The sequence below is a fragment of the Carcharhinus amblyrhynchos genome, chromosome 24 (genome assembly GCF_965287045.1).
Source record: "Carcharhinus amblyrhynchos chromosome 24, sCarAmb.v2.hapA, whole genome shotgun sequence".
Classification (NCBI taxonomy): domain Eukaryota; kingdom Metazoa; phylum Chordata; class Chondrichthyes; order Carcharhiniformes; family Carcharhinidae; genus Carcharhinus; species Carcharhinus amblyrhynchos.
This window is the reverse complement of record NC_137347.1, coordinates 5,172,283-5,244,371: the sequence shown is the minus strand read 5'-3', so window position 1 is coordinate 5,244,371 and position 72,089 is coordinate 5,172,283.

Sequence of the window (72,089 nt, the reverse complement as noted above, 5' to 3'; positions counted from 1 at the left end):
CCCCCTAGGCCCTGCCCCAGCTGGGCTCACCCACCAGGCCCTGTCCCAGCTGAGCTCACCCCCTAGACCCTGCCCCAGCTGGGCTCACCCCCTAGGCCCTGCCCCAGCTGAGCTCACCCCCTAGGCCCTGCCCCAGCTGAGCTCACCCCCTAGGCCCTGCCCCAGCTGGGCTCACCCCCTAGACCCTGCCCCAGCTGGGCTCACCCCCTAGGCCCTGCCCCAGCTGGGCTCACCCACCAGGCCCTGCCCCAGCTGGGCTCACCCACCAGGCCCTGCCCCAGCTGAGCTCACCCCCTAGACCCTGCCCCAGCTGGGCTCACCCACCAGGCCCTGCCCCAGCTGAGCTCACCCCCTAGACCCTGCCCCAGCTGGGCTCACCCCCTAGACCCTGCCCCAGCTGGGCTCACCCACCAGGCCCTGCCCCAGCTGGGCTCACCCCCTAGACCCTGCCCCAGCTGGGCTCATCCCCTAGACCCTGCCCCAGCTGGGCTCACCCACCAGGCCCTGCCCCCTTGACGCTGCTGCCTGAAGCTCAGCCCCTTGGCCCCGCCCCCTTTGACCCCACCTCCAATGCCACGACCCGATGCCCAATGGGAAGTGGCAAGGTGCCGTCTGGGCATGGGCACATTGCCCTTTGGGCAGTGCCAGAGGGCACAGACTGGCCCTGCCAAGGTGTCAATGCTCAGGGGGCACCTCCTCCCCCCAAAGGTCAAAGTGCCAGCCTGTGCCAGGGCAAAATTTACCTGCTGTCCCTGCCAATTTCCTGTACGGTCCCAACCACACCGGATATCCGTCACTGGGAGATGAGCTTGTGTCAGGAACGCATGTGTGATTCCCACCAACCGGTGCACATCCCAGCCCAACCCCCCAAAAAACTGAATGGGTCGGAATGGGAGAGTCACTCCCTGTGATTCTAAACTAAAATAGCCACAAGGGTTTGAAAATATTCGCGATCCTACTTTTCATCAGACCATCGTTCCTGTCACCCCTGTTTCAGACGGGGGGGAGGAGATTACAGATCAGTTTAGCCTGACCTCGGACTTTGGTAAGATTCTAGAGTCCATTCTTAAGGATGAGATTTTGTGGTGCTCGGAAATGCATGGTAAAATAGGGGAAAGTCAGCATGGTTTCACCTTGGCCGATCTAACCTGCTCCTAAATGTCAGGGGAATCAGCAGGGTAAATATATGGGGGGTAGGACGTGGGTGAGATTGTTGTCAGTGCAGACTTGATGGTTAGCTCTGCGGACTCTTCAAAGTGCTAGCATTGTTTGCAGGGATGTTCCACAGGCGGGTGCAGTGCAGTGTACATCTCCTCGTGGCTAACCTTGGAAGGTGAGTTCCTCACGTTTAGTCCTTCCTATCAAGATTTATTCCAATCCTGAGCAAAGTTTTGCTCAGTTAGGTATCTTGAGACCTGACGCTGGCACTTTTACTCCAGGTCTCTGTTTATCACAGTCATGTTTATGAATGTGCAGAGTCTGGGGTTTTATTCTCAGGTAGAATCCCCACCTGTCTGCAGAGACCCTTGCGATAGAAGAGCCAACACAGCAGTTAATCCTTCCACTAAAGAATCACATCTTGACCATCTGAGCATGGACTAAGTTTTGGACTAACAAATGGGAGTTACTCCAAGACAGCAGATTTCTGCAGCTTGAGATTGTCCACTGCAGCCAAACACACTTCTTTCTGTGTCACTGAATCTGTAAAATATGGAAGCCTTTCTGTCTTTATCCCAATCTGGTCTCCTGAAAAATCCATACCGAGTTGAAGGTTCTCTTTGCCCTCATCCAGTCTTTACTCGTTCAACACTGCTGCCTCACAGTGCCAAGGACCAAGGTTCAATTCCTGACTTGGGTCACTGTGTTTACACATTCCCCGAGTCTGTGTGAGTTTCCTCCGGGTGCTCCGGTTTCCTCCCACAATCTAAAGACGTGCAAGTTCGGTGGATTAGCCATGCTAAATTGCCCCTTAGCATCAGGGGGACTAGCTAGGGTAAATGCATGGTGTTATGGGAATAGGGCATGTGTGGGATTGTGGTCAGTGCAGACTCGATTGCCTGAATGGCCTCCTTCTGCACTGCAGGGATTCTATTCTAGGATTCGATGAACACGTTCCGGGCTACCATCCTGTTCTCCATAAACTTGAAGCCATCCAAAGGTAGGTTAGCTTCACATGTTCTAATTAACTCCCTGTTCAGTTCACCCATCACTCCTGTGCTCACTGGCCAATGTTGACTCCTGATTAAGCTGTGACTCACTTTTAACATTCTCGTCCTTCTCTTCATCTCCCTCTTTGGCTTTGTCCCTCCCGATCTCTGTAATCTCCTCCAGCCCCACAACACTGCGAGATCTCTGCTCTCATCTCATCCTAGCCTCTTGGGCATCCCTGATTTTAGTCATTCCAACACGGGAGACTGTAGGCTCAGCAGCCAAGGCCCGGAGCTCTCAAATCTGTTCCCTGAATCTCTGCAGCTCTATCGCCGCTCTTGTCTCCTTCTGACCAAGCTCTTTGATCATCTGCCCTACCATCTCCTTGTGTGGCTTGCGGTTAATCTTTGTTGATACTGCTCATGTGCAGTACCTTGAGTTATTTTGTTACGGTAAAGGTTCTATATAAATACAAGTTGGTGTTGTTGTTGTAAGGAATCTATATCCCACCCCTTAGGGTAATGTTTCATTTACTTCCAGAGGCACAGGTTGGTGATAACAAATAAATACCAAGGCACCAACCAGACACAAGGGATTAATAAATGCAGAAATATACAGGTTCATTTATTAAGGAGTTGAAAAGTTGGTCTCCGTATTACACAGTTGGGACACTTGTACACATTTGATCTGGTTGCTACCTCACAGCAGACTGCGGTTGAGTCTGAGTCACCCAGATTGTCTCTTTAAGGGCAACACAGCAGAGTAATAAAACCGAAAAATGCTAGAAACTCTCAGCAGGTTTGGAGAGAGAGTAGAGCCAACGTTGCCAGTCAGGATGACTACTTGTCTCTTCTTCTCCACAGACGCTGTTAGACCTGCTGAGATTTTCCAGCATTTTTCTTTGTTTCAGATTCCAGCATCTGCAGTATTTTGCAGCAGAGTAAAGGTCACTTGGCCTGGGTGACCAACTGGGACTCAAAATAGGGAATCATTCCCAGGGGGAAAGTATCTCCTGGGCAGAGGTATTCCAGAGCAAGCTGCAAACATGCTGCTGTTTACATGACTCATTAATAAATCCCTTGTTGTTCACTAATGAAATCTCTGATAGTGCATCATTATCCCTTGAAAAGATAACCACACTTGTTTATAGGAGTTTTTTCTATCCATTCGTGGGACATGGGCATCGCTGGATGGCCAGCATTTATTGCCCATTCCTAGTTGGCAGATGGCAGTGGAAAGTCAACCACATTGCTGTGGCTCTGGAGTCACGTGTCGGCCAGACCGGGTAAGCTTGGCAGATTTCCTTCCCTAAAGGACACTAGTGAAACTGATGGGTTTTCCCAACAATGGTTTCACGGTCAACAGTGGAGCCTTAATTCCAAATAATTTTTTATTGAATTCAGATTCCACCATCTGCCATGGTGGGATTTGAACCTGGGTCCCCAGAACAGTAGCTGAGTTTCTGGATTAGTCGTCTCGTGATAATACCACTGAGCCATCAACACCCCCCACCCCCAGCAGATACCACAACAGGCAATGTGCAAATCCCTTATTGAAAATCTTGTCAAACTATCGATCTGTGTTGACGACAATGGTGATTGATTTGAAATGGGTGTTACTCTGCCGCGTATAGATAATCAGTGTGATCACTAGTTGTCCGTGGTAATACGGCAGTCAGCTCTCTTCCAGACCGAGAATGGATGTGTTGATGCCTGCTGATATCTTTCACTCCAGTTTTAAGTCTGTGAATGTGCTGCAGTGAGAGGGAATTGCTAGACCATCATCCCCCACCAAGGAGCCATTTCCTACACGAACGCTCCCAGAAGCTCTGCGATGGTGAGGGGTCAGAGAGCAACTCTTTCTGAAAGACTGTCTCGACGAGCTGAGGGTTCAACCCGCCCCAGAGTTAGACTGCACCATTTCGTCAGTAAGATGTGTCTCGAGATACGGGGTGAGTGAACATTGAGCCTGGGAGAGGACAACCTGCTGGGAAAAATCAAACTGGAATAGAATTCCACGCTCAACAATATACAAAGAAGGGAACCTAGCTGAAGTACAGCAAAGGTTTATCAGGCTGATTCCTGGGATGGCAGGTCTATCATATGAGGACAGACTAAGTCGGTTAGGATTATATTCACTGGAGTTTAGAAGAGTGGGAGGGGATCTCATAGAAACTTATAAAATTCTAACAGGGTTAGGGGGGGTAGATTCAGAAAGAATGTTCCCGATGGGTTGGGGAGTCCAGAATTAGGGGTCATAGTTTGAGGATAAGGGATAAATCTTTTAGAAATGAGATGAGGAGAAATTTCTTCACCCAAAGCGTGGTGAATGTGTGGAATTCACTACCACAGAATGTAGTTGACACCAAAGTGCTGTTCGATTTCAAGGAGAACTTAGATATAGTTGTAGGGGCTAAAGGGATCTAGGGAAACGGGGGGAAGTGGGGATCAGGATATTGAATCTGATGATCTAAATGAATGGTAGAACAGGCTCGAAGGGCCAAATGGCCGACTCCTGCTTCTAATTTCCCTTCTAAGTCGACGGATGATGAGGCTGCTGGTTGCTAAGTGACTGACTGTAGATCTACCTGCAGAGGATGGCTGGACAGTCAAAGCCATAGAATCCTACAATGCAGAAGGAGGCCATTCAGCCCATCGAATACGTACCGACCACAATCCCTTTCCACATAAACCCCAACATTTACCCTAGCTAATCCCTCTGACACCAGGGTCAATTTAGTGTGGCCAATCCACCTAACCCGCACATCTTTGGATTGTGGGGGAAACCGGAACACCCGGCGAAAACCCACACAGACACGGGGAGAATGTGCAAACTCCTGACAGACGGTGACTTGAGGCCAGGATCGAACCTGTATCCCTGGCGCTGTGAGGCAGCAGTGCTAACCACTGTGCCACTGTGCTGCCCCCATCAAACTTGCGTCCCACTGCTCTCGAATGAACATTGAAAGTTCAATTCCAAATCTTCCACGTGGGTGCTGCAAAATCGTGTCGAGATGTTGGCCGGAATTTTACTGGCCCACCCATCAGAGGAATCGGAGTGGGCCAGGGTCTGTTAACCTTGGGTTGGATTTTACGGTTTTGGGACGAGTGACAAAAGAACATAAGAAATAGGAGCAGGAGCAGGCCATCTAGCCCCTCGAGCCTGCCCCGCCATTCAATATGATCATGGCTGATCTGAAGTGGATCAGTTCCATTTTCCCGCTTTCTCCCCATAACCCTTAATTCCCTCGTCTATCAGAAATCTATCTACCCGTGACTTAAATATATTCAGCGAGGTAGCCTCCACCACTTCAACGGGCAGAGAATTCCAGAGATTCACCACCCTTTGAGTGAAGAAGTTCCTCCTCAACTCTGATCTAAACTGCCCCCCCTTATCCTGAGGCTGTGCCCTCTAGTCCCGCTGTCCTTTCTGAGCGGGAAGAATCTCTCTGTCTCTACCCTATCCATCCCCTTCATTATCTTATACATCTCTATAAGATCCCCCCCTCAGCCTTCTAAACTCCAACGAGTACAGACCCAGTCTATTCAATCTCCCTTCATAAGCTAACCCCCTCATCTCCGGTATCAGCCTAGTGAACCTTCTCTGCACTCCCTCCAAGGCCAAAATATCCTTCCGCAAGTGCGGCGACCAAAACTGCACACAGTACTCCAGCTGCGGCCTCACCAATGCCCTGTACAGTTGCAGCAAGATCTCCCTGCTTTTATATTCTATCCCCCTCGCTATAAAGGCCAACATTCCATTTGCCTTCTTGACCTAATGTGGAGATGCCGGCGTTGGACTGGGGTAAACACAGTAAGAAGTCTCACAACACCAGGTTAGAGTCCAACCAGTTTATTTGATAGTAAGATTCTATCAGACAAACTGGTTGGACTCTAACCTGGTGTCGTGAGACTTCCCACTGACCTATGACAGGAGGGAGGCAGTGATTGGGAGGGATGCTGTCAGAGATCTGGGGTGGGTGATGGGATGGGGTGGGGGGGGGGGGGGGAGGGGGCGGTTTAGCGTGGACCCAGAAGGCGCACTTATCAACGTTTCAACTCTGTAAAAGTTGCTGCAGCATCACAGACATTCGAGACTGTCCTCCTCCCTCAAGCAAAGGAGCCATTTCCACATGAACGCTCCCACAAACACATGCTGGGTGATGTCCTTCCTGAGAGATATGAGTGACCAACTTGATGAGTTTACATTAAACAAGCCGTAAACATCAGGCTCCCTGGCGCGAACTGACAGCAGAGGCACTGTGAGAGGCAGAGGGAAGCTGCTGAGAGAGCAAAGGCTGGGAGAATCAAACTGGAATAGAATTCCATCATAAACCAAACGTGAAAGGCTCACAGTGGTGGCAAGAGGCAGTGGCGTATCGATCAATATGAACACGTTATTGATCAGTTATTAGTGCCGAGAGGTAAATATTACTGTCTGGCTGTTTTCAGAACCTGACTGACCGGAACCAAAGAGCTTGTTACTCAGCATTGACTGTGACCTACCTTCAGGCAGTAATGGAAAGTGTGGTGCGGCTAATGTAAAGGTCAGACCTCTGTGGTCAGGACCTGCTGGCAAAGCATCAAAACCCGTTCAGCACGGATTAATGAGCTCCTTGGCCTCGTACTCACTGCAGCAAACCCCCAGTCCCTCATTTACCATCTTCATTCTGAGTGCCGGGCGGACTTGAAACTGGGAATGTTTCAGATCCGACTTTTTGACCCCTTCTCAGCCCCCCCCACCCAGCTCCCGCTACGCACTGTGCCTGAAAAAAATATCAGGGATTCCGCATCAGGCTGCACCAGCTGTGGATGGGATTTAACCCACCCGGAATGCTGCAGCTCCGATCGGCGCCTCCAACTGCGCATGTGCAGAGAAAAAAAATGATAAAATAACGCTCCCCTGGCGCATCGCCCCCGGGCTGTATAATACCTCCCCCTGGCCACCACAGACATTGCCCCACTCCCACTACACCACTGACCCCCTTATCCCCCACCCCCCCGCCACCCAGGTCCCTCCCTCCCTTCAGCGGGAACGGACCCCACTCCCCCCGACTGATCTCAGGCAGAGTGGGAGTGGATCCCCCCCCTTACTGATTCAGGCAGAGTGGGAGTGGATCCCCCCCTTACTGATTCAGGCAGAGTGGGAGTGGATCCCCCCCTTACTGATTCAGGCAGAGTGGGAGTGGATCCCCCCCCTTACTGATTCAGGCAGAGTGGGAGTGGATCCCCCCCCTTACTGATTCAGGCAGAGTGGGAGTGGATACCCCCCTTACTGATCTCAGGCAGAGTGGGAGTGGATCCCCCCCCTTACTGATTCAGGCAGAGTGGGAGTGGATCCCCCCCTTACTGATCTCAGGCAGAGTGGGAGTGGATCCCCCCCCTTACTGATCTCAGGCAGAGTGACAGCGGACCCCCCTTCCCCCCTACTGACCTGAGGCAGAGTGATTTTGCCTGCCTCCTCTCCCCACCCCGGACCCCCCAGCACAAGGCCCCCATATCCTCCGGACTCTGATGGCTGTGTGACACCTCCCTCTCTCTCTCTCCCCTGTCATTGAGGCACTGATCCACCAGCTCCCACCCCCCCTCCCCATCAGCACACTTGCAAGTGCTCACTTGCCTTCCCCTCAATGCTAACAAGCAAACTGCATGGAACTTGCTGGAATGCTCTGACAAACTGCCTGCAGCTGATCCGCCCTAATGAGCAGCAGCTCCATAAAAGCCCCAAGGATGGCTGGGCAGTGCAGAGTACATGAGTAGTCTTCTGGTTTACTGAGGGTGACCTGGGAAGGTTGCTAGATGCAGGTGGGACACCTTCTTCCCCACCCAGATATATGTAGATCCAAGGGGGGGGGGCTGATGGCAATGGCCCTGGGAGGCAGTTACTGCTTCTGTTAGTGCCAAGGCACTGGGCCCCTGGAATGGAGAAGCAGTGCTGCAAGAAGGCCAATGACCTCACCTGGGATGCAAAGGTGAGTCTCTAACCCCAACTAGCATCTTTCCTCAAGTTGTGTGCCAGACTGTGTGCAATGTCTGGATTGATTGGCTTGGGTCCTGGCATATGCTGATGATAAGAGTGAGAGGCAGTTGCTGCTCTGTGCTGAGTTCCCTTCCCCCTGACTGCAATCCCCCTCTGAGTGGAAAAGAGGCCTCATTCTGATTAATAACCAGGCCTCAAACTGGATGAGCCAGACTCCACTTAGCCCAGCTGACAGGATGGTGACACAGGAACCCATCCCCTTCTCCCAGAGATCATCATAGCTTCCCTACAGTACAGAAGGAAGCCATTTGGCCCAATGAGTCTGTGCTGGCCACAATCCCACCCAGGCTCTATCTCTGTAACCTCACATATTTACCCTGCTAACCCACTGACTTTAAAGGCCAATCCACCTAACCCCCCTCCCCCATCTTTGGACCTTGGGAGGAAACTGGAGGAAACCCATGCAGACACAGGGAGAATGTACAGACTCTACATTGTGATCCTAGCTGGGAATCAAACCAGATCCCTGGCACTGTGAGGCAGCAGTGCTAACCACTGTACTACCCCCTGTGAAAGAAGCAATTTAAGTAATGGCTTTAGAATACATACATTCACATCTCACATCCACAGGCACATGGACACTGAAGCACTTATGCACACAGATTGTGTTTCTAAGGTAGGGATGGATAGATTCTTGGGAAACAAGAGGGTGAAAGGTTAGTGGGAGTGGGTGGGATGCAGATTTGAGATTATTTATGATTGTATTGAGGGGCTGAATGGCCTACTCCTTGTTTTGTCTTTCTGGATGCATGTTTGTATCCACATGAATGCAAAAATACATGCAGACATGTGTGTGCTCACACACACTCACCTTAATGTACACACAGGCACTGGCACCCTCACTCATATGGACAATGACACGTCTCACTAATCTCCCTGAGATACTCCACAAAAGTGGAGTTGAGAATTATTGTATCAGATCAGTCATGATCTCATTAGCAGACTTGATGGGCTGAATGGCCAACACCTGTTCCTGCATCTTAGTCATACATGTAGCTGCAGACTTGCATGTGTGTGATGCACACATATATATCTGGGTGTGATGTTACAGCCTTGCTCAGGCAAAACTGGAAATTCCTGCCTGAGGTTAACAGGTTTCCGACACCAGATCCTCTCCGATTCCTGTGGTGGGCGAGGGGTTAGAGTTCTGGCCAGCATGCACGCTCTGCCCTTAGAGATCATGATGTGGGAATGCCAGTGTTGGACTGGGGTGGGGACAGTAAGAGGTCTCACAACAGCAGGGTAAAGTCCAACAGGTTTATCTGGAATCACGAGCTTTCAGAGCACTGCTCCTGCAGCAGGTGAAGGAACAGCACTCCGAAAGCCCCAGAGATCAGATACTGAAAACAGGCTTATCCTATTCCTCATAAATCCAGGAGACAACTCCATTGTGGTGGAGTTCTGCTCGGGTCCTCTAGACCAGCAGCACCAAGGACACCTTGAGTCTGCTGTCGCCCCAGTGCTGTTAGCTATCACATTTGCTTACAAATAAAGTTGGGGACATTTCCAAGTGATGTGATAAGTCTTTTTTTAACAAGCTGTGCTCCCTCCAGGCAGTTCTCAAAGCCGTGTGATATCGAGAAGATGGAGAATTAGAATCTTTCCTCCAACAATTCTGTGGTTAGCTCAATCATAATTATGCAAAATAAGGAAGGGGTGGATTTAGAATGCAGCTTCTGACCTCGGCTGCCCCAGTGTGATCCATCAATAAAAGGCAAGTGGTAAATGAGAGCTCGGGAGAGAGAGGCACGGCAGGGTTTCAGTGTTGTACTTTTATTTCCGTTAATAATTCAGCCTTTGTGAAACGTTGCCATGTGCTGGATCACTAAATCCACAGAGATTCGATGGCCTACATCCAGAGTTGAGATAATGAAGCAGCAGAAGGATTGTGTCAGATTATGTGGCCCGAGGTCGCAGAGGAAGAGGTTCCTATTTTTGCTTTGTGTTTCCATATCTATCACCACGGCAATTCAAGATCAGCAGAGCACACAGTGCGGTATACAAAATAATATATCACACAGTATCCCAAATGGAGACAGTATAGAGACATTCAGTATCAAGACCGAGAGAGTAAACATCAGATATTATCCTGACCGAGAGAGAGGGAGTAAACATCAGATATTATCCTGACCGAGAGAGAGGGAGTAAACATCAGATATTATCCTGACCGAGAGAGAGAGAGAGTAAACATCAGATATTATCCTGACCGAGAGAGAGAGAGAGTAAACATCAGATATTATCCTGACCGAGAGAGAGAGAGAGTAAACATCAGATATTATCCTGACCGAGAGAGAGAGAGAGTAAACATCAGATATTATCCTGACCGAGAGAGAGAGAGAAAACATCAGATATTATCCTGACCGAGAGAGAGAGTAAACATCAGATATTATCCTGACCGAGAGAGAGTAAACATCAGATATTATCCTGACCGAGAGAGAGAGAGAGAGAGAGTAAACATCAGATATTATCCTGACCGAGAGAGAGAGAGTAAACATCAGATATTATCCTGACAGAGAGAGAGAGAGTCAACATCAGATATTATCCTGACCGAGAGAGAGAGAGAGAAAACATCAGATATTATCCTGACCGAGAGAAAACATCGGATATTATCCTGACAGAGAGAGAGAGTAAACATCGGATATTATCCTGACAGAGAGAGGGTAAACATCAGATATTATCCTGACCGAAGTAAATTAAAGGATAGCAGTTATTCATTAATGTTAAGTTTAATTTTGGAATTTTGTCCTGTAATTTACCTGATTAAAGGAATGATGACTATACTCTCCTCTGTTTAGACACTTGCAGTTACTTGGTCCTCCCATTTTAACTGTTGCTGCAACCAATTCTGAAAGAGGGAAGCATGTCAGTGTGTGTCTTGTGTTTGGATCCCATGGCTATCATGTGTTTGGGTAACATGTCTATCATGGTTAATTAACTGGCAGTGTGGACAAACTGTGGGAAATGTTGGTGAGGCTTGTAGTGGAGCTAAGTGTGTGAGAGTAAGGTGAAGCTATGAATGTGAGGTGTGGGGATAATGAGTGGTGGTGATTGGGTGAGTGATGGGGGGTAGGTTTCTTCAAGCAGTGTGTGTGAGTCAAGGTCCCATTGGTGAAAGTTGTCAGTTAATAACATATGACCTTGATTGTTCTTCTGAGTTCATTCATCCCGGTCTCAGCTGCTGGTGTTGACTTGCAGTCCATTGTAATACAAGGGTCTGGCACATACAGGGTTAATGTGGGACTAAGGGCAGAACTGCCCCCACAATGCTGTAAGACACACCAGACCCAGAGGTCAATGTGATGCTGAGCAGAAATAGGAGAAGAATACTCCTTGTCTGCTCACTTTACTGTGCATTTGTAAATCGTTGTACTTTTTAATAAAGACTTACAGCTAACCTACTGAATGCTGCAATGACTTCTTTAGGACTCACTGTTCTGGGACTGACACCCTCTGAATACCCACCAGCTCCAGTTCTCTTGGGGAATGCATTCCAGGCCATAAATAACCTTGCTGTGTCAAAGATTTTCTCAGCTCAGGATTGCTACCTGAAAAAGACTGTGCAAGGTTACGAGGATGAGTCTGGGGAGAGGGACTAGGTAGAATACTCTTTCAGGAACTGCAAGAAGTCTCTCAACACCAGGTTAAAGTCCAACAGGTTTATCTGGTAACATGAGCTTTTGGAGCACTGTCCCTTCATCAGGTCACTCACCCCAATTCAATGGTGGAAACATAGCCTGTCTGGAGGGTCTCCTGCTTCCAAGTCCTCTTGTAGTCTCCTCCAGCAAGGCTTTCAGGGCTGGCGGAGAGCACTGGGGCACTCTCTCTCAGCCGTGTTGTCATTCCTGTATCTTTGACACAAAGTCACTTGTGCAGCAAACTCCAGGATCTGCAACATCCCAAATGCAGCTGTATAGGGCACTGGTGAGGCTGCAGCTGGAGTACTGTGTGCAGTTTTGGTCGCCACACTTGCGCAAGGATATTTTGGCCTTGGAGGGAGTGCAGAGGAGGTTTACGAGGCTGATGTCGGAGTTGAGGGGGTTGAGCTATGAGGAGAGGCTGAATAAACTAGGCTTGTACTCGTTAGAGTTTAGAAGAATGAGGGGAGATCTCATTGAGACGCATAAGATGATGAATGGGATGGATAGGATAGAGGTGGAGAGACTCTTCCCGCTCAAAGGACAGTAGGGCTAGGGGGCACAGCCTCAAGATAAAGGGGGGGCGGTTTAGAACGGAGTTGAGGAGGAACTTCTTCACTCAAAGGGTGGTGAATCTCTGGAGTTCTCTGCCTGTTGAGGTGGTGGAGGCTGCCTCGCTAAATATTTTTAAGACGCGGGTTGATGGGTTTTTGATAAGCGAGGGGATTAAGGGTTATGGGGAGAGGGCGGGAATGTGGAACTGAGCCACGACAGATCAGCCATGATCTTATTGAATGGCGGGGCAGGCTCGAAGGGCTAGATGGCCTACTCCTGCTCCTATTTCTTATGTTCTTATGTTATGTTCTTTCTGAGAGGTGTAGGCTTGTTTTAAACAAGACCAGTTAAATTAAACTTGAGATGGCATCTCATCATTCAGCACCTCTGTGCCAATGGGTACATATTAACCACAGAAGGAAGTCTTTAGCCAGTGTGGCAGCGAGATATGTCCAATTTTCGCTCTCCTCAACAGAACGTCAAGTTTTAACATTTCAGATTTGAATCTCTTCCAGCAGTCTCTGCATTCCAGGCCATAAATAACCTTGTTGTCTCAAAGATTTTCTCCGCTCAGGATTGCTACCTGAAAAAGAGCGAATGTGCAGGGTGTCGGGGAGAGGGACTAGGTAGAATGCTCTGAGACAGTAAGTAGTCTCTCAACACCAGGTTAAAGTCCAACAGGCTCATTTGGTATCACAAGCTAGAACAAAGTGACACAGTTGACATCTTTGTTGTCTTAGATGTATTGTTGGCATCTCTTTGTAGCAATAAGTCATCAGCTCTAAGGTCCGAGAGTATATCAAAGCTATCAGCGTATGTTCAATGGTAATTCAATGTTTGTGCTGAACTGGCCACTTTCATCAGATGGATGAGAGCCTTATCCCCAAAAGCCTTCTGTTTAAAGTTCTTTAAAGTTTATTTATCAGTCACAAGAAGGCTTACATTAACACTGCAATGAAATTGTGAAAATCCCCTAGTTGCCACATTCTGGCACCTGTTCAGGTACATTGGCCATGCTTAATTTTCCCTCAATGTGCTGAGCCAGGACGTCTTTCAGACTGGGAGGAAACCCACCCAGACACTGGGAGAATGTGCAAACTCCACACAGTCAGTGATCCAAGCCAGGAATTGAACTCGGGTCTATGGCTCTGTGAAGCAGCAGTGCTAATCATTGTACCACCATGTTGCCCCTGGTTCTGTATTGTGAATGACCTCCTGGTGCCCGTTCCTCCACTGAAAGGATATCTGCAAGTGAGATACATAGATGGTAGGAGACAGCCACCAGTAACTGTAAATTTTCTTTTATTCAATCGTGGGACATGGGTGTTGCTGGCTGGCCAGCATTTATTGCCTATCCCTAGTTGCCCTTGAGACTTTGTAGCAATTGCTACAACAGAGAAACCATTTCAGAGGGCAGTTGAGTCAATCACATTGCTGTGGCTGTAGTGTCACATGTAGGAAAACTTTTCCTTCCCTAAAGGACATTAGTGAACGAGATGGGTTTTTCTGACAATCGATAATGGTTTCATGGTCATTGGTAGACTCTTAATTCCAGATTCTTTTTATTGAATTCAAATTCCTCCATCTGCCATGTCGGGATTTGAATCCAGGTTCCCAGAACATTAGCTGAGTTTCTGGATTAATTTTCTAGAGATTATTAATTAGAGGTTAGAGGCCATTGCCTCCTTTATAATTGAAATTGCACTAGCTAGTGTGGTGGGATTTGAAGCAGAGGATTATTCTGGACCTTGGGATTTTTGGTCTAGTAACATTGCCTTGAATCCATCACTGCCCCTTTCTGGAGGCTGACTGTGGAAGATTGGAAGGAGAAATGGAAAGCCAAGAAGAATCCCAGATTTTTAAGAGGCCAGGGAATCTGACACTTCCTCAGCGCACAGTCTGTGTGAAACCCTGCCATACAAGGGTTAGTCATGACGTGGAGATGCTGGAGTTGGACTGGGGTAAACACAGTAAGAAGTTTCACAACACCAGGTTAAAGTCCAACAGCTTTATTTGGTAGCAAAAGCCACTAGCTTTTGGAGCACTGCTTCTTCATCAAGTAAGTTCTTCCACTTGCCAATGAAGGAGCAGCACTCTGAAAGCTAGTGGCTTTTGCTACCAAATAAACCTGTTGGACTTTAACCTGGTGTTGTGAAACTTCTGACTGTATTTACCAGGGTTAACATGGAGCTAACCACCACCATGCACTCAAAAGGTGGACAGTTGATGGATAATTATTGGTCAGGCCCTCAAAGACCCTTTTCCAAAATAGGATCATAGAATTTTTCAGGATTACCTGAGGGGTGCTTGTGGGACACCATAAGTGGCATTTTCCATCTGCACTTGCCCCAAACCCGGAAAATCCCACCCGAGATCAACTGACCTTTGTGCAGTCTAGCCCCCAGACCCTGCCCCTCCACCCCCAGCCCATTTTGATTCCTGTGGCGGATGTGATGGGAAAATTCTGCCCTGTACCTTTGACAGTGCAGCAGACCCCAAGTCACACAGCAAGTGTTGGCCGAGAGGCTCTGGGCTCCAGTCCCTGACATGAGACAAATCCGCATGTCTCTAACCGGGAGTTAGAGTTCAACTCATTGAACCAGGATAACTAGTCATTACTTCACTGAGACTCTGGGCACACACGTGTGCCCAAGCTCTACACTCTATATTGGTGCTGTTTAACGCAGGCTGCTCTGTGACCCATCAAATGGGGCTTTATTGCTTCCATTTTATTAGTTCTGTGCATTCTCAGGAATGAAAACCTGCCAGCGTAGCAGATAGGTGGCAACTGTGAAGCCATAACTGTCAACACATGAAAGGATCTTGAATAGTTTTAATCTTCTGATAGATATCTTTTGTGCTTATTGTTTGCTATACACACTAATGAGATCTGTGTTGCTCCTGAGACCGAACTGTGGAAACTTCTTTGTCTCATGTTGAAAGGAAGCTATTGAGCGAGTGGAGGAGGTGATATCATGGTGTTTTAGGATTTGTTTAAAAGCAAGGCAATTGTAATGGCAGGTTTGGTGATGGAACAAGAACGATTAGGAGCCCTGAGCTTTTCCTTTATTCACTTGTGGGACAAGGGTGTTGTTGGCTGGGCCAGCATTTATTGTAAGACCATAAGACCTTAGAGTGGAATTAGGCCAGAATTTATTACCCATCCCTGGTTGCCTGAGGCCAGTTGAGTCACATTGCTGTGGAGTTACATGTAGGCCAGACCAGGTAAGGATTTTTAAAATTGAATTCAAATTCCACCACCTGCTGGGGCAGGATTCAAATGCAGGTCCCCAGAACATCCGCTGAGTTTCTGGATTAATAATCTAGCAATAACACTACTAGGCTATCACCTCCCCCCACTTAGCTTGACTGAGTTTTATGAAAGTATTCATTAGAAGAGAATTGTTTCCTTTATTCTTTCATGGAATAGATGTATTGCTGTTTAAAAAGGGAGGTAGACCAAAAGGCAGGTAACTACAGGCCGGTTAGCTTAACATCCGTAGTTGGGAAAATGCTGGAATCCGTCATTAAGCAAGAAATAGCAGGGCACCTGGAAAAGAGTGGTTCAATCAGGCAGATGCAGCATGGATTCATGAAGGAAAAGTCACATTTGATGAATTGACTGGAATTTTATGAAGATATGAGTGTGGTTGACAGAGGGGAACCGGTGGATGTGGTATATTTAAATTTCCAGAAGGCACTTGATAAGGTGCCTCAAGGTTGCTGCAGAAGATAAAGGTACACAGAGTTGGGGGTAAAGTGTTAGTGTGGATTGAGGATTGGTTATCTAACAGGAGGCAGAGTTGGAATAAATGGGTGTTTTTCTGGTTGGCAGTTGGTGACTAGTGGTGTGCCACAGGGATTGGTGCTGGGGCCTCAATTGTTTACCATATACATAGATGATCTGGAGGAGGGGACTGAGTGTGGGGTAACAAAGTTTGCAGATGACACAAAGATGAGTGGGAAAGCAAATTGCATGGAGGACACTGCAGAGGGATTTGGATAGGCTGAGTGAGAGGATGAGGATCTTGAACATGGAGTATAATGGTAATTGTGAGGTTATCCACTTTGGAAGGAATAATAGTAAAATGGACCATTATTTAAATGGTAAATTTAAAATGTACTATTGTGCAGAGGGACCTGGGGGTCCTTGTGCACAAATTGCAAAAACTCAGTTTGCAGGTGATCAAGAAGGCAAATGGGATCTTGGCCTTTATTGTGAGGGGGATGGAGTACAAAAACAGGGAGGTCTTGCTGCAATTGTACAAGGTAGTGGTGAGGCCACACCTAGAGTACTGTGAACAATTTTGGTCCCCTTATTTAAGAAAGGATATATTAGCTTTGGAGAGAGTGCAGAGAAGGTTCACCAGGTTGATTCTGGAGATGAGGGGGTTAGCTTATGAGGAGAGTGAGTAGACTGGGCCTGTACTCATTGGAGTTTAGAAGGTTGAGGGGAGATCTTGCAGAGACATATAAGATAGTGAAGTGGCTCTACAGGGTAGAAGCAGCGAGGTTATTTCCACTTAGAATGGAAACAAGAACTAGGGGCCACAGCCTCAAAATATGGGGCTTTGAAATGTCTGCTTTCTTATAGTTCTAGCAGTTGGTTTCGAGATTTAGTTAATTTTCTATGTCCACAGCCAGGCTCTATAATCAAACAGTGAGCAGCAATAGTAAACAGACTCTCATAATCAAGCAATTGAACACTACATTGACCAGTATCCATGTTGTTGCTTGTCTGACACAATGAGCTGACATGATATTTAAAATTAATTCCCAGGAACTGACATCACTCTCAATGCTGACATTTCCTGCTCATTCGTCAGTTTTGGGGAGAAAGGGGGAAAGTGGAACTGATCCACCTCAGATCAGCCATGATCTTATTGAATGGTGGTGCAGGCTCGAGGGGCTAGATGGCTGACTCCTGCTCCTATTTCTTATGTTCTTATTATCCTGGTGCTGCATTATTGAGACATTTTGTGACTCATTCAGTAGTTGGATATGACAGTGGCTTTTAAGGCTACCCCAGGAGGCAGTAAAGAGTCAATCACATTGATGTGAGACTGCAGGCCAGCCTGACCTGGGAAGGAGAGTGGGTGTGCATTCTAAAGCCACATCACTAAACCAGACAGCTTTTGGCGACAACCCGATAGGGTTATATTGCAAATAGTATTCCGTTCTTCAAAATGTAAACTGAACTCAAACAGCCAAGGCAGGGGGGAGGTGTGAACCCAGCTTCTCAGGATTATTTGTCTAAGAAATGACCATGGCATCTGCTATCGGATTCTTCTGCCAGCTCCTTGATTTCCCCCTGTGTATCTCTATCAATGTTTCATTTTCCCCATCAGGTCTGTAATTTTATCAATTACCTTTCAAATATTCCCCTTCAGACACACACTGCTGCGTTAGGAGTGGCACCATGGTTAGCACTGCTGCCTCTCAGTGCCAGGGACACAGGTTCAGTTCCTGGTTTTTAGTGTCGGGGATGAGCTGTGTAAATGCGTGGGATTGTGGCCTCCTGGGTGTTTGCTCAGTTCCTGGTCTCTCCTAGTTTGTCCTCTCAATATCATTACTCTGCCTTCTGTTCATTAATCTTTCTGCCCCTGAAAAATGGTGTTTTCTGACATTGTTCTGGGCTTCTTTCTGTGGACATTTCAACAATAAATATTTCCCACACGTTGGTGTCTTTCATGACTTCTTGACGTATTGTCTCCATCATTCACGCTGATCGCCTCCATCCACTGACTCTGTCTACACTTCCCACTGCCTTGGAAAAGCAGCCGGCATAATTAAGGATCCCACGCACCCCACACATTCTCTCTTCCATCGGAAGGAAGATACAAAAGTCTGAGGTTACGTACCAACTGACTCAAGAACAGCTTCTTCCCCGCGGCTGTCAAGCTTTTGAATGGACCTACCTTGCATTAAGTTGAGCCTTTTTTACACCCTAGCTATGACTGTAAAACAACATTCTGTACTCTCTCTCATTTCCTTCTCTATGAATGGTATGTTTTGTCTGTATAGCATGCAAGAAATAATACTTTTCACTGTTAATACACGTGATAATAAATCAAATCAAACTCCTGTGAGCCTTTACCCAGCTTGTGTTTCCCCTCCCCCCCCCCCCCCCCCCCCCCCCCGACACTAGTTCCTTCGTACATCTCGCAGCTATTGCTACACACAGGATTTGCTTATCAAGGTAAGGATGCAGAGAAAGGCACAGGAGGTCAGGTTGAATACAGGCCATGGTCCACTGCTATCTCCTAATGGCTGTCAGTATTAAGCTTTCCCAGGCCAAGGCTTCAGCTTATTCTGTAAAAGTGATGGAGGGACCAGGCCAGGGGATGCACTGTGTCCTCAGGGAGGTGGAGGGAATGTGGGCCAGTCCTGCTGCTCCCTCTGGTCCTGTGTTATGGTAAGGTAAAATTCAGAAACTTACTATTTAATTGGTGGCCCTCCACAGCCCCTTTCAGGATACGACACAAACTGGAGAACCTGTGACCATGTGGTGATCTGGTTGTCAGGCACCTACCAAAGCTGCCAGTCCAATGTTGTCAAAACCAATATGGCTTCTCACATACTTTGGATGGCACCTGGGTATGGGGTATCATCTTTGAAATTGGTGTTTTGTACTCACATTCTCCATCCAAAATACAGGTAGACGGGTGTAACTTATCCTTTGTCACTGACGCTCCGTGCATCTGTATTTCTGTTTCGATCCCTCTTTGGGGGAGACCACCCCCCCCAAAAATTCTAAGTGCATGAAAACTGCGGCAACCCCTGCCAATATTTTTTGGTGGGTTTTCAGAATGAATCTCCCACATTCTGAGCAGGGCAGCATGCCCTAGTGAGATTCACACTGAAAATCTGGGATGGGGCTTATTCACGCTGGAGAGGCCGGCAGCATAGCACTGAGTGCGCCACTGCGCATGTGCCAATCTGTCAGAGTGGAGATTGGCTCATGCATAGTAGCCTTGCACTGCTGGTGTCCTGATTGCTAGCCAGTCCCATGACCACCCTCTGACCCCCTCCAATTACTGTCTGTCCATCCCCTCATCCCTGATCGCTGGCCTCCTCCGATTTCTCTGGGCCAGGCCTGACCCTGACCCCCCCCCCCCTCAAAAGCAGGCCAACCTCCACTCCTCCCCACCCAGATGGCCAGCTCTGGTCACCTTGTCCCAAGCTCTACCACTGGTTCCCAGGCACAGTGGGCGAGAGGTGCCCTGCCACCAATTGACCCCTTGTTCTCAGCCCACCCCCTTGTCACTGCCTGATGCCAAGTGGGCAATGCTTGGGTGCCCCTTGTGCATTGCTAGTTTGCCCCTTAGGCAGTGCCAGGGGCAGGCCACCCCCCCACCCCACCTTACCCCTGACTTCCTTGGAGGGTTTCCATGGCCTCTGTTTCCTCCAGCAGGGTCAGGCCAACAGTTCCCTGTCTGTGGGGAGCAGCAAGAAACCTGGTGGTGGGTGTGGGGAGGGGGTGGTGATAGCAGACCTGGAACACAAATGATATTTCAATCCAAATTTCAATATTTAAATCAGCACCAATCTGATTTCTGTCACGGAGCTGATTACTCCGTAAATCTTTGTCTGGGAGATGTAGAGAGGCTGTGGTGCCCAGTGAGGAGATCCTATAAATGGCCTCTGTTGTATCCTGGCTACCAGGGCAGCACAGTGGGCTGGGACAATCACCTCCTATCTCTGTCTGTCTTTTGTACTCTCTTTCTCTTTTCATTTTTCTGCCTTTTTCACATCCATGTCTGACTCAGAAGCACTACTTCAGTGTAGAAGGAGGCCATTCAGCCCATTAGTGTGATGGTGTATGAATGAAGCAGTGGCATGATGGGGAAAAATGGTCAAGTAATTGGTATAAAGGAGAGCTGACCAAGCTATTCCAAAGTGCCAGATCCCTGTAAAACTGACTCTGAATAACCTAAGGCATGGTGAACATCAGAGAAGGTTGAGACCTGATAACGCTGACTCCACATAACTTAGGGCTGGAGGAGTGAGGCGAGAGAAGGTCAGAGTCACAACCTTCTATAACATCAGGAAACAAGATATGGCCAGAGATCACAGAACCTTTCTGTTCCTTCAAAGGATAAGAGAATTATATTATTGATGAGACAGAGGGGTCTTGGAAGTCACCAGATCCTAATACAATTAATGATGTATTACTAATTGAACATGTACACTGATAAGAAAAAGGTATAACTATTGAACTGATTCTTGTAGCTGGGGCAGTCTTGGAATAGAATCAGCAGTTTGGACTACTGTCTCCAAGATTCAGCCATATACTGCATACAGTTTTGTGATAATAAAAGCTAATTGTTTTTGCAAAGAAAACTTATTTAAGTTTTACTATCACAGCTCAGAAAACAAGAAATTCCCCACTACAACATTAGGTCTGCACTGACTTTCCAATATAGCATCTTATCAAGCCCACACCATGTCCTCTCCCTGTAACTCCACACATTTATCACACCAATTCTACTAACATACACTTCTAAGAGACAATTTAACTTGCCCAATCTATTCAACCCGAACAATTGGAGCACCCAGAGGAAACCCACACAGACTTGGGTAGAATGTGCAAACTCCACATAAACACCCAAGGTTGGAATTGAACCCTGACACTGAGGCAGCAGTGCTAACCACTGTGCATCTCCTCAGCCCAAGAAACTCAGCCCTGCGGCACTCTTCAATTTCTTGGCTTCAAACATCATTCTCTCCTCTCCTTCTGTCACAATCCTCCTTTCCCATTCTCTCTTTTCTCCTTTTTCAGCCTGCTTCTCTCTCAACCTGTATCTTTCTATTCTCCACTGCACAGAAATCTTGGCCAGAAGGTTTGTGGGGGTCTCACCTTTGTGTGGAATGGGGTCATAGAGTCAGAGGTTTTCAGCATGGAAACAGGCCCTTTTGGCCCAACTTGTCCATGCTGCCTTTTGTTTTAAAACCCCTAAGCTAATCCCAATTGCCCACATGTGGCCCATATCCCTCTATACCCATCATACCCATGTAAATGCTTTTAAAAGACAAAATTGTACTCACCTCTACTACTACTTCTGGAAGCTTGTTCTAGACGCACCACCTTCTGTGTGGAAAAAAATTGCCCCTCTGGACACTTGTATCTCTCCTCTCTCACCTTAACACCCCTACGTTTGAGAAAAGATATTGACTATCTTGCTAATCTGTGCCCCTCATTATTTTACAAGCCTCTATAAGATCACCCCTCAGCCTTCTATACTCCAGAGAAAAAAGCCCCAGTCTATCCAACCTCTCCTTATAACTCAAACCACCAAGTCCCAGTAGCATCCTAGTAAATCTTTTTTGCATTCTTTCTAGTTTAATAATATCCTTTCTATAATAGGGTGACCAGAATTGCACACAATATTCAAAGTGTGGCCTTAACAATCTCTTGTATAACTTTAACAAGATGTCCCAACTCCTGTATTCAATGTTCTGACCAATAAAACCAAGCATGCCAAATTCCTTCTTCACCACTCTGTCCACCTGTGACTCTACTTTCAAGGAACTATGAACATGTACCCCTAGATCTTTGTTCTGTAACTCTGTCCAATGCTCTACCATTCACTGAGTAAGTCCTGTCCTGGTTCAATCTATCAAAATGCATCACCTCGTGTTTAAACACTAACTGCCATTTGTCAGCCCACTGACCCAATTGATCAAGATCCCGTTGCACTTGGAGATAACTTTCTTCACTGTCCACTATGCCATCAATCTTCGTGTCTTCTGCAAACTTACTGAGCATGCCTTCTATATTCTCATCCAAATCATTAATATAAATGACAAATAATAGTGGACCCAGCACTGATCCCTGAGGCACACTGGTTACAGCATTGCCATTAGCAGCAACTAAGTAATGATGAAGGGTCACACGTGCCCCTCACCCCCCCAGGGCTGCTGCCTCAGTCAGTGGGCTGGCAGACCAGGATTCAGTGGCTTGGTGGATTAGTAATCAAGAGGCCCCAGCTAAGAGTCTGGGAGGGGGAGGAATTCCTCCTGACCCTGTCCATGACCCTGGCCAAATTTGCCAACAACAGGTGCAGGCAGATGATCGAGGGGGTCGCTCAGGCCAAATGTTGGCCGCTCTCCTGTGGCTGCGTTCATGACCCGGGTGTCCCTGGAGAGGGAGCCTCTGGTGTCCATGGGCACCATTGAGATACTCTGGATATGCAGGGGACTAAGGTGTTTAATCCAGCCCTGTTAATCGCATTTTGGTTTCACATCTGAAATTTATCTGTTAAGGTTGGATGCAATGTCCCTTTAAGGGTCTGTTCTATTGATTGCACCTTAGTTTGGTTACATTTAAGTTTTTCATTGGTTTAACCAAAATGGTGTATCATTGTTGGGTCAAAGAAATGAAAGGGTAACTGAGGGCTGGCCACTCGATACTGTCACCAGGAGCAGTGGTCAGTGCTGAGGCACGCTGCAGACCTGGGGAGATAAAGGGGCCGGATCCTGGAGGGGAGTCGGGGGGGGGGGGGGGGGGGTTGCAACTGCTGGGACCATGGGGGTTGCTTTCCCTTTCTGCAGCTCTCAGAAACCCTTACTCCTTTTAGTTGTTGGCCTCCTCACACAGTGCTGGAGACAGGAGGGTGAGGGTGGGTGTAGGGATTCGATCTGCCATTGGCACAGTGTTGTCAGCACGGTATAATGACCCCTAACTGGAGCTTTCATTCAGGAAATTGGCTGCCTGGCCCCTGGCAGCCTCTCCACTCCCAGTCCCAGCACTGGTACAAAGGCCCCTCCAGTGGGAATGGCTCGGGAGGTCTATCTGATGCACAATTCCTGGAGTTTGGACAAATGAAATGGGGGAGGGATCTCAGATTTATAAAATTCTAACAGGACTAGACAGGATAGATTCAGGGAGGATGTTCCCAAAGGGGGGGATCCAGAACTAGGGGTCACAGTCTGAAGATTCGAGTTAGACCATTTAGGATGGAGATGAGGAGACATTTCTTCACCCAAAGAGTGGTAACCCAGTGGAATTGATTACTACAGGAAGTAGTTGATGCAAAAACAGCCTCAAAAATAATGTGGGGGGGTGCAGTTTAGATCGGAGTTGAGGAGGAACTTCTTCACTCAAAGGGTGGTGAATCTCTGGAATTCTCTGCCCGTTGAAGTGGTGGAGGCTGCCTCGCTGAATATATTTAAGTCACGGGTAGATAGGTTTCTGATAGACAGGGGAATTAAGGGTTATGGGGGGAAAGTGGAACTGATCCACTTCAGATCAGCCATGATCTTATTGAATGGCGGGGCAGGCTCGAAGGGCTAGATGGCCTCCTCCTGCTCCTATTTCTTATGTTCTTAAAACATTGAATATATTCAAGAAGTGGCTGGATATGGCACTTGGGGCAAATGGGATTAAAGGCCATGGGGAGAAAGCAGGATTAGGCTATTGAGTTGAACAGTCAGCCGTGATCATGATGAATAGCAGAGGAAGCTCAAAGGGCCGAATGGCCTCATCCTGCTCCTATCCTGTATGATTCTATATTACTGTTTACTGGAACATTTCCCCCCCCCGCCCCCAATCTTCCAGCCCGCCACCTGGGGGCCAATAAAACCCAGAGTCCGGTTTCCTCCCACACCCCAAAGACCATAGTGGACCACCTCACACTTGCCAACATTAAATTCCATTTGCCATTTCCTGGCCCATTCGCCCAGCCTATCTAGATCCTTCTGCAGACTCTCCACACCCTCTGCACAATTTGCCGTTCCCCCAATCTTAGTGTCATCAGCAAATTTCGACACCCTGCACTCGGTTCCCTCCTCCAGATCATCTATATAAATGGTAAAAAGCTGAGGCCCCAGCACCGATCCCTGGGGCACCCCACTAGTCACCAACCGCCAATCCGAATAGCACCCATTGACCCCCACTCTCTGCCTCCTATTTGACAACCAATCCTCTATCCACGCTAACACCCTACCCCCAACTCCATGTCCCCTGACCTTCTGCAATAACCTCCTGTGAGGTACCTTGTCAAACGCCTTCTGAAAATCCAGAAAGACCACATCCACCGGCTCTCCTCTATCCACTGCCCTAGACACATCCTCATAGAACTCCAGTAAATTTGTCAGACACAACTTCCCTTTAATGAAACCGTGTTGCGTCTGCCCTATCAAGCAATTCCCTTCAAGATGCCTCGCAATTTCCTCCTTAATGACGGATTCTAACATTTTACCTACCACAGACGTTAAACTAACTGGCCTATAATTCCCTGCCTTTTGCCTGGCACCCTTCTTAAACAACGGCGTAACATTAGCCGTTTTCCAGTCTTCCGGCACTTCCCCAGAATCCAGCGACGTCTGGAAAATAACCACCAAGGCATCCACTATAACCTCCGCCATTTCTTTCAGAACCCTCGGATGCATTCCATCCGGTCCTGGCAACTTGTCCACAATCAGCCCCTCCAGTCTGTCGAGCACCACCTCTCTAGTAACAGTAATGTCATTAAGACCCTCCAGTCCTACCACCTTTCCATCGCTAACACCCGGCAAATTATTCACGTCCTCCTCCGTGAAGACAGAAACAAAAAAGTTATTCAATACCTTAGCCATATCCCCATCCCCTACCACTAGGTCCCCTTTCTCATCCTCTAAAGGACCAACATTCACCCTAGCCAGCCTCTTCCTTTTTATATATTTATAAAAACTCTTGCTATCCTTTTTTATATTAAGTGCTAGCCCAGCTTCATAGCTTCTCCTACCCTCCTTTATCAACTTCTTTGTCAATCTTTGTTGACATTTAAACCTTTCCCAATCCTCTTCTCGCCCACTGCTCTTAGCTACTCTAAATTCCTCCGCTTTGGTAGGAAGAATGGTAGGAAGGACTATTACTTACGTGGCGAAAAACTGCAGCAGGCGACGGTGCAGAGGGACCTCGGGGTCCTTGTGCATGAGTCGCAAAAACCCAGCTTGCAGGTGCAGCAGGTGGTCAGGAAGGCGAATGGGATGCTGGCCTTCATAGCGAGGGGGATTGAATATAAAAGTAGGGAGGTCTTGCTGCAGCTGTATAGGGCATTGGTGAGGCCGCAGCTGGAGTACTGTGTGCAGTTTTGGGTGCCGCACCTGCGCAAGGATATTTTGGCCCTGGAGGGAGTGCAGAGGAGGTTTACTAGGCTGATACCGGAGTTGAGGGGATTGAGCTATGAGGAGAGGCTGAATAAACTAGGCTTGTACTCGTTAGAGTTTAGAAGAATGAGGGGAGATCTCATTGAGACGTATAAGATGATGAATGGGATGGATAGGATAGAGGTGGAGAGACTCTTCCCGCTCAAAAAAGACAGTAGGACTAGGGGGCACAGACTCAAGATAAAGGGGAGGCGGTTTAGAACGGAGTTGAGGAGGAACTTCTTCACTCAAAGGGTGGTGAATCTCTGGAATTCTCTGCCCGTTGAAGTGGTGGAGGCTACCTCGGTAAATATTTTTAAGAAGCGGGTTGATGGGTTCTTGATAAGAGAGGGGATTAAGTGTTATGGGGAGAAAGCGGGAAAGTGGAACTGAGCCACGACAGATCAGCCATGATCTTATTGAATGGCGGGGCAGGCTCGAAGGGCTAGATGGCCTACTCCTCCTATTTCTTATGTTCTTATGTACCCCAAAGACGTGCTCTTAGGCTGATTGGTGTAACAAATTGTCCCTACATTAGTCTCCCCTCAATCTGGTTTCCAATGTGGAGTGCCATAAGCATAGACAAGGATCATGGGTGGAAGAGGGGACTCACTTAAGATGGCAGCATGGGCTTGTTGGGCCAAAGGGCCTGTTTCCCAGGCTGTGTTGTTCTTTGTTCAGACCATTGAGACAGGCAGTGTGGATAGTTACCAACAGACTGAGTTATGACGCAGCTCCTAATCCCCTAACAGTGGCCTGCTCATCCTCCTGAGCCCAGCAATTTGACAATCCCACCTTCAGGAGCTTATCCTGGTTCACCTTGGTTAATCAGAGCGAAGCACTGATTGGAGCGGCAAAGCAGCCCATCGTTTTCTATGATACTTAAAATTCAATTTTAAGCATGAGTCAGATCGCTCCCAGGCGAGTGGTGTTTCCTGGCTGTGAGGAGATCAGTGCTTGCAGGGAGGAAGCACAGGCTGGGTTCTGATCCTCACAGCAGCCCACGCTAAGATAATGGAGTCTCATAAAGACTGGAACACAAACACAGCAATCTGTGGAGGCAGGAATGTGACTGGAAAGTAAAAGTGGCAGAGAAGGGATCAAAGCTGCCTCGTTTCCAAGAACAGTAGTTTCCACTGACTCTGCTCCTTGAGTCGTGAGACACAGTAACTCCCCACGAGATATATAAAGATTGAGCAGTCAACAGCAATTTAGAAAAGTCAAAAGCCTGGTTCACAAAAGCTGGATATTTTTAAAAGTGGCGCCCTGTCCAGTTACAGTAACAGTCACTCTGTTTAACAGTCATTTTATATAGTCAGACAATGAATAACAGTCACTCTGATCAATAAACAGTCATTCTATACAGTCACACAGTGAGTAACAGTTATCCAGTTGAATGAACAATCATCCTATACAGTTACACTATTTATTAATTTAGATTTGATTGCTTCCACACTGAGGTGTGCGAGGCAGAGAAATCTCTTCTTTTCCACAGCCAATGTCTTCATATCTGTCCAGTGTTTGACGGCCAGCTGGAGATCTCGCCTGATAGACTGATGGTAGTTCATGCTGGGTGTGAGGTGGTCTTGGTGGAGCCTATTGGATGAGAGATGGTCAGGGTTTTGATGGTGGAAGTCAGATAACATAATGAAGTGTCTCTCATGGATAGTAGGTGGAACTGGAGGCTGTTCTGTACATTTGCTGATGGGTTTACAATCCCTCCAGTCTGTATCCTTGGAGGGAGTTTGAGTATCTTGATTCCTTTCTTGGCAGCTTTTCAGGTTCCGAGTTTCATAACCATTTAGAAGAGTAAATTTACACTGTGAAACCTGTGCTTTCCTGGAAAATGTTCCCCTGTTCCAGCAAAAGGACTATGACCTCCCCTAATCTCACACTCTCACTCTGACTCTGGTCTCCCTGGATATTAATGGAAGTTTGCAATAAGTTCTCCCCGATGTCAATTTTGTTTTGATATAAAGATGGTTTCGCATCATCACGTTTTGCTGTTTTCCTGGTGTTTCTGATGGATCTCACTCAGCCTGATTGCTGATCTAGTTACTGAGCTGTAGCAATCTGTTCCAGTGCCTGACAGCACAGCAAAGGGCAAATCTGTGAAATGATCATCACTAATCCATTTCAATCCGAGATATTCCTGGTTCAATGGATCGATGATGCCCAATTTACAGTGAATGTTTATCCTGCTAACGAAACAAAGCCTCAGGCTGGGATTCTCCCAATTTGTGTGAAAATTGGAGTAACTCCCGCTGTTTTTTTTTGAGCAGGATTTTTGGAACAAATCTCCCACATTCTGTGCTTCAGAGTGCCCTAGCAGGATTCACTCTTAAAACCACTGGGTAGTGCCTATTCCTGCTGGGGTGTCTGACAGCATAGCACTGAGTGGGCCACTGTGCATTTGCAGATCTGTCAGTGCCAAGATCGGGGCATGCACAGTGCCCCTGCACTGCCAGCCTGCCCCAATGTCTACCCCCCCCCCCCCCCCCCCACTGGCCAGACTCAATAACTAGCCCCCCCCAGCAATCCCAACTCCAACCGAGAGCAGAATCCCCAACCATCCGGCAGCCCTGTTTTTAAAAAAAAACCCTCCCCCTGCCCCTTGGATGCCTAGCCCATATCTCCTCTGCCCTCCCTCTGCCCACAATCTCTGTGCAGAGTGGCAGCAGGACCCAACAAGGCCCCCCTCCCTGATTGTGCCTTTAGTCTCTGCCCCATGTCCTTGGCACTGCCAAATTGCCCAGTGGGCATTGCCAGTTTGCCCCTTGAGCAGTGCCACGTTGGCACTGCTCAGGGGGCACGTGCCTATATCCCTGGTCTCCTGTTGGGGCCTCATGGCCTCTGTTCCCTTGAGTGGGTTGGCCATTTGTTCCCCATTACTGGGGAGCAGTAGTAAACACTGGGAGTGAATCACTCTCGACTGGGGACAGGGAGGTGCTTGTGGGTCCAGAGACTTCAATCCCAGGCCCTCTAATGAAATGGAAATTCCAGATTAAATATATAAATCAACTCCACACTGACATTAAAAATCTTTCCGTGGAGATGTGCGGAGGCCATTGTGCCCAGCAGGTAACCTGCTAAACTGCCTCCGCTGATATCACCCACCACAGGGGATGCAGAGATAGGGTAGAAGGAAGGATCTGGTAAGATGTCCTTTTGGAGACTTGTTGCAGACTCGATGGGCCAAATGGCCTCCTCCTGTAATATAGAGATCCTATGATTCTATTTATGGTTCTAAGTCCTGTGGGGGGTGGTTTGTGAACTTGGAATATTTCCTGCTGCAGAGGCTGATGGGGACCAATGCAATATCTTGTGGCCATGACCTCATTAATGATGTACTCGGGATCTTGCACTGTATTCCTTGGCAGGGTGGGCATGATGCCATGAGTTCTGCCATCACAGCTGAGTGCCATATTGAAAAATGACCCAAGAAGATAGATGTGTGTTAAACCCCAGGAGATCCACAGGGGATCATGGATCGATCTCCCTAGTAAAAGGCAATAGCCTGCCCAGTTGGGACTCATTACCTGAGACTTTTACAGGGCAGGCCCAGGACTGGGCCTGCTGAATTGTAGTCCCAGCCAGGGATTAGTGTGTGTGTACATGACGGTAGTGGCATTACTTTGCATTGTGTAATAAACTATGCTCCTTTCCAGCCAGGCTCCCCATGACTACAGGGGAAAGAAATTTCAGCAACTTATTGAGATTTTCTAGCATTTTCAGTTTTTGATTCAGAGCAGGTTATTACCTTAAGTGGCACTAGAAAGCATTAGAAACCATCATCGCTTTGCTGATCGTTGAGCGTGGGCAGATGGGATGGTAAACCTCATTCACTTATGAACCATAGATAAACTTCTGCTTCTTAACAAACTGCTGGAGGGTCACTTTGACCCCCTTTCTCAGTAACCCGTGACCCCACACTAAGGGTTCTAATGGCTTTCGGCAGCAGCTGGGTTGAAGAAGGGGTGGATTTGGCTGATGGTAACATATAGACGGTCTTAACTGTGCTGCACATTGGAAAATCATCTCGCTGTCAAATTTGAGACCAACATCACAACCAGTCTGGTTCAGCCTTGGACAGGGTTAGTAACTGAGGAATTGAGTTTGTCGTGGGGACTGAACAGAGTGACCACTGGCCTTGCAGTATTAGTGAAAATGTTGGCTTATCCAGGACTGGTTGTTCGACAAGCAATCTGTTAATTTAGCAACAATAGACTTGGCGGAGGTGATGGTGAGGGAGCGCTGGCTGTGATTAACAACATGTGAAAATGTTATGTTCCCTGTTATTGTCAGCCTTTAAATATTTGGGAACTGATTAACAATGTGACACGGAGATGTCAAAACCACCGCTGATATGTTTTCTCTCGTTGCCAATTACTGCCTGTGTAACTCAAACTTTCCCTTGTGAAGTTCGCCTCCACGGAGTTATCCATCAGACACTTACCGAGTACTTCAGTTCACGTTACGCTTTCTCCCTTGTGAGGATCCTCTGTTTTTTAGTTTCAGTTAAAGAGCTGGAGTCTGGCCCAGTGTCAAGGTATTGATCAAACACAGCCATCAGCTGACACAGCGTGAGAATACTAACAGCACCTCTGAACTGGCAGAGAGAAGTGGCATTTCCTGAAAGACGTACACACTGATACCTGCCAGCCACGCTCGCTGGGTAGGAGTTTGTGGTCCCACTCAAGAAATTGGAACATGCCATTTGGGCCGTCCCACCAGTGTTGTGCTGAGGGAATGCTGCGCAGTCAGGCATACTGGCCGGAATTTGTCCTCGGCTGAGATTCTGCAGCTTTCGGAGCTTTGACTGAGTGTCAGATTCCCCGTTCTTGCTGGCAGCAGTGATGGGTGCGTGAGGAACAGAGAATTCCAGTCTATCTCTCAGAATGATGTTAAACCAAGACTCCACCTGCTCTCTTGAGTAGACATAAAAAATTGCATGGTGCTAGTGTGAAAATGTATACCTCAAGTGATATCCTGGGTGTATTAGAACAAAGAACAACACAACACAGCACAGGAAACAGGCCCTTCGGCCCACCAAACCCGCTCCGCCATTTTAACACTCAGTGAGTGCCTCATTCCAATCCTCTTTCTACCTATGACTTTTGTCTACGCCTCGTGGACTCCACAATAAAGGGGTGCAAATTTGGAGAATTATATGTGCACCAGATTAAGGGAGGTCTAATTTAGGGACAATTTGTTAACACCAATCAGCTTAAAAGCACGTTTTTGGGGTGTGGGAGGAAACCGGAGCACCCGGAGAAACCCCATGCAAGCACGGGGAGAATGTGCAAACTCCCACAGACACCGACCCAAGCTGGAGATCTGACCTGGGTCCCTGTATCTGCACAGCAAACAGTGATAGTCACTGAGCTGCCGTGTTGCCTGTGTGTAAATACAAGGTTTGCTTTTGTACTGAGCACCAGTTGGAGTGCAATACCAGTCTGAGGTTAGCACAACATTGCACAGTGAGGGCCACAGAGGCTAATCACGGTGATGTCGGGGGCATTGTGCCCCCAACTCTACCTGCCAATGCTTGGCCATGGCCCAAGATGTCCTAACTACTTGTCTCACCTTCATAATCACAAAGGATCACCAACTACACAATCCCACGACAAGAATATGAAAGGGGAGCAAAGACACTAATGCAAACATACAAATAGGAGCAGGAGAAGGCCATTCAGCCCCTCCACCATTCAATAAGATCATGGCTGACCTGTTTTGTGGCCTCAATCCCATATTTCACCCATCCCCAATACCCATGTTAGTCAAGACTCAAACCACCTCTGCCTTAACAATATTCACTAACCAAACCTCCACCACTCTCTGGAGAAGAACCTTCCAAAGATTTATAACCCTCAGAGGGAAGAAATTATCCACTGCTTTTAAATTGGAGACACTGATTTTTAATTTGTATTCCCTAGTTTTAGATTCTCCCCTCAAGGGAAAACATCTTTTTAGCATCTGTCATCCCAAGTACCCTCAGAATTTAAATGTTTCAATTAGATCACCTCTCAATCTTAACTCCAGTACATACAGTCCCGGCCTATCCAACCTTTCCTCCGAAGATAGCCCTCACATCCCAGCATCAGTCTACACTCTAACTGAGGGGAGAACCAACAGATGGAGAACATCAGATGGGGGAGATTGGACTAAGTTATATAAATGCACTTTGATAACTGAGTTAGATTCCAGTAAGCTGGTCAACCCAAGCTGAGGGTTTGGGATAGGAAGATTCTTCTCATTCTCTATGGTGGGGTAGTGGTAATGTCAGCACGGTACAGTAGCACAGTGGCCAGCACTGCTGCTTCACAGCTCCAGGGACGTGGGTTCGATTCCCTGCTTGGGTCACTGTGTGTGTGGAGTTTGCACATTCTCCTCATGCCTGCATGGGTTTCCTCCGGGTACTCTGGTTTCCTCCCCCAGTCCAAAGGTGTGCGGGTTGGGTTGATTGGCCACACTAAAATTGTTCCTTAGTGCCCTGAGATGCGTAGTTTAGAGAGATTAGCGGGTAAACTTGTAGAGATATGGGGGTAGGGCCTTGGTGAGATTGTGGCCGGTGCAGACTCGATGGGCCAAATGGCCTCTTTCTGCACTGTAGGGTGTCTATGATTGAATGTCACTGGGCCTGTAATCCAGAGGCCCAGGCTAATACTCTGGGGCAGATGGGTTCAAATCCCACCACGGCAGCTGGTGAAATTTAAATTCAACTAATAAATCTTAAAGCTCCTAATAATAGAGACCATGACAAGCTACCTGGTGTACTAATGCCCTTAGGGAGGGAAATCTGTTGTTATCCACGAACAGCGTAGTGGCCCAGTGATATTGTCACTGGACAAATAATCCAGGTAATGTTCTGGGGACCCGGATTCAAATCCAGCCATGGTAGATGGTAAAACTTGAATTCAACAAAAATCTGGAATGAAAAGTCCAATGATGACCATTAAACCATTGTCGGGAAAAAAACCGTCTTGTTCGCTAATGCCCTGTAGAGAAGGAAATCTGCCGTCCTTACCCGGTCTGGCCCACACGTGACTCCAGATCCACAATAATGTGCAGACTCTAAAATGCCCTTTAAAAGGGAGAGCAGTTTGGAATAGGCTGGGTCAACATTTATTGTCCATGACGCCCATATCCTGTGAACGAACTATAAAAAAACAATGTGGCTGACTCTAAATTGGCTGTCGGTTCCAGGGTAATTAGCGAAGGGCAATGAATGGCAGCCTTGCGCCCAAATCCCATGGAGGAATGAAAGAAAATCTTCTCTATAATGGCAATTACGTTGCAGTGAGTTGTACACAGCAGATGCTGGTTCCCTGCCAATCACTGGGGCTGAGAAGTGATCCCACTTGGCTCCTCTGTTTAGCTGGTACACACAGAATTATCCCAAATGATCTTGCACGATGCCAACAGAGGGTTCTGAAACGAGCATCATTCACTTTCAGCAGGTTTCCTCCGCACCAAATACACGTCTCCATTTAGTGGTGGGGCAGAGAAGTTAATTTCAAGGCAATTTTGATTTGTTTGAACAGCAAAGCATCAATCTTTGTTTGCTGCCTAATTGACCACAAATTGGCGACGCAAGCCGCGAGTTTTGCGCAAAAGGAAGAACTTTGACAAGCGCTTTGAGGGTGATGAAAATGGATCATCAGTGCCGGTGATGTGGGCGAACCTCAGTAACCCGTCTCACCACTTCCACAGCGCAGAGGTCCAATTAAAACCTCCACTTGTGGGGAGAAGCCACATTAATCAGCAGGCATTGTAATAACTGAATGATACCAAATGGGACAATTAATTGACACAGTTCCACTTGTATTTCTATTCAATGCGGGCCTGAAGGAATGGAAGAAAAATATTGAATTTAGACGCACAAACCTATCTTGTTTTGTCCCTGGCCCAGAGACAGTTGAGTACAAATCAATCATAAATTTTACAATTTATGGACGCTATCTGCAGCTAACACACAAGTATGCTCTAATGTGGGAGGGCAAGGAAGCAGAGTATTTACATAGAGCTTCGGGAAGTTCCCAAATGCACTGCAACTAATTAAATATTTTTACAAATGGCTACATAGGAAACGCGGCAACTAATTTTCACACAGCAATGTTCCAGAATTCCAGCAATCGGATTTGTTTTAATGTTATTGGTGAAGGCTGTTGGAAGAGGTTACAGTTTAATAAGCACAATACTGTCGGCGCATATTTTCACTGAGAATTGTGTTGGAATCGGAAAACAAGAACAGGGAATGCTGGGAAAATCTCCGCCATAGTGTGATGCTGGGGTCAATTGCAGGGAGGCAGCAGGCAGGATTTTCCAGCCGCCCCCAAGACCGGAAAATCCCATCTGGGGCCAACGGAGATTTGCACGGTCTGTGTTCCATCCGATACGATTCCCAGGATGGGAAAATTCCATTTCAGATGGTGTCCTTGTTAAAGAAGGCTTTCCAATCTGGAAAGCTGCTCTCGACACCCCACGTTCCTGGATCAAATGGTTGTAAAAAAAAAAAATCCTCTGAAAACGTAGGGTGGGATTCTCCCTAAAAAAAAAAATTAAGTGTGGGAAAATGGTTTTTCCATCTGTCTTTTGGGTGCACTGAAGGAATGAATCTCCAGGACTCTGTGCACCAGTCTTCTGAATGTGATTTTCTCCAGGAGGGGGTGGCAGGGCCTAATTCTGCCCTTGAGGCTGGCATCAGCTTTCTGAGTGGGCCACTCCCCAGTCAGTGGGGAGACTGCCCAGGGTCCAAGGCTGGCATTATCCAAAGGACATCCCCCAGCCCCCCCTGACCTCCCAGGAGCCCCTCAATGGCCCCTATCCACACCTGATTGTGCTTGTTCCCCATCGATAGGGACCAGATATAATCCCCGCTGGTGGGAAAACTCTCCCAGCAGGGGTGGGGGGGAGACATGATAAAGCCCCGAGGTGCTTTCCTGGACTCCATAATGATATGGTAATTGACATTTCCATATGGTAATCAGTCTCACGCTGATTTCCGGTGTAGGGCTGGTTACGCTGTAAAAAATTATCTGGCAGACTTATGACTGGTGAGTCCCGCTATAGGCCCCCCCACTGATACCTCGTATCTACTACTCAACAGTGCGGCAGGCTGGGAGAATGGCACTGTAATGTCTCAGCAATTAGTTAATGAGTGAATATTCTGTTAGTGATGTGAATTATTGAACAGGACATCAGTGAGAATTCTCCAGTTTTTCAATGCAATGGGATATTTTATACACATTTAGGGTTGCCAACTGTGATTCAGTGTATTCCGGGAGTTTCTATCACATGACTTGTCCCCACGTTCCAGCCGTTCAGTGGCCAACACATCCAACTCCCATTCCAATGGCACGTTGGCCAACACATCCAGCCCTACCAAAACCAATCATCCAGCAAAAAGATTCATTCTCCGACTGGATAATGCGTGACTGTCAGCCAAACAGTCTTTGTCTCATTTTCAATACTTTTATATCTGGGTACATAGAAATGTTCAAATAAATTCAAAAGAAGGCTGGTGGGGTTTTGTGCCCTCATCACCGCAGGCACAAACAGTGATGTTGGCACAAAACCCCACAAGAGGCCAAAAGAGAGATTGTCGCTGATGAGATCTCCCCCCCCCCCCCCCAGACTGATGTAACGAGGTTCCTGCCCACGCAGATCAGGAACCTTGTTTAAATACCTTGTTTATATGACATTAGCGGTCTTTCCCGCTGTGCCATGCCCCTACACTGGGATCTCCTCCCTTGGCAGCGTGGCATCACGTTGGCAAGGTTTACAAAAGATTTTAAAAATGTGAACCGGCCATACGGGTACGTGTGGCCCCCGGAGGGAGGGAGACATGCCTGATCAGTACCCCTCCCCGGCACCATCCCCAGGAGCAGTGCCGGAGCAATGTTAAGGGGCATCTAGACAAATACATGAATAGGATGGGAATAGAGGGATATGGTCCCCAGAAGCGTAGGGGGCTTTAGATAAGTTGGGCAGCATAGCCGGTGCAGGCTTGGAGGGCCGAAGGGCCTGTTCCTGTGCCGTAATTTTCCTTAAACTTGTTCTTTGTTCAGTGCCAGGATACAATGCCAGGTTGCAGTGCTGGTGAGGAAGGGTTCTTCTGGGGAATTCCATGGGGAGGGTTCCTGGGGACATGGAAGGATTTGCGTGTAGGTGGGGGAGGGTATGTCCCACGTATGCATTGGGGGGCAGGGGTGGGTGCGGGGGAGTGGGGGCTTCTTCATTTCTTTATACTGGGTATTGTGGTACCCTTTGAAAGCCCACATCTCTGGCTCTTTCAGGCCCCACTCTGCCAGCGTGACAGTGTGGGATGTGCCTCCAGGATTTGTCTCCACAGGATTCTGGGCAATATGATGAGAAAAGCCTCCTGCGGATCTGTCAATCTACACACCAACTTCCTCACCCTGCCCAGCACTTTGAAAAATAAATGGATTGCAGTTCCCCTGTGATCTTTTTGTGTGACCCCAATGATATTTTACCAGGGGGTTACTCACAGCAGCACCCTGCAACTTGATTCTCAATTCCGAGAGACTCCAAGCCAAGCCCGGAGGCTTGGCAACTCCGTGTCGACACATTGGCACTGTGCTTAGCACTGCTGCCTCACAGCACCAGGCACCTGGGTTCCATTCCAGCCTCAGCTAACTGTCTGTGTGGAGTCTGCACGCTCTCCCCATGTCTGCGTGAGTACTCTCTGCATACTCCAGTTTCCTCCCACAGTCCAAAGGTGAGCAGGTTAGGTAGTTTGGTTGTGCTAAGTTGCCCCTTAGTGTCCAAAGATGTGTAGGCTAGATGAACATGAGAACATAAGAAATAGGAGCAGGAGTAGGCCATCTAGCCCTTCGAGCCTGCCCCGCCATTCAATAAGATCATGGCTGATCTGAAGTGGATCAGTTCCACTTTCCCGCTTTCTCCCCATAACCCTTAATTCCCTTGTCTATCAGAAGCCTATCTACCCGTGACTTAAATATAATTCAGCGAGGTAGCCTCCACCACTTCAATGGGCAGAGATTCACCGCCCTTTGAGTGAAGAAGTTCCTCCTCAACTCCGTTCTAAACTGCCCCCCCTCCTTATTTTGAGGCTGTGCCCTCTAGTTCTGCTATCCTTTCTAAGCAGAAAGAATCTCTCTACCTCTACCCTATCTGTCTCCTTCATTATCTTGTAAGTCTCTATAAGATCCTCCCTTAGCCTTCTAAACTCCAATGAGTACAGACCCAGTCTATTTAATCTCCTCATAAACTAACACCCTCATCTCCGGTATCAGCCTGGTGAACCTTCTCTGCACTCCCTCCAAGGCCAAAATATCCTTTCGCAAATACTGGGACCAAAATTGCACACACTACTCCAGCTGTGGCCTCGCCAGTACCCTGTACAGTTGCAGATGGGATTAGCTGTGGGAAGTGTATGGGGTTACGGTGACAGGGAGAGGGCCTGGGTAAGATACTCTGTCAGAGAGTAGGTGCAGACTCGATGGACTGAATGGCCTCCTTCTGCACTGTAGGGATTCTATCTATATCCACCTATGAAGGCAAACAGGGCCTCAGTTCTCAACCTGAAGATGTGTGAGCTCCCACAGTTCAGGATTCCCTCACTACTGGACTAACAGTCTAGATTAAATACTCAATGCTCTCGAGTGAGACCTGAGACTGTCAGCTTTCTGAATCAGATGTGAGAGTCCCAGCATTGGATAGCAACTGACAATAGAAGACGTAATGAGGTTGCTTGAACCCATTTGACTTGTAAACACCAAGCTAACATTGGAGACTGAGTTCCATCAGAGAACCATGGAATGATACAACACAGAAGCAGATTGTTTTGCCCTTTATGTCTGTGTTGGCTCTGTGTTCAAGCTATCCTATCAATTCCACTCTTTTGCTGTTTCCTGTATATTTTTCCCTGTCATGTTTGATGATACTATGCCTCGAAGAAGTGTATTTTTATCATGTTTCTGGTCAGGGGCATGTCTGAAATTCAACTCTGTTTTAAATGGTGCCAATTTGTCTGGGCAACAGGCAGCCCAAATTTTGAAAATGCAGGATAATGACTGATTTTAGCTAATGGTGTGCTTGTCCAAACAGAGTTAATGGATTTGTGTTTGCTTATATTTCCCTTGGAGTTTCTCAGTAAGGTTTTTAGCAGTTTCAGAGTAGGTTGTTTGACAAAGGACAGAGTCATGAGCTAAACTTGTAGGGAAGATACTCAGTTTATCTTTTATCTTGAAACAGTCGGTTTTCTGCCTGGTTCTGAAAGCAGCAAGATGCTACATTCTCCCTACCTGGAGGCTGCTGTTTGGGGCTGTCAGATAACTGGTCCCCCTCTACCTCTCACAGGAAACATGATATAAATACATTTCTTAAAGACTCAGTATCATCACAATCCAGTCCCGTCCACCCCTGGGATTGTCCAGTCCTGCTGAAAGTTAATGATCTTTGGGCTGGATGGGCAGCACACCGTGTCTGATCCCGCCACAGTGGAGCCAGAATAACCCACCCTGGGTCTTTATAGATTGCTGGCTGTACTGGCGCAGGTCTTGAGTTGTCACACAGATACGAGCTAGTAAGTGCAGTCTTCCTCCTGCTACTCACTGACATACATTGGTTCCCAACAGTTTTAAAATCCCCCTCCTTATCTTTGAATCCCTCCGTAACCTCGCTCCTCCCTATCTCCGTGACCCCCTCCAGCCCTCGGCCTTGAGCTGTGTGTTTCTCCAGTTCTGACCTCCTGGAATAACTTTGCCCCATCAGTGGTGACCGAGCCTTTGTCTGACTGGCCCACAAGTCATGAAAGTTCCTTCCCAAATCTGCCCTCCTCCTCCTCTCTATCAGTTTGAGCAAGATTTTGGCCACCCTCCTGATAGCAGATTTTGCTTGACTTTGCACCTTGCAAAATGCCTGGAGGTTAAAGGTGCAACATCAATGCAGGTGATTGTTGTTGTAGGAGTTGATTTTGAGTGGTGTCTATGCTGATGGAGCAGGAATGCTCTGTTCTTCAGGAAGGCAGCATCTGTGAGACACCAGTAGTGGCGAGCTGTCCTGTTAGGTTTGATTTATACCGACACCTGGAAGGAAAATGACTTCAGTCGAAACAGCACATGCTGTTTTTTTTTATAGTCCAGAAAGACAAGCGGGGAACTGTGAAGCTGTGCTGTACGGATACCAATAAATACCTGTCAGCACTGAATCCACTGAGGAGTTTAGCAGCAACCTCTTCACTCTGAGGAGTGCAAGCACACAGATTCACTTAAAGAGGAGCTTAAATCGAGTGAGTAAAAAAGAGGAATCTTTGTGGAAATTGCAGCCCAATAGGTGGGAGAGGCCCGTTCCACACCAAGCTGATTGGATTATTTTTGGGGCTGTAAATTCAGAGGATGAAATTCTCTGGCTCCACCACCATCGTAAGGAGTCCCACAACATCAGGTTAAAGTCCAACAGGTTTATTTGGTTACCGCTAGCTTTTGGAGCGCTGCTCCTTCATTGGAAATCACCTGACGAAGGGCCAGTGCTCCGAAAGATAGTGGTTACCAAATAAACCTGTTGGACCTTAACCTGGTGTCGTGGGACTTCTTACTGTGTTTACCCCAGTCCAACGCCAACATCTCCACATCATGTCCACCACCATCGTCGCAGGGGGACTGGAAAATCTGCAGAGCCGGCTGCCCGCAGCGATGTCTGCTACCGCAGGACTTGAACATCCCAGCATGAGTAATGGGTGGCACGGTAGCACAGTGGTTAGCACTGCTGTTTCAGAACTCCAGAGACGTGGGTTCAATTCCTGGTCTGGGTCACTGTCTGTCTGGAGTTGGCACGCAGGCTGGGATTTTCAAGCCCTCTCTCTCAGGGCCACGAAACATCTCGAAATTTGAATTCTGGTCCTTGAACTTGGTCTCTTGCTGGTAGCTGGGTCTCTGTCAGCACATGTTAGGTCTCTATGATAACTAATGAGAAGCTTACTGATTGAGATTATCAAAGGGAAATTTTAAGCTGCCCAGTCACAGCATAGATAGAACATTACATAGAACATTCCAGCACAGTACAGGCCCTTCGGCCCTCGATGGTTCCACTGGTCAGCGCAACAATCTAATGACCCTCTAACCTAAACTATTCCAATGTTATCCATATGCCTATCCAGCGGTGATACAATCTACGGTCCAGCCTAATGGTGACGGGTGGGGTGGGGGGCTTCCAAAGTGGTTTTCACGCTGGCAGAATTTGCCCACTCCATTGTCCCTGTCTCCCCCCCCCCCCCCCCCCCCCCCCCACCAATCAGTAACGTAAAGGGGCTCTTGCCACGCAATGTTGGAAACCCCAGTTGAATTTGGTTAAGCATATTTAGTGGGCTGCCGCACTGGAAAATTCCCTACGTACGAAAGGGGTCCCACGTCACACTCTCCCACTCTCTCATGCATCCTTTAAAATGTCTTGTCATCTTCTATCAACATTGGACGCAGGAGAATTCCCAAATGACTCAGGAGAATTCCCAGTTCTGCTCAATCCCATCTTTTATTGGAGGAATTGGGGGGGGTGGTTGGGCAGAGGATTATAAAGTTACCAGGAATCAGATAGTCCCTGATTCCCATAGGTTTGATGTCTATCTTCCCAAGGGAATAACATTTTCCGGAATGAGCCAGATGAACTAGAGATCTGGGTGAATGTTGTCCAGGCAGTGAGCACACAAATCTAGCAAGTGCACTGAGCTCAGTTGATGCTAGCATCTTTCTGAGCCTCAATTCAATGTTAGTTACACAGAGAGGAATTATAATGACAGGAACATTGCCGTTACATTAGTATCATCATGTCACTTTTACCTCCTGGGAGAGCTAGCTTAATGGTAAAAACTGGGTAGTGTGGACAACTTGGTTTACAATGTTTTCATGTTGTAAACCTCTGTGACTCTAAGCACCATCTCTCTCTGGGATCGTTAATATATCTCAGCACAGAGTGCTAACACCAGAAACAAACTGGATGTTCCAGGCTAGGTCCCTCAGCATTCTTTGGAAAAGAGTTGGGGCTTTCTCCTTACAATCCTGGCCAATATTTATCCCCCAACCAACATTTTTAACACAGGTTATGGAGGCAATGGCTTCATGGTATTACCGCTAGACTTTTAACCCAGAAACTCAGCCAATGTTCTGGGGACCCGGGTTCGAATCCTGCCCTGGGAGATGGTGGAATCTGAATACAATAAAAAATATCTGGAATTACGAATCTTCTGATGACCAGGAAACCACTGTCGATTGTCGGGAAAACCTATCTGGTTCACTAATGTCCTTCAGGGAAGGAAATCTGCCATCCTTACCTGGTCTGGCCTACATGTGACTCCAGAGCCACAGCAACGTGGCTGAGTCTCAACTGGGCAATAAATGCTGGTCAGGCAGAAATGCCCATGTCGCACAACAGAATTTTAAAAAATGTTGGGAAGATGAGGGCTCAGAACTTCTCGAAGTGTGATTTGGATGAATTATTGCATAAATTTGAGCAAAGGAATTTCAAAATGCATTTATCATTTGTATTCTTCTGCTTTGCTCCCTCCATTTATAATTATCTCACATTTAACTAATTTGTTTCAATACAGCATTTGTCTAATTTTGTAAAGTTTGATGGAAAACATTTATTAACAGAAAGGTGTTATAAATACAAACGTTCGACACCGAGCGAACATTTGACTAAACATTTTATTATAGCAGCTGCACTATGACATTTTAATTGCCTCATCTTTTTCAATTTTTTTTATTAAATGTTTTTTTTTCCTCTAGCAAAACGGTCAATGAAATATTTTTGTACATTAACACAGCAGTTCTGTCCAAACGAGGAGGTGAGGGAGGGATATGAGGAGGAGTAAGGAGGGGGGAGTGAGAGGAAGGGAAAAGGGGGAAAGGAGAAGGGGAGGGGAGGAGGAGGCGGGGAAGTGGGTGGGGCAACGGGAAGGCAGGGGGGAAGAGGGAGAAGAGAAAGGGAAGGGGGGGGAGGAGGAATGGAGGCGGGGATTTGGACATAAAAATTGTACATTTTGCATCTTTTTTGATACACTGGAAAATCAATTTGCTGCTCTTCAGATGAAGTCTTGTCTCGGCACAGTGCTGCCTCACAGCGCTGGGAACCCGGGTTCGATTCCCGCCTGGGTCATAAGAACATAAGAAATAGGAGCAGGAGTAGGCCATCTAGCCCTTCGAGCCTGCCCCGCCATTCAATAAGATCATGGCTGATCTGAAGTAGATCAGTTCCACTTTCCCGCTTTCTCCCCATAACCTTTAATCCCCTCACTTATCAAAAACCCATCAACCCACGTCTTAAATATATTCAGCGAGGCAGCCTCCACCACTTCAACGGGCAGAGAATTCCAGAGACTCACCACCCTTTGAGTGAGGAAGTTCCTCCTCAACTCTGATCTAAACTGCCCCCCGCTTATCTCGAGGCTGTGCCCTCTAGTTCTGTTTTCCTTTCTAAGCGGGAAGAATCTCTCTGCCTCTACCCTATCCATCTCCTTCATTATCTTGTAAGTCTCTATAAGATCCCCCCTCAGCCTTCTAAACTCCAATGAGTATAGGCCTAGAGTCACTGTCTGTGTGGAATTCTCCCCTTATCTGCGTGGGTTTCCTCCTGGTGCCCTGGTTTCCTCTCGCTTTCAGTAAGATGTACTGGTTGGGGGGTGCATTGGCCATGCTAAATTCTCCCTCAGTGTAACCGAACAGGCGGTGGAGTGTAGCAACTAGGGATTTTCACAGTAACTTCATTGCTGTGTTAACGTAAGCCTGCTTGTGACACTAATAAATAAGCTTTGAACTTTAAACTTCCGTGCCTACATTTAAACCTCAAACAAAATTTCAGTAAAGAAGCCAAGTTAAAAGTGTGCACTGATTTGCACTGGGTTCCACAATACCAATCAGAGAGATAGCTCACATCAGCTTACAGGAAGATTGCAAATGTCATTTTAAGGAATATACTTTCCTAAAGCATTTGAACTAACCGAGTTGCATACTTCCCACTGTAAATGTAGAGTTTTAAGGATCAACATTGCACCAGGAAAACTCTTAAAAATGGGATAAACGCTACTTAAAATATATAGAAAAATCCAAAAGTTGAAACTAATTCCAGACACTAACAACCCCCCACCCCCGGTTAGATATGAACATACTTTTTTACTGGAATTAGTTGTCATGACAAAATTATAAATTTAATTAAAAAATCTCTTTCACTTTCTGCGTATTACATATATATTTTTTAAAACATTTACAATTAAAATTAACCCACCCAAAGAATGTCTGTAGCCTCTACTCGCTGCAACCAAACCAAAAAATAGGTATGCAAATAAATAAGTACAAAAGCTCCCCTGTCACCAGTGTGAGTGAAGGAAGTTAGGGAGAGATTGCAGCTCAGTGTTTCAATACTAACATTGTTAGAAAACAGAATCGGAAGTTTAAACTTGGAGTGTTTCCAATACTTTCAGCCAGGGTGCCAGAACCATAGAAAATTACAGCACAGAAACAGGCCTTTTGCCCCTTCCTGTCTGTGCCGAACCATTTTTTTTGCCAAGTCCCACTGACCTGCACTTGGACCACATCCCTCCACACCCCACTTATCCATGAACCCATCCATGAACTTGTATATTATCCCAATCTGCGTTTGTGGTGCACTCTCGACTGGCTGAAAGTTAACGCACCAATATTTTGATCTCGTCTGCTTTCTGTAGCGATGAATTCCTCAGGAATTCTCTGGGTGAAGAAATTTCCCCTCATCTCTGTCCTAAATGATCTACCCTGTATCCTGGGACTGGCACCCCTGGATCTGGATTCTCCACCACTGAGAACATCCTTCTTGCATCATTCTTTTATTCATTCATAGGACATGGGCATTGCCACCTGGCCAACATTTATTGCCCATCCCTAGTTGCCTAAGGACAGTTGAGTCAATCACGTCGCTGTGGTTCTGGAGTCACATGTAGGCCAGACCAGATAAGGACGGCAGGTTCCCTTCCCTGGAGGACATTAGTGAACCAGGTGGGTTTTTCTGACAATCGACAATGGTTTCATGGTCATCAGTAGATTCTTAATTCCAAATAGTTTTATTGAATCCAAATTCCACCATCTGCCATGGCAGGATTCAAACCCAGGTCCCCAGAACAGGGATGATACGATGGCACTGTTGACTCACAGCGCCAGGGATCCAGGTTCAATTCCCAGCTTGGGTCACTGTCTGTGTGGTGTTTGCATGTTCTCCCCATGCCTCTGTGGGTTTCCTCCAGGTGTTCTGGTTTCCTCCCACAGTCCATAGATGTGTGGGTTTGATGGATTGGCCATGATAAATTCTCCCTCAGTGTACCCAAACAGGTGCTGGAGAGTGGTAAAGTGGGAATTTCACAGTAAGTTCATTGCAGTGTTAATGTAAGCCTACTTCTGACTAATAAGTAAATTTTAATTCCAGATTGGCTTTTATTCAAATCAAATTCCATCTTCTGCTGTGGCAGGATTTGAACCTGGGTCCCCACAACATTAGCCATATTTTGGATTAATAGCCTAGTGATAATATCACTAGACCATCACCTCCCCATGTTCAGAGCCCTCAACGTGTGTGTGTGTGTGTGTGTGTGTGTGTGTGTGTGTGTGTGTGTGTGTGTGTGTGTGTGTGTGTGTGTGACACCCGTGGCTTACTCACTGAGCCATTGAAACTATAGATCTGAACGTCAACAGCTCCATAAAATGGCCCTAATTTGACCTTTCACTATGCCTCCTCTTTCCATTTTCTCTGGGTAATCACTAGCTCCACAGCCAATCCCGCTGCTGAGTAAATGGTAGGCTCCTGGGAAGTTCGGGAATGGCATGCTCGGGAAGCGATATGACCTTAACCCCTACAGTTTTACATCAACCCCACTCTGCTAATCCCAGCTATCCCAACAAGTCACCCAGGAGCCAGTAACATTCAGACTTTGGTAGCTACATCAAGGTGAACTTATTCACTGCGACCTATTGAAATGCAATCTGGTAACTGCAATAACCCTCACTCCAGAGCAATCTCACTGTGAGATCATGTATAGTTTGGTAGATTGACTGTCTGATTACTGATGGCAAAAAGTTGGTTTGCAGATGCAGCAGGTAATTAAAAAGGCAAATGGGATTTTGTCCTTCATTGCTAGAGGGATGGTGTTTAAAAATAGTGAGGTTATGTTGCAGCTGTATAAGGTGCTGGTGAGGCCACGCCTGGAGTACTGCGTACGGTTTTGGTCTCCTTACTTGAGAAGGGATATACTGGCACTGGAGGGGGTGCAGAGGAGATTCACTAGGTTGATTCTGGAATGGAGAGGCTTGGCTTATAAGACTGAGCAGACTGAGTGACGGGAGATCGCATAGAAACATATGAAGGGAACAGATAAGATAGAAGCAGAGAAGTTGTTTCCACTGGCGGGTGAAATTAGAACTAAGGGGCAAGGTCTCAAAATAAAGGGGAGCAGATTTAGGACTGAGTTGAGGAGGATCTTCTTCACCCAAAGGGTTGTGAATCTGTGGAATTCCCTGCCCAGTGAAATAGCTAAGGCTATCTCGTTTTTAAGACAAGAAAAGTTAATTTTTTTAAAGTATATTTATTAATGTCACGACTGAGATTATATTAACACTGTAATGAAAATACTGTGAAAATCCCCTAGTCGCCACACTCCGGCACCTGTGCATGTACACTGAGGGAGAATTTAGCACGGCCAATTCATTTATCCAGCTCGCGTTTCAGACTGTGGGAGGAAACCCAAGTAGACACGGGGAGAACATGCAAACTCCACATAAACAGTGACCCAAACTAGGGATTGAACGTGGGTCCCTGGGGCTGTGAGGTAGCAGTGCTAACCACTGTGCCATCACGCTGCCCCTTTTGAACAGTAAAGGAATTGAGGGTTCTGGTGAGCTGGCAGGTAAGTGGAGCTGAGTCCATAAAAAGGTCAGCCATGATCTTATTGAATGGCGGAGCAGGCTCGAGGGGTCAGATGACCTAGCGTGTACAGGGTTACGGGTATCTCGGTGCGTAGCGTGTACAGGGTTACGGGTATCTCGGTGCGTAGCGTGTACAGGGTTACGGGTATCTCGGTGCGTAGCGTGTACAGGGTTACGGGTATCTCGGTGCGTAGCGTGTACAGGGTTACGGGTATCTCGGTGCGTAGCGTGTACAGGGTTACGGGTATCTCGGTGCGTAGCGTGTACAGGGTTACGGACAGTTCTCTCTATTATCTGTCTGTTTTCTTGTGGCTCACTCGGCTTTTTGACCTGAACCTAGCGCTGTGCAGGGATTCCTGGTGTCTGTATTCTGTGTGTACATCTTGTGTGTGTGTGTGCCAGCTCATGGAATGTAGCCAAGTCCAGGGCAATTTTGTGCTGTCAATGTGTAATAACGTTCACTCATGCTTGTCCAGCACGGCTTGTCAGTCTGCCAGAGCTCATTTGGATGGTTAACCTCATTTGTATTTTGTGCTGTTTCGGAGTGTGTTGGAGCGGTGATGCTGAGAGGTGAGGGCCAGTGAGGTGGCAAACAGCGGCAGGCTCCCACTCCTCATCTCTTCAACTGTAATCTTCCCAGAGAATCATCGTGTCAGACACGTTCCTGATGTACTGGCAGGAGATCAAAAATTAGTGTTATTTTCTCGCTGAGGAGAACAGAAGACCCACATCAGCTGAGTGGGGAGGGGGGAGGAGGAGAGATAAGTAAGACTTGCATTTGCATAGCTTACAACAGGCCCCCACACAGAGCAACGTGTTAATTTTAATTTTTTAATGTATTTTGTGTGTTTAAAACTTTGCCAGGGCACTGGGCACTCAACATAACACCCTATGATTATTATCTGCACCTTGAGACCAGGGCAGGGGCTTGTTTTAACTTTGCATCTAAAAGAAGCATCTCCAACAGGACTGTATGTCCTCAATGCTACACTGACAGCAGAGGTTACTCTTTCAAGAGTCGACAGTGGTTTTGAACACTTAGCTATCAGATTCAGGGGTAAGAATGCTGTGTGCAGAGCTACAGAGATGAACCTAGGGTCATAAGAACATAAGAAATAGGAGCAGGAGTAGGCCATCTAGCCCCTCGAGCCTGCCCCGTCATTCAATAAGATCATGGCTGATCTGAAGTGGATCAGTTCCACTTTCCCGCTCTCTCCCCATAACCCTTAATTCCCCTGTCTATCAGAAACCTATCTACCCGTGACTTAAATATATTTAGCGAGGCAGCCTCCACCTCTTCAACGGGCAGAGAATTCCAGAGATTCACCACCCTTTGAGTGAAGAAGTTCCACCTCAACTCTGATCTAAACTGCGCCCCCCCCCCCACCCCCCACCCTCCTCCTCCTTATCTTGAGGCTGTGCCCTCTAGTCCTGCTATCTTTTCTAAGCGGGAAGAATCTCTCTACCTCTACCCTATCCAACCCTTTCATTATCTTATACGCCTCTATAAGATCCCCCCTCATCCTTCTAAACTCCAACGAGTACAGACCCAGTCTATTTAGTCTCTCTTCATAGTCCAACCCCCTCATCTCTGGTATCAGCCTAGTGAACCTCCTCTGCGCTCCCTCCAAGGCCAATATATCCTTGCGCAAGTGCGGCGACCAAAACTGCACACAGTACTCCAGCTGTGGCCTCACCAGTGCCCTGTACAGTTACAGGGTCTGTGGCTACTTGGTCGCAACATGGAGCTGATAAAGCATCGTAAAAGTTTCACCATGAGGTGAAGATGCCAGTGCGGGACTTGGGTAGGCACAGTAAGAAGTCTCACAACGCCAGGTTAAAATCCAACAGGTTTGTTTGGAATCAGAAGCTTTCAGAGCACTAGTTAGACTTAGGGTTAGACCTTCACCTCTACCTCTCCTCCCTCCTCTCCACTCTCCAGATACTTTAAAGTTTATTTATTAGTAGGCTTACATTAACACTGCAGTGAAGTTACTGTGAAAATCCCCTAGTCACCACAGTCCAGCACCTGTTCGGGTACACTGAGGGGGAATTTAGCACGGCCAATTCACCTCACCAGCACACGTTTTGAACTGAGAGAGGAAACTGGAGCACCCAGAGGAAACTTACACAGACACAGGGAGAGCATGTAAAACTCCGCACACTGACCCAAGCTGGGAATCGAACCCAGGTCCCTGTCACTGTGAGACAGCAGTGCTAACCGCTGTGCTATTTTGTTTTCAATTTCAGATAAGCTGAGTTCACAATGTGGCTCATTTCTGCAGATTGCAAATGGTACACATTCACACAGAGAGACCCATTCCCTGCAAACAAAAGCAATACATACAAGCCATGCATTTTATCTGAATTACCCAGAAATACGTGGAGCCTATAGATTCCTGTTACTTACTCCATGGTAACAACTTAGCCAATCAGAGTTGACTGTTCAACCAATCAGCTCCCTTTTCTCCTATAGTATAAATTGTGGTGATAGTTTGAAATTTGGCATTTGTCCTGATGAGTGCAGGATGAAAAGCTTCAGCAGTATGATCTCTTTCCAGAAATATTCAATCTTGTTGCTTCAATTATGATATGGGAATTTGCCTTACACAAAACTTGATGTTCTTAGTTCATAGAATCATAGAATCCCTACAGTGTGGAAGGAGGCCATTTGGCCCATCGAGTTTGCACTGACCACAATCCTATCCAGACCCTATTTCCATTACCACACCCATTTACCCTGTTAATCCCCCTGACAGTACAGTTAATTTAGCACGGCCAATCAACCTAACCCACACATCTTTGGGGTAGCACGGTGGCACAGTGGTTGGCACGACTGCCTCACGGTGCCAGAGACCCGGGTTTGATTCCCAGCTTGGGTGACTGTCTGTGTGGAGTTTGCACTTTCACCCCGTATCTGCATGGGTTTCCTCTGGGTGCTCCGGTTTCCTCCCACAGCCCAAAGATGTGCGGGTTAGGTAGATTGGTCTTGCTAAATTGCCCCTTAGAGTCAGGTGGATTGGTCAGGTAAATATATTGGGGGATGGGGATGGGGCCTGGGTGGGATTGTGGTCGGTGCAGACTCGATGGGTCGAATGGCCTCCTTCTGCACTGTAGGGTTCTATGAATCTAGTCTCCATAGTCTCAGGAGAACAGATCAGCCATGTAATAAAAATATTGTAACAGGATGGAAGGGGGTGGGTATATGGGGGTGAGAATCGGCTCTGAAGCAGAGTCTGGATAGGCAGCATCGCTGATGCTCAGACACTCTGTTCCAGTGGACTGAATGTAAAGGAGAATCAGCCAAGGTGTCTGAACAAACATCAGGCTGTGTCCTATCCCTGCACACTGTTTTGGTCTGGCTATATTATGCATATATGTACTTGTGGGATTGATGTGTTTGTGACTGTCCTTCTCCTTTCCCCATGTATTATAAAGTTCATAGAACCATAGAACCCTACAGTGCAGAAGGAGGCCCTTCGGCCCATCGAGTCTGCACCGAACACAATCCCACCCAGGCCCTACCCCCATATCCCTACATATTATACCCACTAATCCCTCTAACCTACACATCCCTCGACACTAAGGGGCAATTTCTTAGCCTGGCTAATCAACCTAACCCGCACATCTTTGGACTGTGGGAGGAAACTGGAGCACCCGGAGGAAACCCACGCAGACACGTGGAGAATGTGCAAACTCCAACACAGACAGTGACCCGAGCCGGGAATCGAACCCAGGACCCTGGAGCTGTGAAGCAGCAGTGCTAACCACTGTGCTTCTCCGGGGTTTGCAATGGCATTCTGGAAGCAGCTGTTTTTGTTTTCTCCTGATCCACTCGGAAGCTGATCTGAATGTTGCCTGTAGATTGTGTGAGCTCAGTGAGTGTGCCAATATTGGTGTCACCTCATTGGAATCTCAACCATGCACTGAGAAAACCATTGAACCATCCAACCCCCACGGTGCAGAAGGAGGCCATCTGGCCAATAAGCCCACACTAACTCTCCAAACCCACATCTTACCCACCTTTATCCCAGGCATTCACCCTGGCCAATCCACCTCACCTACACATCTTTGGACTTTAGTTTAATATTGTGGTGCCTCTGTGTTTGGGATTTTCTCCCACCCCTTCCCCCTGCCCTGATGAGTTGGGGGGGGTGGGGTAACGTGTAGGTTAGAGGGATTAGTGGGCAAATGGGTGGGGGTATGGGGGTAGGAGCCTGGGTGGGATTGTAGTTGGTGCAGGCTCGATGGGCCAAATGGCCTCTTTCTGCTGTGTAGGGTTTCTATGGTTATAGCCATGGCAGCCCACACTGTCTTGCCTCTGATCGTTAGGGGAGCTGGTCATTATTGATGCTGTTCATTATCTTTACAACAGGTTTCAGGCTTGCCCGAGTAGGTCGGGGGGGACCAGTGATCAGGAGGCTGGCAGCATGGGCCAATCTCCGCTCTGGCAGATTGGCGCGTGCGCAGTGCCCCACTCAGTGCTGTGCTGCCGGCTTTCCAGCGGAAGAGGCCCCACCCACTGATTTACAGAGCGAGGTGCTCTGCAGGGCTCAGAGTATGGGTGGGAGTTCATTCTGAGAATCCTGCAAATAAAAATTGGTGGGAGTTAGCTCTCAAATTCACACAATCTGGGGACTTTGGATTTTTCTGGGAGAATAGGGGCATGATTGGCAGTGTTAGTGGGTATCACAGCTTCGTGTAATATTGCCCTCTCCCACGGAGCTTCTCGGTGTAGCGCATCGGACAGTGACCAGTGGACTGATTATTTCTACCATCCACTGAGGGTAATAGTAACCTACCCCACACTGTGACAAACTGAGAGTGCCTGGCCAGGTTAAACCCCACTTGATTTTACCATCTTACTGAATACTATGAAGAGTATATTTGGGTGGGTTCTGAAATGGATGGTGACCCACGCCCCTCAGTTTCCCATTGGGTGCCTTTGGTTATATTATCATCCCCCCCACCTCCCACCCCCACTATCCCACATGCCCACCCCTTGCCTGTAGAGACTGAGAGCAATGGCAGTGTTGAGCTGACTCACCCAGGTCATTGCGCACGGCGCAAAGTAATTCTGATGAGAACTCGATTGTCTGCAGAAGTGTAATTACCCAAGAGAGGACACTAGAGAGATGTTCACTGAGTGTTACAATGGGTGGCGTGGGCTTGTAGGGCTGAAGAACCTGTTTCCTGTGCTGTGTTGTTCTTTGTAACTGTGCAGTTAGGAGAAGTGTTAAATACCTTCAGTGCTTGCTCCTGCTGAAATCAGGATAATTAAACAGTAGCAATATTGTGTGTTAAAATCATTACGCACTAAGCATATTTAAGCAGCTTCATATCATGCCCTGCCCACAGAGAGTACTCAATAAATCTCCCAAACTCAACAATACCACACATATATAGATCAGGACATTCTGCAGAGAGGTGAGAGAGTTGGTGTTGGATACAGTAAGCTACTGGGGCAAAGAACTCACCTCTACCTCTGGATAAGTTTGAAGATTTGACTCCACTCAGTTTGCTGCTAGACACTATCCAAGGCTGAGTGCTCGTGGATCGGATGAGGTGGGAGTTCAGGTGGTTGGTGCGTGTTGGTGCAGACTCGATGGGCCGTAGGGCCTCTTCTGCATTGTATAATTCTATGATTCAGTGATTCAATGATTCTATACCAAGGCAGTGCATGACTTCACTGAGACTTAAGGATATAGAACCATAGAAAATTACAGCTCAGAAACAGGCCTTTTGGCCCTTCTTGTCTGAGCCGAACCATTTTCTGCCTAGCCCCACTGACCTGCACTTGGACCATATCCCTCCACACCCCTCTCATTCATGAACCCGTCCAAGTTTTCCTTAAATGTTAAAAGTGACCCCGCATTTATCCGGCAGCTCATTCCACACTCCCACCACTCTCTGCGTGAAGAAGCCCCCTCCCTAATATTCCCTTTAAACTTTTCTCCTTTCACCCTTAACCCATGCCCTCTGGTTTTTTTTCTCCTCTAGCCTCAGTGGAAAAAGCCTGCTTGCATTCACTCTATCGATACCCATCAAAATCTTATACATCTCTATCAAATCTCCCCTCATTCTTCTACGCTCCAGGGAATAAAGTCCTAACCTATTCAATCTCTCTCTGTAACTCAGCTTCTCAAGTCCCGGCAACATCCTTGTGAACCTTCTCTGCACTCTTTCAACCTTATTAGCATTCTTCCTGTAACTAGGTGACCAAAACTGTACACAATACTCTAAATTCGGCCTCACTAATGCCTTATACAACCTTACCATAACACTCCAACTTTTATACTCAATACTCCGATTTATAAAGAATATGTAACAGGCCCTTGTTGTTACGGTTCATGCCAGTCACACACTGCGTTGTGGCACAGTGGCAATATCACTGTCTAATGCTCTGTGGATATGAGTTCAAATCCCACCATGGCAGATGGTGAAATTTAAATTCAATCCATTTGTAAACTCGGAAGTGAAAGGTAGTCTCAGTAATGGTGACCTGGAACAAACACTCATTTCCCTTACTAATGCCACTTGGACAAAGAACAAAAATAGCCCAGGAAACAGGCCCTTCGGCCCAACGAGCCCACGCCGCCATTTTAATATTACCAGTCCCCCCCACCCATGACCCTTATCTATTGTTTTATGGCACTCCACATTGAGGGAAACTAATTTAGGGACAATTTGTTACACCAATCAGCCTAAGAGCACATCTTTGGGATGTGGGAGGAAACCGGAGCACCCGGAGAAAACCCACGCAAGCACGGGGAGAATGTGCAAACTCCCACAGACACCGGCCCAAATCCATGTACCTGCACAGCAAACAGTGATAGTCACTGAGCTGTCGTGTTGCCCAGCATCTGGTCCAGTTTAAGCACACACTAACGACATGAAGCACGAGGCTACTCTCGAAACATCCAAGAGCAGCCCCAGTACGACCCATCGTGTGTATGCCCCTCGTTGGACAACAAGGCGGACCGACTTAAAACCTGTGAATTGAAAGAGAAAAACATTAGTATCATTCCCCATCCTTATACATGGAGAAGGTGATCAGTTCTCCTGACCTTGTCTGGTCGAATGTAACCCCAGATCCACTGTAGCTGACTCTAACCTGTGCTGCGGCCTTGCAAGTCACTCCGTGGTATAAAACTGCTACAATTAGACTGCAGTTGTTCAGAAGGCAGCTCACCACCACCTTGTCAAGCACAAATTAGGGTTGGGCAATAAATGCTGGCCTAGCCAGTGATGCTCACTTCCCACTGGGACAAGGAGGGGAGAAGGAAAGGTGGGGAGCTGATCGTTATTGATACTGTTCATTATCTTTAGAACAGGTTTCAGGCTTGCTCGAGTAGGTCCGGGGGACCAGTGATCGGGAGGTTGGCAGTGCGGGGCCACTGTACATGGGCCCATCTCCGCTCTGACAGATTGGCGCGTGCGCAGTGGTCCACTCAGTGCTGCGCTGCCGGCTTTCCAGTGGGAATAGACCCCCCGTCCACTGATTTACAGAGCGAATCCCGCTGAGGTGCTCTGCAGGGCTCAGAGTGTGGGTGGGAGATTCATTCTGAGAATCCTGCAATTAAAAATTGGTGGGAGTTAGCTCCCAAATTCACACAAACTGGGGACTTTGGATTTTTCTGGGAGAATCCCGGTGCACATCTCAGGCAGCGACTAAAGAGCTTGAAAGTATGAACGGACTTGAGGAAGTGAATCTGGGACAATCCTTGCCAATACACAAGGCATGAGAGGTAAGGAAGGGAGAATTCAGTACAGATGTCGGAACAGATGGAAACCAGTGGTTAGAATAGGCAGTCAGCGACTGAGCTCATTGAGGAAACAGATTAACCTGTAAAGGGAGAGTGATAGGGTTAGTTATTTTGGAAAGATCAGATCAAGCACATGGAAGGATTTATCTGAGCTGATCCTGTGATTGTGTGGGAACACATCTTGTATCCCCTTACTGTGCTGGGTATGGCAAGCCTGTTATCCTTACAATTCCCTCCCAATAGAACTGCAACAAACTGAAACTCTTCACGTTCGCGGCAACCATGTGTTGTACGGAGTCATGTTGTCGAGACTGTGGCTGCAGTGTCGTTGAGGGTATTTCACCCTCTCCACGTTGCTATGTTCCCCTGTTTATATGTTCCAGGCAGAGCTGAGACGCTGGCGTGTTTCTCCCCAGTGCCACTCCATGGAAAAGTGGCGAGAGTGTCTTCCTCTTTGACTCAGTGTGAGGAAAGGCTTTGATCTTTGTCCGTCTCTGAGGCTGGCTAAGGGAGTCAAGGATCATGAGGTCGAACCTACATCCTTCATTAGAGCCGCATCTCTATGCAGGACAGATCCACAGTACCAGGATTTACATAGGGGCGTCATGATGGCGCAGTGGTTAGCATTCACTCCTTCACAGCACCAGGGACCTGGGTTCGATTCTTAGGTGGATTCTGTGTGGAGTTTGCATGTTCTCTCCACGCCTGTGTGGATTTTCTCTGGGTGCTCTGGTTTCCTCCCACACTCCAAAGATATGTGGGCTAGGTGCATTGACCATGCTAAATTGCCCCTTAGTGTCCTGGGTTGCATAGATTAATGGGATAAGTATGTGGGATAGGGGTCAGTACAGGTCAGTGGTCCTACCTGTCTCCTTCTGCATTGTAGGGATTCTATAGTTTCTATTTCAGATCAGAGTGACTGACCCATTTTCCAATCAGTGTGCACACATTGAAATCCTACAGTGCAGAAGGAAGCCATTTCTCCCATTGAGCCTGCACCAACAACAATCCCACCCAGGGCCCTATTCCCGTAGCCCCAGATATTTACCCTGCCAGTCAAGGCAACTTAGCATAGCCAATCAACCTAATCTTCACAGATTTGGATGGTGGGAGGAAACTCGGGCACCCAGAGGAAACCCACACAGACATGGGGAGAACATGCAAACTCCACAGAGAGAGAGACCCGAGGCCGGAATTGAACAGGGGTCCCTGGAGCTGGGAGGCAGCAGTGTGCCACCTTGCCAGTTGTACGTGCAGCGATGGGTATGCTTGACTGAAGCATAACACTTCCATTCAAAGCCCTCAAGTGTGCATAATATGTTCCCAGTTAATGATGAGCACAGTAAATGCAATCAGTTTTGTTTTGGTTCCTAGTGAATTGCTGAGTGAATGATTGCTTCCAATGGGCTGTTGCAGGAGATTTGCAAATTGGCTCTTTTGATTTCCAGTTTATTGAAATCTTAAGTCAGACATAAATGTTTCTGAGAATTGTGATGGTGCTGGTAAGATGCACAACAAACATGGTTTGCGCCGCCAAGCCCATTATCTGGAAAATGAAGTCAGGAGCGAGAAATGTTCATCACACAAGTTAATGGATGGAGACAACCTCTCCGTGGCACTAGCTTCACTCAGTTCAGATCTCAGGATGTAAGAAGATTTCACGGGCTATAACTTCCGACTAGCATGGGAAGGTGATGTCCCGCAGGAACGGGGAGATTTGACACGCACTTACCTTCACTGAAACCTGCAAAAACCCAGCCTTGTTCACTAAGGTGATCGGGATCTGGAATCACGTTAGGCCAGACCAGGTAAGGATTTCATTCCCTGTCCCCATTTTCCAATCAGTATGCACACATTGAAAACCTACAATGCAGAAGGAAGATAGGGAAGGAAATCGGCCACCCTTACCTGGTCTGGCCTACATGTGACTCTAGATCCACAACAATGGCCTACCAAACCACTCAGTTCCAGGGCATTCAGGGATGGGCATCAAATGCTGGCCTAGCCAGCGATACACACATCCCAAGGTAGGAACTTACAGAACTTGTGTGACATGGTGGTACAGTGGTGAGCACTGCTGCCTCAGTGTTAGGGACCTGAGTTCAATTCCCAGCTTGGTTCTCTGTCTGTGAGGTGTCTGCACATTCTCCTTGTGTCTGTGTGGGTTTCCTTTGAATTTTTTCCCACAGTCTGAAAAACTAGGGGATTTTCACAGTGACTTCACTGCAGTGTTAATGTAAGCCTACTTATGACATTAATAAGATAGAATTAAAGTAAAGATCCATGAAGCTTCTGTCCTACTGAACAATCTGTGCTCATTCTTCTGAACCACTTTCCTGTTATATTTTAACCCTCTTTTAAGTTTGTGATAAATCTGACACTTTCCTGTTGATGTCTTAACTGTAATTTTTAAGTCTATACCAGATTGAACTCCTGATGGTCATTTTCCTAGCTGTCTATTTTAATTCTGACGTAAGGTTCCTGGTGGCCTTGGAGAACACAGTAAGAAGTCTGACAACCCCAGGTTAAAGTCCAACCAATTCATTTGATAATAAACTCACAAGCTTTCGGGGTTTTCCCCTTCGTCAAGTGAATGGAGAGTTCTGGCCTCAAACAGAGCATATAACAGCACAGAGAGTTTACAGATTACTGATTAGAATGCGAGTCTTTACAACTAATCTGCTATTCAAGTCTTAAAGATGCCAGCAATGTGAGTGGAGAGTGCATTAGGTTAAAGAGATGTGTATTATCTCCAGACAGTACAGTAAGTGAGACTGAATAGACTGGGTCTGTCCTCGTTGGAGTTTAGAAGGCTGAGGGGGGGTCATACAGAGACATATAAGATAATGAAGGGGCTAGATAGGGTAGAGGTAGAGAGATTCTTCCTGCTTAGAAAGGATAGCAGGACTAGAGGGCACAGCCTCAAGATAAGGGGAGGGCTGTTTAGATCAGAGTTGAGGAGGAACTTCTTCACTCAAAGGGTGGTGAATCTCTGGAATTCTGCCCGTTGAAGTGGTGGAGGCTACCTCGCTGAATATATTTAAGTCACGGGTAGATAGGTATCTGATAGACAAGGGAATTAAGGGTTATGGGGAGAAAACGGGAAAGTGGAACTGATCCACTTCAGATCAGCCATGATCTTATTGAATGGCGGGGCAGGCTCGAAGGGCTAGATGGCCTACTCCTGCTCCTATTTCTTATGTTCTTGCGTGAGGTTTTGCAAACCCGTGCAAGTCATGGGGGTTACAGATAGTGTGACATGAACCCAAGATCCCGGTTGAGTCCGTCCTCGTGTGGGTTTACTGTCAAATAAATTGGTTGGACTTTAAGCTGGTGTTGTGAGACTTCTTACTGTGTTTACCCCAGTCCAACGCCGGCATCTCCAAATCAGGCCTCGGAGAACACAGCATAAAGAGGTAGGTAGCTTCACCCAGACATCTGCTGGATGTCACCCCGAGAGAAACCACATCAGCAATCAAATGTTTCATATCGCCAGGCAAAGTCTTCAGGTGATATCTTGACCAGACTACCTGGAAGGTTGAAACTATGACCCAATCTGATTTTCTCTTGCCTTTCCCAGGTTCATATTCATTCCTTTTGGGAAGGGGTAAAAAGAAAACAATTTTTAATTTTGTTGTTTGGCTGAATGCCTATCATGAAGTTGGGCTTTGCAGATAAGGGAAATACCCGATTGTAACAACCAACAAGGACGGAACCAACTCATCCACCTCTCTGGGTGCAGGGGTTGGGTGTCAGTGTTTCTGTGCCAACTCTGGCGTCCTCGAACCAAGGACACAGCTATTTCCACATTGTGCTCGTTGCCAAGTTGAGACCTCATTTAATTAATCAATCACGATTGATTACCATCACTAATTACCATCACCATTCATCAGCATTATTTACAAGCTTTATCCTTTCTGAATACAGCGGGGCACTCAGTGATTCAATAACAGCAGATCTTTCAACATGAAACACTTCTGACAGATTCCCTTCAGGTGAGAGAGATTTTTCATTTGTCCAGATCCTTCCGCAATCTCAGGACATTCCTAAATCTCCCAAAAGAAGTATTTTTTTGAAGGTTTACAAACATAGCAGCCACTCTGCAAAGAGCGATAGGTCTGGCATTTTGCAATCAGATAAATGACCAGAGAACTTGTGCTTGGTTAAAGGATGGATGTTGGCCAGGACACCAGGAGAGTGTCATCTCCTGCTTTACTTCACATTGTGTCACAGGAGTGTTTGCTGCCATTCACACAGACAGGATCTTCTACTTTCCAGGCTAGTTTCTTGATGGTGAGGGGTGTGTTCAGTGAGAGACCCCACTGACTATGGCAGGACCATAATCATAGAATCACAGAAACCCTACAGCGCAGAACGAGGCCATTTGGCCCATCGAGTTTGCACCGATAGCAAACCCACCCAGACGCTATCCCAGTAATCCCACAATATTTCACATAATCTCACGTATGCCCAACAAGGGGCATACACGCGGTGGGTCGTGCGAGGGCTGCTCTTGGATGTTGTTTCGAGAGTTGCCTAGTGCTTCACGTCGTTAGTGTACGATTAAACTGGACCAACTGATGGGCAACACGACAGCCCAGTGACTATCACTGTTTGCTGTGCAGATACATGGACTTGGGCCGGTGTCTGTGGGAGTTTGCGCATTCTCCCCGTGCTTGCGTGGGTTTTCTCCGGGTGCTCCGGTTTCCTCCCAAAAACGTGCTCTTAGGCTGATTGGTGTTAACAAATTGTCCCTAAATTAGTCTTCCCTCAACCTGATTATGGTTCCTTTATTGTGGAGTCCAGTAGGCGGAGACAAAGGTCATAGGTGGAAGAGGGCACTCCCAATGTTAAAATGGCGGCACGGGCTCGTTGGGTCGAAGGGCCTGCTTCCTGTGCTGTGTTGTCCTTTGTTAATATTTACCCCGCTAATCCCTCTCGTGTGCACATCCTGGGACACTAAAGGGAAATTTAACATGGCCAATGCACACCTAACCCGCACGCCTTTGGAGTGTTGGGGGAACCTGGAGGAAACTCACACACAGACACAGGGAGAATGTGCAAACTCCGCACAGAGAGTAACCAAAGCTGGGAATCAAACCCAGGTCGCCGGAGCTGTGAGGCCGCGGTGCTAAGCGCTGTGCCGCGGTGCTAAGCGCTGTGCCACCACACCGTCCACAGGGCTCTCTAAGATCCCACAATCGGCGAGTGGTTCATCTCTTCCCACCGCCGCTAAACACTCTGCAGCAGGAGAAAAATCCTGTCCCCCTGATGTCTGTAGCGTAACAAAATGACACAAGATGCTTCACAGGAACTGAACCCGATGCAGAAAGTTAGGCTGTGATGTAATATTTTTCAGAGCGATAACTCTAACAGTGTAGCACTCCCATTTGTACAGTCTTGAGTTATCAAGCTGGATTACGTACTTAAGCTTTAAAATGCGGCCCAACATCTCTATTTTTTGATTGCTACCATCGACTTAAGTTCCTGCTCACAGGTTAATATTTAGAGCATCGCCACATCCTTACAATGGTACATTAGCAGTTCTACAGTGCCCTCAAACATGTTTTAAAATGTTAGAAACCCATTTCACTGATACCAATGTGTTCCATTTCCGACACTCAAAATGAAACACAGCTAGAAATGTCTTTGAGAAATGCACACATCAATTTCACACAGACACACATAAGCTTTGAGAATAGACTTTAGCAGGCAGGGACGTATGCTTAAGTCGATAACGATGCATCTGGTTTCAGAGAAACACTTTGCCTCTCAAGAATTACTCACAAAGAAATCTCACAACACCAGGTTAAAGTTCAACAGGTTTATTTGGTAGCACGAGCTTTTGGATCACTGCTCCTTCACCTGATGAAGGGGCAGTGCAGGCACAGGGAGAAGTGCAAACTGGACAAACAATGACCCGAAGCCAGAATTGAACCCAGGTCCCAGGCGCTGTGAGGCAGCAGTGCTAACCACTGTGCCGCCCATATCCTACTCTCATTCACGGAATGGATTTGAAGGTTAAATTTATTATATTTAGATGAATTTGTCTATTCTGCGTCGACACTCTCTTATATTCAAAACACGTGATCCAAAATTTGAGAATAAAATTTTATTCCTGGATCGGCTTCACAGGTAGAGGATGTGGTTAAGAAGGCGTGTGGTGTACTGGCCTTCATCAATTGAGGAATTGAGTTCAGGAGTCGAGAGATAATATTGCAGCTTTATAAAACCCTAGTCAGGCCTCTCTTGGAGTACTGTGCTCAGTTCTGGTCGCCTCTTTACAGGAAGGATGTGGAAGCTATTGAGAGGGTGCAGAGGAGATTTACAAGGATGTTGCCTGGATTGGGTGGCATGCCTTATGAGGATAGGTTGAGGGAGCTCGGTCTTTTCTCCTTAGAGAGACAAAGGATGAGAGGTGATCTGATAGAGGTTTATAAGATATTGAGAGGTATAGATTGGGTGGATTCTCAGAGGCTATTTCCCAGGGCTGAAATGGTCACTATGAGAGGACACAGGTTTAAGGTGCTGGGGAGCAGGTACGGAGGAGATGTCAGGGGTAAGTTTTTCACTCAGAGGGTGGTGGGTGAGTGGAATCAGCTGCCGTAGGTGGTGGTGGAGGCAAATTCGATAGGGTCTTTTAAGAGACTTCTGGATGAGTACATGGGATTTAATAGAATTGAGGGCTATAGGTAGGCCTGGTAAGTATGGAAATCATCAGCACAACTTGTGGGCTCAAGGGCCTGTTTGTGCTGTAGTTTTTCTATGTTCTATGTTCTAAAATTGAAACTTATAATAAAATAGAATATGGTGACCATGATTAAAAAATTCCAGATTTAATTTGTAAACCTCAGGGATCCTAAATCTCCTAGAATTCCTCATGATAAGATTTTAAGTTCTGAGTGGTCGCTCTGTGATAGGAGAGATAATTCTGCTATGATGTACCATGTATGTTTTATCCTCAGATATCTTTACTCAGTCCAAATACTCCTGGAAGGAAGGATGCTCTATTTTAGGATTATGTCAATAGCTAACACAGCCAATTAAGCTCTTATGATGATTTTAAAATTTCTTTTAGTTGAAGACTTAAGCAAATGATAAATTCATCTGAATAAATTAATCCTGCCTGGGTGTAAAGATGTCAGAATCCTAACACGATGGCCAATTAGGCTGCTAATTCTCATTTAGTTTTGACCCTTTTGGTTTGGGATAAGTTTAAAGGCAGTCGTACATTAATTCCAACTATAACACCAGGTCCACAAGTGTTTGTTCCAATACAATGTCATCTGAAATAAACACAAAATACTGCGGTTGTTGGAATCGGAATCAGAAACAAAAACAGAAAAATGTTGGAAAACCTCAGCAGGTCTGACAGCATCTGTGGAGAGAGAATAGAGCCAACATTTCCAGTCTAGATGACCCTCCGTCATCTTGGGTGGCACAGTAGCACAATGGTTAGCACTGCTGCTTCACTGCTCCAGGGGCCTGGGTTCGATTCCCGGCTCGGGTCACTGTCTGTGTGGAGTTTGCACATTCTCCTTGTGTCTGTGTGGGTTTCCTCCGGGTACTCCAGTTTCCTCCCACAATCCAAAGATGTGCAGATTAGATTGATTGATCATGCTAAATTGCCCCATAGTGTCCTGAGCAGTGTAGGTTAGCGGGATTAGTGGGTAAATATGTAGGGATATGGGGGGTAGGGCCTGGATGGGATTGTGGTCGGTGCAGATTCAATGGAGACCGAATGGTCTCCTTCTGCACTGTAGGGTTTCTATGATTTCGTCAGAGCTCTGACTAAAGGGTCGGCTAGACTAGAAACGCTGGCTCTATTCTCTCTCCACAGATGCTGTTAGACCTGCTGAGATTTTCCAGAATATCATGTGAAGTTGTCCTTAGACAAACCCCCTCCGTAGCTGTAACAGATCAGAGAAAGGGGTTAGAAGAGACAGCTAACAGATTAGGCAAGCTCTCACATGGAATTAAAAGAATTGTTTCATTTAATAAAGCTCACAAAACATCCACTATTTTCAGGAAAATCATCCTGGAATTAATTGAACTGTTGCTTGTAAAGAAATAGTGGTGAATCTGGAAGTTTATTAAAATTGTTCTCCAGGTGATTTAACATTGAATTAAAGCAATGTTTTCTTTGCTTACAGCTTGTAATTATGTCTAGTCCAGAAGTCACTCTGTAGAGGATCTGCCAGATACTGTCAAAATAGAAACACTGTCAGAATTAATGTGAGTCTGTAGTTTCATATATGAGAAAAGCATGTCCCCAGATGTTTTTTGGAATAATGTAGGTCACATTGAGATGTTCTAGTCTCACGTTCTCCAGTGAATTAACTGATCTCATGAGAAGGGAGAGCTATAAATTGGCCTCAGTGCCCAGCTTTAGTGACTGGAAATTGTCCAAGGCTTTCCATTCCATAGATCCGTAGACTTCCTACAGTATATGTGGAATGTGGAAGCTATTGAGAGGGTGCAGAGGAGATTTACTAGGATGTTGCCTGGATTGGGAGGCATGCCTTATGAAGATAGGTTGAGGGAGCTCGGTCTCTTCTCCCTGGAGAGACGAAGGTTGAGAGACGACCCGATAGAGGTTTATAAAATGTTGAAAGGAATAGATAGGGTGGATTCTCAGCGGCTATTTCCCAGGGCTGAAATGGTCGCTACGAAAGGTTTAAGGTGCTGGGGAGCAGGTACAGAGGAGATGTTAGGGGTAAGTTTTTCACTCAGAGGGTGGTGAGTGAATGCAATCGGCTGCCGTCGGTGGTGGTAGAGGCGAACTTGCTGGGGTCTTTTAAGAGACTTCTGGATGAGTACATGGGATTTAATGGGATTGGGAGTTACAGGTAGTTCTATGGTCTGGTAGGTATGGATGTGATCAGTGCAACTTGTGGGCCGAAGGGCCTGTTTGTGCTGTAGTGTTCTATGTTCTAAAGAAGGAGGCTACTCTGTCCATTGAATCTGTACCGACTCTCCGAAATAGCAACATACCCAATTATACAAGGTGATGGAGATAGTTTGACAAAGTAGATGCGGAGAGAATGATTTTTCTTGTAGGGAAACCTAGAACAAAAGGTCATAGTTTTAAGATAAGGGATTTAAAACAGAGATGAGGAAAATGACTTCTTTCAAAGGGTGCTGAGTCTATGGAACTCACTACCCCAGAGTGTGGTGGATAAGGAAGAGGTAGACAGATTTTTAATTAGTGAGGGTGTGAAGGGCTATGATAAATGGGCAGGAAAGTGGAGCTGAGGCCAAGACAAGATCAGGACCTCGAGGGTTGTAACCTCAGGGTTACTGTGCCATGTGTCAGTGAGCCTAAGAATAGGAAGATAGTGTGACTGAACACATGGCTAAGGAACAGGTGTAGGAGGGAAGGGATTCAGGTATCTTGATCATTGGGACTTGTACAAGAAGGATGGGTTACACTTAAACTGGAGAGGGAATTCGCGAAATTTGCACACCTTTATTGTGGAGTCCATGAGACGTAGACAAAGGTCATAGGTAGAAGAAGGATTGGACTGAGTCATTCACTGAATGTTAAAATGGTGGCGTGGGCTTGTAGGGCCGAATGGCCTGTTTCCTGTGCTGTGTTGTTCTTTGTTCTTTGGAACAAATACCCTGCCGGGAAGATTTGCTAGAGTCAGTCAGGAGGGTTTGAACTAGTATGGCGGGGGGGTGGGAACCAGAGCAGTGGGAGAAATATCTGAGGGAGGGCCAGAGATTAAGACCAGTACCATTAAGAGGAGGAGAAGGCAGGGAGTAGTTGAACACAATGGGACTGGTGGTCTGAAGTGCACTTGTTTCAACGTGAGGAGTATAACAGGTAAAACAGATGAACTTAGAGTTTGGAGTTGTATTTGGAACTATATTGTTGTTGCGATTACAGAGACTTTGTTCAAAGAGGAACAGGATTGACAGCTCAACATTCCGGGATTTAGATGTTTCAGGCAGGATGGAGGGGGGATGTAAAAGGGGTTGGGAAGTGGCATTACTGGTTAAAGAGAATACCACAGCTGCACTAAGGGAGGATGCCTCGGAGGGTTCAGGCAGCAAGGCAATATGGGTAGAGTTCAAGAATAGGAAGGATGCAGTGACAATGTTGGGGGTTTATTACAGGCCTCCCAATAGCCAGCGGGAGCAGATATGTGGACAGATTTTGGAAAGATGCAAAAACAACAGGTATGTTGTGGTGGGTGATACTGAGGGAGGCAAGGGTGGAAATTGCTGGGACCACGACAGAAATCTTTGTATCCTCATTGGCTCCAGGTCTAGTTCCAGAGGACTGGAGAATAGCCAATGTTGTTCCATTGTTTAAGAAGAGCAGCAGGGGTAATCCAGAAAATTACAGGCCGGTGAGCCTGACGTCAGTGGTAGAGAAATTATTGGAAACAACTCTTAGGAACAGGATTTACTCTCACATTTGGCAACAAATGGACTTATTAGAGATGGACAGCATGGTTTTGTGAAGGGGAGACTGTGCCTCACTAATTTGATCGAGTTTTTTGAGGAAGTGATGTAGATGATAGGTGAGGGAAAGATGATGGATGTTGTATACATGGATTCCAGTAAGGCCTTTGACAAGGTACCTCATGGTGGACTGCACAAAAGATGAAGTCACAGGGGATCAGAGGAGAGCTGGCGAGTTGGATACAGAACTGGCTTGGCCATAGAAGGGGGTAGCAGTAGAGGGGTGCTTTTCCGAATGGAAGGCTGTGACTGGCAGTGTTCCACAGGGATCAGTGCTGGCACCTTTGGTATTCTTAGTATAAATAAATGATTTGGAGGAAAATATGATTAGTAAGTTCACAGGTGATGTAAAAATTGGTGGAGTTGCAGATAGTAAAATGGATTGTCAGAAGATACAGCAAGGTATAGACATGGAGACTTGGGCAGAGAAATGGCAGATGGAGTTTAATCCAGACAACTGAGAGATAATGCATTGTTGAAGGTCCAATGCATGTAGAAATTATACAGTAAATGATAGAACACTTAGTAATATTGACAGGCAGAGATATCTGGGAGTACATGTCCATTGATTACTGAAAGTGGCAACACAGGTTAATAAGGTAGTCAAAAAAGCATGCTTGCCTTCATCAGTCAAACAGTCTATTTGTGTGCTGTACTTTCCTTTGTTTTTATGAATGGTGGTGCAGGTTTGGGGGGCTGAATTGCTAACTCCTGCTCCTGGTTCTTATGATTCTTCTGCTTCTTATACGACCCAATATCATTTTGTGATATTTTACTGCGCAAGGTGCTTTATCAATTTCCATGTATTCGTTTTGCGGGAGGATGTGATAGCATTAGAGAGAGTGCAGAAACGGTTCACGCGAGGGGAGAGGGACTTCAGCAATGTAGAAAGATTGGGGAGAATGGAGCTGGGAGAAGAGAAGCTGCGGAGGAGATTTTGTAGAGGTGTTCAAGATGATGGGAGGTCTGGACAGAGAAACTGTTCCCATTACTGGAAGAATTCAAAACCGGAGGGGACACCGATATAAGGTAGTCGACAAAAGAAATAATGGCAGCGTGAAGAGAAATATTGTACACAGTAGGTGGTTAGGATCTGTTTTAAAGTTTAAAGTTTATTTAACGTTAAGTTTATATATTACACTAGAATTTTACCACCTCGCCCCCACAGAAATTGGAGGGGGTGAGGGGCGAATAATGGGAAGGTCTGTCGACCTCGGGTAGGATTTTATGGTTTCAGGACAAGCGAGGTCGTAAAATCAGACCCATAGTGTCACTAGTAGACTTACATTAACAGTGCAATGAAGTTACTGTGAAAATCCCCTAGTTGCTACATTCCGATGTCTGTTGGGGTACACTGAGGGAGAGTTTAGCATGGCCAATGCACCTAACCAGCATTAGTCTTTCGGATTGTGGGAGGAAACCAGAGCACCCAGAGGAAACCCACGCAGACACGGAGAGAATGTGCAAACTCCACACAGACAGCCGGGAATCGAACCAGATCCCTGGCGCTGTGAGGCAGCGGTGTTAACCCACTGTGCCATCCCACTGAGCGCACTGAGGGATGCACTGAGATAGTGACGGAGGCAACTGAGGAAAGGGGAATAGGATAGTTATTTGAGAAGGAAGAGCGTGCAGGGCTATAGAGAGAAGGCGGGGGGGGTGGGGGACAGTGGTGTCAGGTGAGTTGCACCTTCAGTAGGCTAGTAAAGGGGCTGAATGACCTTGTGTGTTGTTGTCATTCTATATATTGCAGCAGTATTTTCTATAAATACTGGATGATGTTGCTTGGGATGTGTGATTGAACAAGTCCTTGGTGATTTGCTGCAGTACATTGAGCAGAATGAGAGTGGGGGTGGATGTTTAGTTTGGCAGGCTGGGGCTGTCATTCTCAGCATCAGCCTTGCTCACTCACGTACTGAGTGATATACAGCTCGATCTTATACGATAGCAATTATTCTGGAGCATAGATTTATTGAAGCATTCTCAGCTCCAAAATACTTAATATTTATGTGAAAGTCATGAAAAATTCATGATTTAAGAATGTGACTTTCCTGGCCCAAAAGACATGAGTTTCTGCATAAGTAACGTTATGCAAATGCAAGCTTTGCGCTGACTCTGACAGCATGCTCAGCACCACTGCCATGTCTTGTAGATAGCAACTGCACACGTTAGCGAGCATGGAAGCTGAAGTGGTTAGCACAGCTTCCTCACAGTCCCAGGAACCCGGGTTCGATTCCTGGCTTGGGTCACTGTCTGATCGGAGTCTGCACATTCTCCCGTGTCTGCGTGGGTTTCCTCCAAAAGACGTGTTGGTTAGGTGCATTGGCTGTGCTAAATTCTCCCTCAGTGTACCCAAACAGGCAGTACAAGTGGAGAAGGTTGTGAAGAAATCCTATGGTATGTTAGCCTTTATAGGAAGGGGTATAGAGTATAAGAGCTGGAGTCTAATGTTGCAGTTGTATAGAACGTTGGTTAGGCCGCATTTGGAGTACTGAGTCCAGTTCTGGTCACCTTACTACCGGAAGGACGTGGAGACCCTGGAGAGAGTGCAGAGGAGGTTTACCAGGATGTTGCCTGGTATGGAAGGACTGGGTTATGAGGAAAGATTGAACAAACTGGGGCTGTTTTCCCTTGAAAGACGGCGACTGAGGGGGGATCTAATAGAGATATATAAGATTATGAAGGGTATAGATAGGAAATAGCTTACCTCTATTTACTCTATTTTAGAGACACACAGTACGAGGGGCCATGGGCTTAAGGTGAGGGGGGAGAGGTATAACACAGATATTAGAGGGAGGTTTTTCACACAGAGGGTAGTGGGGGTATGGAATGCTCTGCCAAGTAAGGTGGTGGAGGCAAGCACGCTGGAGTTGTTTAAGAGTAACTTAGACAGGCACATGAGTGGGTTGGAGATGGGAGGATATAGGAGATTGTTTTAAATAAGGTTCATTAGCATTGGGGCGTCCCTGGTAATGTAAATGGGTATAGTATGATGATAATGTTTTTTCTCTTTTCATTCACAGGTTTTAAGTTGGTCTGCCTCGTGTTCAATGGGGGGCATACACACGATGGGTCATACTTGGGCTGCTCTTGGTTTTTTGAGAGTGGCCTAGTGCTTCATGTCATTAGTGTGTGCCTAAACTGGGCAAGACGACAGTTCAGTGACTATCACTGTTTGCTGTGCAGACACATGGATTTGGGCCGGTGTCTGTGGGAGTTTGTGCATTCTCCCCATGCTTGCGTGGGTTTTTCTCCGGGTGCTCCGGTTTCCTCCCACGCCCCAAAGATGTGCTATTAGGCTGATTGGAAGTAATAAATTGTCCCTAAATTAGTTTCCCTCAGTGTGGATGGCCATAAAACAACAGATAAGGGTCATGGGTGGAGGGGGGGGACTGGTAATGTTAAAATGGCGGCGCGGGCTCGTTGGGCCGAAGGGCCTGTTTCCCGGGCTGTTTTTGTTCTTTGTTCTTCTTTGAACAGACGCCGGAGTGTGGCGACTAGGGGATTATCGCAGTAACTTCATTGCAGTGTGAATGTAAGCCTACTTGTGAAATGAATAAAAAAACTTAAACTTAAATTTACAGAACCTTAATGGGACTTCAGCACCAATCTATGTGGCTCTGTCACTGGGTGATTCACGCAGAGAATCATAGTGCAGAAGGAGGCCATTTGGCCCATTGAGTCTGCACAGACTCTCCAACACTGTATCCTACCCAGATCCCTATCCCCATTACTCCACGTATTAAGCCCAATAATCCTCCTAACCTACGCATCCTGGGACAATAAGGGGCAATTTACTTTGGCCAATCCACTTAACCTGTACATCTTTGGACTGTGGGAGGAAACTGGAGCATCCGGAGGAACCCCACGCAGACACGGGGAGAATGTGCAAACTCTACACAGAGACTCGAACCCGGGTCCCTGGCACTGTGAGGCAGCAGTGCTAACCACTATGCCACCCGGAGCACTGCCATTGAGCAGGTTTGCTGCAAAGAGCAAGTGGCCTGTCCTCTCCATACACAACCCTGTGTCATCAAAACACCCTGTAGTGCCTCCTTGTGGTGACACATGGAAGCTGAACTCTAAGGTATCTTGGGGGAACCCTGGCCCCCAGTGCTGTGAGCTGCAGTCCCAGTGTCCATCAATAAGGTCCCAACTATGGGTCAAATTGTAACCTCTGCCTTCTGGGTCTGCGTCAGGACAGTCAGAGGTACTGAAGTGGACTCATAGAACCCTACAGTGCAGAAAGAGGCCCTTCGGCCCATCGAGTCTGCACTGAACACAATCCCACCCGTGTCTCCACATTTTACACCCACTAATCCCTCTAACCTACACATCTCAGGACACTAAGGGGCAATTTAGCATAGCCAATAAACCTAACCCACACATCTTTGGACTGTGGGAGGAAACCGGAGCACCCGGAGGAAACCCATGCAGACATGAGGAGAATGTGCAAACACCACGCAGACAGTGATCTGAGCCAGGAACTGAACCCAGCACCCTGGAGCTGTGAAGCAGCAGTGCTAACCACTGTGCTACTGTGCCACTCCTAGATAAGTGATTGGTGATCCCTTAAGGCAACCACCCTTTGATGATTGAAACACAGTGGACTCCAGGGGCTGTCACTCTTCCTCTCGCTTCAGGCTATAAGACTGAGAGGGGGTGGGGGGGCAGTATTGCAGGTACTGGGTTGCTGTCTCCAAATCCTGCCCAGGCTATGCAGCCAAAAAATAAATCGAGGGGACACTTCACGCTTACTCTGCACAGCGAGAGGGGGCAACGTTTTCAAAAGGAGACAATTTACAGGCTGACGTCTGCCTTTCCCTGTGGATAGTTGAGGATGCAGGATTGTACGGTGACAATAGACAGGACATGGGATTCACAAAACAAAAGGGGAAAATTCTTCAGCTGGGAAGTGGGAATGTCAGGATCGTGTGCTAGCATGAAAACCTGCTGTCAAAAGACATTGTACATCAGATGGCATTGATCAACCGTGAGTTATACAAGTTGAATACCCACATTGGGTGGCGTGGTGGCACAGTGGTTAGCACTGCTACCTTACAGTGCCAGAGACCCGGGTTGATTCCCATCTTGGGTGACTGTCTGTGTGGAGTCTGCACATTCTCCCCGTGTCTGCGTGGGTTTCCTCCAGGTGCTCCAGTTTTCTCCCATAATTCGAAAGATGTGCTGGTTAGGTACATTGATCATGCTAAATTCTCCCTCAGTGTATCCGAATAGGTGCCAGAGTGTGGCAACTAGTGGGAATTTCACAGTGATTTCATTACAGTGTTAATGTGAACCTACTTGTGACTAATAAATAAAAAGTAAATAAATAAACATTGTTGTTCACCAAGAGACTAAATTGGCCAACACTGGACCTATACGCGAGGACAATTACTGGTTTGGCCAAATGAAGTGGACTTTGGTAATAACGGACTTTGTCCACTATCAGGTGTCAGTTCTGTGGCCATCGTCTGGCCTTATTCACCAACCTCAGCTGCCAAAGACAAAGATCATTTCTACAATTCCTGGCACATCTGTCACCCGGAGAAAAGTTATTTCTCACAGGGAATTTAACACAAGAGTTGGGTCAGATGGAATCTCATGGCAAACATGTCTTGGTGACCATATCAAAGAACAACACCGCGGGAAACAGGCCCTTCGGCCCAACGAGCCTGCGCCGCCAATCATCGCCAAGCTGATTGAAAATGGATGGCAGCAGCTAGGACATTGTGCTCAGTGGTGGGCTTTGCATTACCTTCTTCCAGGGCAGGCTTCGGCCATGAGATGGCATGGCATCATTTGAGATCTGGCCACTGGTGCCATCTTGAATTGATATTCACCGGAGAATGTAATCCATCCAACATTGTTCACACCTGCATCTCACACAGTGCAGACTGGGGGTACTCATCACTCAATATCAGTAATGGATTAAAGGTGTAAATCTGAACAAGTCACAAATCCAAGCATAAAGACATTCCACACACAACTTTTCATTCATAAGGATGACAAATGTCAGAAGTTCTGAGAATCTCTAGCACATGTTATGAGTAATATTACAGTTTCTGTAACAACTGAGAAATGATGTCCAGCTTGCAATCTATCAGATTGGCTTGTTTGGGCTAACTGCACTACGTTTACAAGTGAGTTCTTTCAAGCTATAAGAACAGTATAACCATGTGTTTACTGCACCATTCCATCCAAATGGTCTAACAGAGAGAACTGCTCAAACTCTGAAGGAGAGTTTGAAGAGGATGGCAGATGATACTCTCAGAGCTTTCCAGATTTTTATTCCCATATCGTATCCACGATCCGCCTCTCTCCAGTGGAACTGTTACTTGGGCAGAAAGTCAAAGTCTCACCTGGAACTGCTTCACCCAAATCTCAGAGCTAAAGTGGGCAGGAGGGAGGAGAAGCTGAAGACTACCCTGCCATAGAGAGGCAGCTCAAAGCAATAGTCAGGTCCCCATCAAGCAGTAAGCAGAGGTGGTTACCGGGAATCATCGTAACCAAAGTGGTCGGGTAACTGGGGTCATGAGACTGCAACATGGAAGAGTTGTTCGCAGACACCAAGATCACATTTGTTTATGGTGTGACCTGTGGTCAGAGAAAGATTCCAAGGCAGTGACCATGGCTGAGAACATGGCAGAAGGTGTGGACATTCACCGGGGAGCTGTTCCTCAGGTTCACGGGTTTGCCAGCTGACTCTGCAGTGGGAGTGGACAAGGAGGTTCAGGTCCAGATTCTCAGCGTAATGTCACACCTACAATTCCCAATCCACTGATACAGGATTCCCCAGTGGGATTGCATAGACCCCAAAGCAAATGCAAAGTTCCCCACAAACTTTTGCATGGTTAAAGCATCACTATTATTATATTTCTGTCCTGTTGGGGGATTGTGATCTAAGGGAGGGGGTGAAGTGTTACAGAGTGTGTAATTTTGAGTACAGAGTATTCTTTAGGCTTTTCTCCTGTGTAATTATTTTACTGGTGTCTGTTGTGGGTTCTGAGCATGTACAGGTTTTGGAAGACTTTTCAATCTGCAAAAGAGTGTCCTACAAACGAGATCTGTTTTACTAATGCTCCTGTTTTCATAGTTATTACAACAAAGAACAACACAGCACGGGAAACAGGCCCTTAGGCCCAACGAGCCCGCGCTGCCATTTTAACATTGTGAATCCCTCTTCCACCCATGACCCTTGTCTATGCTTATGGCACTCCACATTGGAAACCAGATTGAGGGGAGACTAATTTGGGGACAATTTTTTACACCAAGAGCACATTTTTGGGGTGTTTCTCTGAATTACTGTTATTGTTAACCTTCATTATTTATCTATATAAAGAAGATAATCCTTTAAACAATGTATTCCACTCCCTTATTTGTGGTCTCAGGTTACCACAGAAGGAAAGCCGCACATGCTGCCATTTGTTCCTCTGTTAGACAGTGGACTCTATCATGCAGGGTGTGTGTGAGACACAGACATCATCACGTTGTACACAAACATAGGCGATTGAGGGGTGCGCAGTGTTACCAGGGCATCTCATTCTTCTCAGTTACTGGGGATGTCTTTGCCAGAGTCATTGTCCTGTAGCTCCATCGACAAGCCAACAGAATATACCCTAAGATGCAATGTGATTTCAGAGCATGTAGATCCAGCGCCAATATAAATTCCCCCCCCATGTCAGCTTCAAGAATAGTACAGAGATTACACCATGAATCCCATTAAAGTATTGACATCGTAAGCAGGGCTCATCTCTCGTGGATATTAGAGAGAATCAGCTGTCCCCCCAAGCTTATCTGCTGCTTCTCTGATAACATACACGCCTACATTCATTTCAACAGCTCCATGTCTGGCAGTTTTGAGATCAGGAATGGTGGTGAAACAGGGTTGTGTCTTGTCTCAAATCTGTTTTGTGTCCTTTTTTCTGTCCTCCTAGAGGCATGGAAGGAGTGAGCCTCCACACTTGATCAGCCTCACCTGATGAAGGAGTAGCGCTCCAAAGGCTTGTGATTCCAAATAAACCTCTTGGACTTTAAGCTGGTGTTGTGAGACTTCTTACTGTGCCCAGTGATAATAGTGTTGGGGGAAGGGCCAAACCGTCTTGGCCACATTTGGCTCAAAGGAATCAAGTTGAATTTGGCCGAGATTTTTCAAGTGCGGGAAGGGGGACTGCCCAGATGGATAAGGAAATGTGAGAGCATTTTGATGAATTAAATAAAAATCAAAGGGCCACAAGCTAAGATTTGTGTGGATCCAGAGGCGACTCCCCAATTCTTTAGTGCAAGACCAGTATCATGTTCCTTATAGGAGAAAGTGGATTGTGAATTAATCAGACGGGAAGAGCTCGGCATTATCCAGGTAGATCAGTTCGCGAAAGGGCAACACTGATAGTTCCTGTATTGAAACCAGACAATCC